This window comes from Octopus bimaculoides, chromosome 24 (assembly GCF_046866305.1).
Source record: "Octopus bimaculoides isolate indiv1 chromosome 24, ASM4686630v1, whole genome shotgun sequence".
NCBI classification, from domain to species: Eukaryota; Metazoa; Mollusca; class Cephalopoda; order Octopoda; family Octopodidae; genus Octopus; species Octopus bimaculoides.
The window spans coordinates 33,430,182-33,482,681 of NC_142951.1; the positions used below are offsets into that span (position 1 = coordinate 33,430,182).

The 52,500-nt window shown below is 37.0% G+C and overlaps 3 protein-coding genes and 1 non-coding gene across 8 annotated transcripts in view; 2 read left to right on the plus strand and 2 right to left on the minus strand.

Annotated features, from left to right (window-relative positions):
• Positions 1–6,206: 6,206 nt before the first annotated feature.
• LOC106876763 (uncharacterized) lies at positions 6,207–14,219 on the plus strand. Its single transcript, XM_014925451.3, has 7 exons — positions 6,207–6,408; positions 7,602–7,751; positions 8,598–8,831; positions 9,355–9,464; positions 9,785–9,873; positions 10,768–10,879; positions 13,519–14,219. The coding sequence occupies exons 1-7, from the start codon at positions 6,231–6,233 to the stop codon at positions 13,618–13,620; spliced, it is 975 nt and encodes a 324-aa protein (XP_014780937.2). The 5' UTR covers positions 6,207–6,230; the 3' UTR covers positions 13,621–14,219.
• Positions 14,220–14,617: 398 nt separating this feature from the next.
• On the minus strand, positions 14,618–14,689 carry Trnag-ucc (transfer RNA glycine (anticodon UCC)). Its single transcript has one exon. It is a non-coding gene; the product is annotated as a tRNA-Gly (tRNA).
• Positions 14,690–17,404: 2,715 nt separating this feature from the next.
• Positions 17,405–37,586, plus strand: LOC106876771 (serine/arginine-rich splicing factor 1). 2 transcript variants are annotated; one of them, XR_016238215.1, is made up of 6 exons: positions 17,405–17,750; positions 23,910–24,106; positions 26,561–26,721; positions 27,397–27,569; positions 28,214–29,703; positions 33,025–37,586. XR_016238215.1 is itself a non-coding variant. In XM_014925459.3 (5 exons), exons 1-5 carry the CDS (start codon positions 17,742–17,744, stop codon positions 28,388–28,390), a joined length of 717 nt encoding a protein of 238 aa, XP_014780945.1. In that variant the 5' UTR covers positions 17,405–17,741; the 3' UTR covers positions 28,391–37,586. The 2 variants fall into 2 exon arrangements, 1 of the variants encoding a protein (XP_014780945.1); XM_014925459.3 differs by having other exon boundaries at positions 28,214–37,586.
• Positions 37,587–50,322: 12,736 nt separating this feature from the next.
• LOC149131267 (acidic phospholipase A2 PA4-like) overlaps positions 50,323–52,500 on the minus strand; it is a 28,118-nt gene continuing 25,940 nt past the window's right edge. For all 4 annotated transcript variants that reach the window (XM_089341105.1, XM_089341103.1, XM_089341102.1 and 1 more), the window contains one exon: positions 50,323–52,500. This exon is cut by the window's right edge and continues 651 nt beyond it. The gene's annotated coding sequence lies outside the window, so the exon portion shown is untranslated.

Sequence of the window (52,500 nt, forward strand, 5' to 3'; positions counted from 1 at the left end):
TGACGTTGATAATTTGTATGGTCGTCATTTGTGGAAGAAAATATTTTGTAATGTGTAAAATGGTGTAATGTTGCTCCACATTTTATGAAATGGTTTTTAAAAATTCAGTCAGGTCAGTGATGACGATGATGAAGTTGTCTGTGTATGTATTTGTGGGGATGGATACCATGCTTGTGTTTGAGAGCAGCATCAGAAGCCAAAAACAATCTCTGTTACCTGCAAAGTAAGGTACCAACTTATATGATGTCCCAATGTGTGTAATAAACATCATCATATGTGTGCAATGTTGGGCCAGGGGTTGTTTTTGTAGTCTGAACAATTGTCACAGAAGCAGTAGTGTCTCCAACAATGAGACAAACCAATTCCAACTTTTTAAAGATGAGGTGTCTCTTTGGTTGCTCGGTTGCCCTCTTAACAATCAACAATAATTTCCACAACAGTGTATATTATAAATAATAATAATAATAATAACAATAATACTTTTAGCATGTTTTTTTTTTGGTGATTTTAATTATTTTAATGTATTTTTTTTAATATTATTTTATTTCTTTTCTATTTGGCCAGGAATATTAAGGGTTTTTTAATTTTATTATTTTTATTTTATTCAGCAGGTTGGGGACAAAGCATGAAAATTACTTAATACTTCCATTGGCAACTTTCTCCCCCTCCCCTTCCCTTTGTCTTTCTGCTTCCTACTTCTCTTCTCCTTCCCTCCCTCCCTCCCTCTTCATCCAATGAATTTCCCCCATTCATCCCCCACCCCACTCTCCTACCAGTCATACCACTGCTGCCACCGCCAACCTCATTAACACTAAAACAATTCTCGGCCAGTTTTGTGGGTTGTGTAGTGGTGAGTGCCGCAGTGCAGTGCAAAATGAGCCTGAAATTGAATCTGCATCAGGGTTTCAATTCCAGGTCTGCTCATTGAAGTTCATTTCACTTCATTTTTTTTTTTTTTTTTTTTCATTTCATTTCACTTCCTGACCAAGGCCATTCACACACACACACACACACACACACACACACACACAGCTTCCATTTTTCTTCTTCCCACTAAATTTTTAAAGTTTTGTGTCTAGTCAAAACAAAAAAATGAAATAACACAATAACCCAATCTAGCCATGGAAGGAAGTGAGGGACAGATGGGAGGGGCTGAAGAACACTCCAAGTTGTATAAAATTGCTTGGAAAGATGGAAGGGCCAAACAACAAGAAAAAAAAAAATGGTGATTGTTTATTTGCATCAATAATAATAATAATAATAATATATTTATATATATATATTTATGTATGTATATTTTTTTTCTAAAGGAAATGGTGTAAATTTTGGCTTTTCTTGAAATGGACAAATAAATAAGGATGATAATGGTAATAAGAATTCAAAGCAGTGGGTTAAAAAATACAATGAAAGAAGAATGTTCATGTGATGTAATTAGGCATGAACTTGTTAAAATGGCTTACACAGACACTCCAATATTCTCAACTCCAGCTCTCCACCCCCATCAGCCACCTGCCCCGCTCTGACCCCCTTCTGGTCATCGCATTCTGCAGCTTTCTTCAAGCTGAGGTCTCAAGGACCTTAACCTCTTCATCTGTCATCGTTAGTCCACAACCAACCAACACCTTTATGCCCTCTCTCTCTCTCTCTCTCTCTCTCTCTCTCTCTCTCTCTCTCTCTCCCTTGCTCCACTGACACCACTCCTCCACCCCCTTTTATTTTTTTATAATTAAAATTTTTCTTTTTACCTCCCACCCCATTGATTCATCCGTCCAAATCTTCTTTGCTGACTGCTCAACTTTGCGTTTCAGTTTGAAAGTGGATGAAATGAAATATTGGTCAGAACCTAGAAATTCAATTTAATTGACAAAAATAAATCATTATTATTATTATTCTAATAATAATAATATCATCATAATAATGAATTTAAATAAGTAGAAAAAATTCTGCCAAAAAAACGAAACAGCTCTGCAGCTGTTTCACAAACTAACAACAAGATGCGGTTCTGTGTGAAATGTTTCATTGTGAGTGAACTAAAAAGATTTGGCTGTTCTGTTGCAGCAGCAAGAGGGGGGATTTGGGGGAGTGACTATATATGGAGTAAAAAAAATTGTTTGGGGGTGGGGGTTAAAGGACAAGGGCATTTTTTTTTTTTTTTCTTAATCATCCTCATTTTCCCATCCCCCCAATAAAATACCTAGAATGTGGTTCCTAAAAAATTATATACACACATGCAAACAATGAGTATATATTTACACAAACATATGAATATATATATATATATATATATAACATACATGCAAACATGGTTTATATATACGCACACACAATTATGTGTATATATATATATTACATATATAATATACACATGCACACATATACATTCATTCACTCATACTTTATATAAAATATAAACCAGTGATTATGTGTACATCACACACACAACATTGTGTACATATTATATAATATAGAAACATATATCTATAAATCCATAGACACACATATATATATATATATATATATATATATGTACACATACACATATAGAACAAAAGCAGGTGATAGCGATGAGAAACAAAAGAAAAAAAAAACAGACCGACGCCAATGCTTGCTGCGCCGCGTTTATGCAAGGAAACATGCCTGATTGACTTGGTTTCTTAATGACAAAGATTCTACAGAAATGAGCGGGTTTTGCTGTTGTCATTTATATTTGTTTCTCTGGTATTTTTAGTACCTTTTTTTTTTTTTTTTTCCTATTTTTAAACTATGCTTTCGTTGTTATGTCTATAGTCAACAGGCCACTGTTTCGAGATGAATTCTCCCATAGACTCCTAATTTGGTGAGAATGTACATTGTGATGATGAGAAGAAAGACAGGAAGTTAATAAAAAATAATAAAAATAACCTTAAATTTGTGTGAGGCCTTTTGGTTTCATGTAGAGTTAAGTGTCTTGTCCAAAGATGCTACAATCTAATACGAAGCCTGCAGTGGGAATTGAACTGTGATATTAAAGAACTAGGAATCCAGTATGCATTATCCACTCGGGCCATTTGTATCTTGCAATAATAATAATAATAATAATAATAATAATGTGGTATTTAGTTACTGCCGTTTATTGTTCTGAGTTCTAACTCCGCCGAGGTCGACTTTGCCTTTCATCCTTACAGGGGTTGATAAAATAAAGTACCAGTCATGCACTGGGGGTCGATTTATTCGGATGAGTTTATAAAATGTCAATAATGAATATGCTTATCAATATATACATGTTTGTTTCTGTGACTATATATATATATATATATATATATATATATACACACACATATATACATGTATGTATGTATGTGCATATATACATGAATATGTATTTATATATATACGTGTGTGTGTATATAAATATACATGAATATGTATATACATGTCTACATGTATGTGTAATTATATATATACACACGTATGTATGTATATTTATAGTTTTCATGAGCCATGTATATATGTGTACCTATGTATGTGTATATATATATACACACGTACATGTATGTTCATATATATATATATATATATATAAGCTCATACACTGTTCTAAAATCTGATGCCCAGTTTTTTTAAAACACCCATGCAAAAAATCATACTAAAACTAGGTTATATTTTCAGGATACCTTGTGTGTGTATAGATATTATACATTGTGGGCATATATGTATGTATAGATATTATACATGTGTGTGGGTATATATGTATGTATATAAATTTGTGTCCTGATGCCTATGGTAGCAATCAGTAAAAAATGATAAACAACAACATTATAATGGTTTGTTTCTTAGGCACAAGACAAAATCCCCAGTATCTTACTGGTACCCAAATTTAAATAGTATTTCTATTTTCCCATTTTTTTTTTTTGTTTTTAAATTTTAATTTAAAAGAATTAAAATTAAAGAATGGAAAAAATTTTTAAAAAAAGCAAAGAATTCAAGTATGTTCCAATTTTTTCCAGAAATAGTTTTTTACTGAATTTGAAAATTCAAAAAAATAAAAAAATTGACAAAAAAATAAAAACAAGAAAATCCAACATAATCTGTACACACACCATATATGATATATACATGTATAACATCATATAATGCATACACACACACATTCATATATTCACATGAAATAACATTGTATCCTTTGAGTTTGGACACTGATCAAGGTTACATATATAAGATATATCTAATATATATATATATATATATATATATATATCTAATATATGTATATTATATATGTATAATATATATATATACATATGAAATTGGTGCAAAGAATGGAATTTTTATAAAGTATGCAAAATCCATCAATTATAAAATAAATGAGAAGGATAACGCATGAGACCTTGTCTGAAGTAAGCGATATTTATCAGTGAACATTTTAAACGAGCCACCGACCGACCGACCGTGTCACCCTCCTGGCTTGTTTATACTGCTGTTGCTCTTGATGTTTTTGTCTCTTGAATGCTGAAACAATGAAATCAACAAATAAATAAGTTAAACAAACAATCTTTTTTGTTTCTTGTTTTGATTTTCGCTTTCTGCAAAGTGTTTGAAACAGTTGTTAAGAAAAAAAAAAAAAAGAGAAACTTGACTTTTCTGCCTCTGGGTAAAAAAATTTCTTTTTTTTTCTTTCACTCTTTTTGTGTTTTTGTTTTAATTAAGATAACAAAAAATTTAAGTCATTAATATGTGGAATGAAACTTCCAAATATTTCCTCTGTGTTAAGAAAAAAAAGAAAAGCCAAATACAGGAAACAAAGTGTGTGTGCATATGCATATATATAGTGGCTGTGTGGTAAGAAGCTTCCTTCTCAACCACATGGTTCCAGGTTCACTCCCACTGTTTGGTACTTTGGGCAAGTGATTTCTAGTACTTGCAAGATACATGCCCAAGGTGCTGTGCAATGGGACTGAACCTAGAAGCATGTGGTTGAAAGGCAGATTTCTCACCACACAGCTGTGCCATTTGAATAAGATCTAGATCAGACTAAATAATTCATCCCCCAGCAGACCGATTCCACAATTTTCAATGCATGAAGACAAGAATTGGATAGGAACAAAGACAACCACAACACATTGTCCACTGTGGAGAAAACGTTGATGCCTTATGTGTCACAGAACGTGAGAGGATCGAGTTTAAGTTATATACATACATGCATATAAACATATATATGCATACATACATGCAAACATGGTGAGCTTCCTCGTTGTCAATAGCATTTCTGACTTTCTGTCCATGGCCTCTTGGACGACTGTTCAGTTCTGCTGAAAATTTGAATGGTTCGAAGCATAAGTGACTAACAAAAGTTTTTAACGTCCACTGGATCGATCGGATCACTTCATGAGATATGGTCCCTGCGAACCGACAAATTCACACGCTACACTTTTCCAATTGCCTGGTCTTGGAGGAAAGGACGTTGGATACAGTTGATTTTTCATGGGACTTCAAATGGCTGACACATCCAGTCTTAGAAACGAGTATTAAACCACACGTCTTCCACATCTCCAGTGCTTTATATTCACATCAAGGTTCTAATGGCAGCCTTTCCAGTCATGCTCAAGGTGACATTCTTCAGAAGTTTTACAACCTTTCTTTCCGTGCTTCTTCCATTTACCTCTTTCCAAAGCTATGGCTTCCCAGTTCTTTACATCGATTTGCAGTTCCTTCAAGTTGACTTTTATGCAGTCTTTGTACCAGGTTACTGTCCACCGTAGAATAGCTGCTTTCTTTGGAATCCTATTATTTTCTCTCATTATATGCACACCATGGCCTACCCAATGCATCTGAGCATGTATGTATGTATGCTACACACCACACTAATCATGTCTGTCGGGCATGTGGAAAGGAGTGTGATTCAGCAGGAGGACTTAAACGACACGCAAAGGTACATGGAGCCCAATTACAACAACAGCCAGCTATTGCCAGTAAAGGTTTTGGATGCCAACTCTGCACAAGACATTGTAGATCATTGGCTGGGCTAAAAATTCACATTCGATCACAGCACCGTTAAGTTAAGCTTCGTGCAGTGGCCATACCCGATAGCGAGGGGGCAGCCATCATGTATGTATGTATGTATGTAAGCATACAGCACACATGTATGCACCCACACAAATATATAAAAAGAATTTTAAAAAAAACACTTCTGGCAAGGGAGGCTACTCTACAGCTAATACGCTAAGTAACTCGGAATTACCTCCCTTGTCCAAATGTTTACCAAAATGTCCGCCGGTTTGGTTTCTCGTCGTGTTTGTCGACGGTTATTTTTATTAAACCGTCAGTGTTTAACTACTTTACAACACAGGAATTTATCCGAGGAACCTAAGACTGAACAGAAAACACATTTTGGTTTCCAGTCTATTCCAGAAAGCGAGAAAGAGAGTAAAGGTATTTATATTGAATCTACCATTGTTCCGTCACTCAATAATATGAAATAAACGGGGAAGATGAAATGACCTTACGTATTTGAAGTTGAAGCAACGAAGAACCGATGAAAATGATAGTTTTTTATTTAGAGTATAAGACCAGCAGGTTATGAGTGGAAGACGGTTCGTTGATATCTTCAATATCAGTACTCCTTCCGACCCCGGAAGGGTAAAAGACACACATGACCTCGGCGGGATTTGAACTCAGAAATTAGATCATATGCAGCTAAGCAACTGATGCGGCGAACAAAATACTTACCAGCATTTCTTCCCGATGTTTAGAAATTTGTTAAATTTCTTCCCACCACGTCAAATTTCAACCATATTTTTAAATAATCCAGATAAATTTTTTTAAAAATTTCAACAAAATGTGGGGGAAAAACACAAAGATACACACACATATAGATATATACATACAGCATCTTCTTTCAGTTTCGGTCTTCCAAATCCGCTCACAAGGCTTTAGTCAGCCCAAGGCTATAGTAGAAGACACTTGCCCAAGGTGCCACGCAGTGGGACTGAACCCAGAACCATGTGGTTGGGAAGCAAGCTTCTTACCACACAGCCACTCCTATGCCTCCACACAACCACCCCTATGTGGTCACTTGCACACGCATTTTGCTATGAATATGTGTATGTACACAGGTCTTGAAGGGTATCTGACATCCTGAGCATTGAGGCGATGGTTCAGAAGCACTGTTTAAGTTGGACTGGAGACTTTATTTGGATAAATGATCAGAGGATCCATCCCTAAGCAGATGCTATATGGTGAACTGGTTTGTGGAAAGCATCCCTAGCAGAAACCAAGACTATGATTTAAAGATTATGCAAAATCCTTGTTGAAGGCTTGTGAAATATGGAAGATCAGTTGGGAAAGCAATGCTTCTCCTTGCTACAACTGGATGAAACCAGTTCTGGAAGGAAGGAATTTTTTTCTAAAAAAGACACATTTTTTTCTTCATGCAGAACTTAGGTCAATAGCTCAAAAATACACCATCAGTGTAGTGAATGGGGAAAGCTTGATCTGTAATATCTATGAATGATATTGATGATGATGATGATGATGATCTCTATAGCTTATCTTCTCACCCCTAAATGAATGTCAATGCTTGAATTCCCTAATCCTAACCCATTTGTCTCATTTTTCAATCCTAGTTCACGAGGTATTCAAAAATGTTGCCAACAAATATGACTTGATGAACGATGCCATGAGTGTTGGAATCCATCGTCTTTGGAAGGATTATTTCATAAGACAGTTGGCTCCGACTTGTGAAACCAAACTTGTTGATGTGGCTGGAGGAACAGGTAAGGAACTGGCTCTGAAAAATATTGTTTTCTGTGTGTATTTCTCCAACTTTATCCTTTCTTTTATATTTATCTTATGTCTTCCATTAGTTTCTGCCTTTGGAATGTGGCCATGCTAGAGCACTGCATTGAATGGTTTTAGTCCGACAAATTGATCCCAGTACTGATAGGTTTTTTTTTTTTTTTATTAGTCTAGTATTTATTCTGTTGGTTTCTCTCTTGCTCAACTACAAAGTTATTGGGATGTAAACAAAGCATCACCAGTCAATCGGAGGGAGTGTGACAAACAGACACAAACCTGTGCTGGTGGCACATAAAAAGCACCTTTCAAGCGTTGGGCCTCGCAGAGGCAATGTAGCCGATGCTGGTTTCACCTGAGTAGCACCTGTGCTGGTGGCATGTAAAAAGCACCTTTCAAGGGTTAGGTCTCACAGAGGCAATGACAAATAATGGAAACCTTTGGCAATATGGCATACTTGAATACAAAAACCCCTAAAGCCAAGTGAAATTGTAATCATGGCCAATGCTGATGTCATGCAACTGGCATGTAAAAGCACCCATTACACACTTGGGGTGGTTGGCCTTAGGAAGGGCATTCAGCTGTAGAAACCATACTAAATCAGACTAGAGTCTGGTGTAGCCCCTCAGCTTAGCAGCCCTGGCCAAACCATCCAACCTATGCCTTCATGGAAAATGAACAATAAATGATGATGATGATGTTGATGATTTCCATTAAATAAATTTGGGGCCAAATGTCACTTTTTTTTTGTTTGTATATAATTTTCAATTTTTTATTTCTTTTCATATTTTTCTACCTGTTTTTTGTTTTGTTTCTTTTACTTGCAGGTGACATTGCATTTAGATTTCTTAATTACGTCAAACATTTACGAGCAGATCTGCCTAACGATGCTGAAGATTTTGATCAACTATTTAAGGACGAGTTTGTCACCATCAGTAGCTCACCTGAAGTTGAAAAAGATGCTGGTGTGGAGGCATCTGCTCAGGTGACTGTTTGTGACATCAACCAGTCGATGCTGGACGTTGGTCAGAAACGGTGCAAGGAGTTAGGGTATGACCCAGGTGGGTTTTCCCTTTGATAACAGTGTGTGTGTGTGTGTGTGTGTGTGTATGGATTTTATGCCAATGTCGACCTAATAAGTCACCTTGGGATCCACAAAAGTAAAACTGCTTATCTTGTATATATTTGTACCAAGGATCAAAAGTCCTTCCCAAGCCACAAGATTATAAGGCTGGTTTTCTGGATTCTGTTGGTGTTTATCTTTCTCTCTGGATATGAGATGTCGGTCCATTGCAGGATTACGGATTACTCATTTTTTGCCATCTGAGTTGACTGGGAGCAACATGAAATGAAGTGTCTTGCTGAAGGAAGCAACCCATACCAGCATGGAAAAGAGACGTTAAATGATGATGATGGCAGTGTATGTTTACTGGTCTGGCACTTCCCCTGTAGTTGGACAGGGAATCAACAGAGAAAACAAAGAACAAGACAAAATGCCACAAGGCATCTTATCTGATCCCCTAATAAATCTGCTCCCTCCATCTAATTTCTTTTTCTTTTTCTTTTTTCTTTTGTCTTCTGCAGCTTCCATTAAATGGGTACAGGGCAATGCAGAATCCCTACCGTTGGAGGACAACCAGTTTGATGCCTACACCATTGCCTTTGGGATTCGCAACGTGACTCATGTAGACAAGGTACGTGTCCGACCAAAGAACTTTCTAGATTTGACATTTGTAAACAAAAAGGGAAAAGAAGGATTGTGTGGTTAAGAAGCTCGCTTTGCAGCCACATGGTTCTAAGTTCAATCCCCATTGTGTAGCATCTTGGACAAATGCTTTCTGGCCCCTCTCCTCAGTCCTTCCTTCCAAGAACATCTGGTATTCCCTCTCAGCTCATGTCTTTATTCTTTAGTCAACATATTATTCTTTAGTCAACATATTATTCTTTAGTCAACATATTTTGATTTCCTTTTCCATGACTTATTGTTGTCGTTGTTTTAAATTCTTGATTCCAGGTTCTTGAAGAAGCTTATCGGGTCCTCCGTCCAGGTGGAAGATTCCTCTGTTTGGAGTTCAGCCAAGTACCAAATTTTGCAATACGCAAGTGAGTTGCTATCCTTTTAACTCTTTTTGACACCATTTCACCTGGGACAATCCATGTGACCATCCCTGCACCAGTCCTATGTTTTAGTATTTCCCTCATTATTATCATCATCATTTAATGTCTGCCTTCTGTGCTGGCATGGGTTGGACAGATGGCTTGTGTCAACATTTGAAACCATTATCATCATCATCATCATCATCATCATCATCATCATTAAGGTGGTGAGCTGGCAGAATCATTAGCACACCTGACGAAATGCTTAGCGGTATTTCATCTGCCGCTACTTTCTGTGTCAAAATTGACTCTGCCTTTCATCCTTTCGGGGTCAATAGATTAAGTACCAGTTACACACTGGGGAGGGGGGGGCGATGTAATTGACTAGTCCCTTTCCCCACACATCTGAGGCCTTGTGCCTGCAATAGAAAGGATTATTATTAATATTATTATTATTATTATTATTATTAGTAGTAGTAGTAGTAGTTCATCTGTCATTGTCACATGGGAAAAGAAGATGGAGAACAGTGTGTCCAACTGTGGCTGATCGGTCCAATGTGTGCTTAGAAAGGCTCTGCTATGGGTTAGGCATTGGTGGTCTGCTGAGGCTGAAGGTGAGGAGTTGACCCTGGACTTGTGCACTTCATGAAGCACTTTTCCAGTCCACCTTGTGTGTGCTTGCTGTTCATCAGCTTGCCAGGCATTTGAACAAGGTGTGGCCTGCCCACCTAACTTGCGCTCTCCTCAGTAATGAGTAGATACTCGGCAGATCAGAGGACCTCTATGTACATGTGGGTGAGTGTGTCTGTATGCGTGCGCGCGCACACACACACACACAGTTTAGCCCTATTTTACCCCAATTCTGTTTCTATTTAACACCTTTCTTCTTTCTTCTTCCAGCGTCTACGATTTTTATTCGTTCCAAGTGATCCCTGTACTGGGGCAGGTCCTTGCTGGGGACTGGAAATCTTATCAGTACCTTGTGGAAAGCATACGTCAGTTTCCTGACCAGGTTTGTCCATCTTATCAACTCCTTTCTCTCTCCGTCTTTTCATGGTTGACCATGGCTATACAGAACAGATCTATGGATACAACACACTGCCAGGAATTGAACTCAAAACCTTACAATTGTGAGCCAAATACCCTAGCCTCTAAACCACTAAAAACCCTTTTTTATCCTTGAATAAATGCTGCTGAAATTGGGGGACATCTAATATAGCCAGTTCACTTTTAGTGGAAGTGGGTGGCTTAGTGGTTACAGTGTAGGATTCCTGTTTGTAAGAACCAGGCGACGCATTGTGTTCTTGAGCAAAACACTTCATTTCACGTTGCTCCAGTCCACTCAGCTGGCAAAAATGTGTAATCCTGTGACAGTCCAGTGTCTTGTCCAGGTGGGGGATATATATGCTATGAAACCGAGAAACCAGCCCCTATAAGTCAGTATGACTTGAGAAGATAACTTTTGATTTTTTATGGCACCAGCATTAGTTAGGTTACCATGGGACAGCAAGAGAGAATGGCGGTTCATGATCACCGACTCCTAATGGCACATGAAGAAGCAGAAGAAAGTGATGTGCATATATACACATATACAAAATACAATGATGGGAATACACACAAGTTATGCTTGTTGTGAATTTCTTCTATCCTAATCTTGTTATTCTGGGTTGTCCTCCATCATCATCATCATCATCGTTTAACGTCTGCTTTCCATGCTAGCATGGGTTGGACGATTTGACTGAGGACTGGTGAAACCGGATGGCAACACCAGGCTCCAATCTGATTTGGCAGAGTTTCTACAGCTGGATGCCCTTCCTGACGCCAACCACTCAGAGAGTGTAGTGGGTGCTTTTACGTGTCACCCGCACGAAGGCCAGTCAGGCGGTGAAAAATTGAATACTGATTATACAAAGAAGTACAAAGATTTCTCCAAGAAGTCTTTGTGTTTCTTCAGAATTGTTCTCCATCACATGAGCTACTGACATTTTTCAAAATTCAAGACATTTTTGCAAATTGTTTGTGGGTTCATGGTTGGTGGGGATAGTTTAGTTTGATGATGTTTGGTTTTCTTCATAGGTAACCTAATTAGCCATTGAACAATGCTTAGATATTGGTGTCTAGTTTTGTGAAGTTCTATGGCATATATGCAGTGTGTCTCATTTTCTTTGGCAGTAAAGCTGAAATTTACTGTTCTGTTGCAAGTGTTCATGTTCTTATTCATTTTCATTATAAACTTCACGAGCTGTAACAAACATTTAGCATTACATCAAACAACCAGTGAAGGCTACTGTTATATCCAGTGTTGTTGTTGTTGTTGTTGCCTGTCTGTAATGTTGACCTATCCATAAGTTAGTCAATTAGTCAGGCTTTCTTCTCTTTCCTGGTCGACTAAAAAAAAAACTGCTTCCTCTTGTCTGACCACATCAAAGACAAACTGAAGAACTCAATGGGTTCTTGTTTGTTTGTTTGTTCTTCCGAGCCATGACATTTGATGCAGCTGACCTTTTTATTTGGTATAGGCATACACACACACACACTCACACACACACACACACACACACACACACTCACACATACATATGTATACATTTATGCACAAGTTAATCATACACTCTCACACACACACACACATACATACAAGTATGTATATATATATATATATATGTACGTATATATATATATATATATATATATATATATATATATATATATATATATATATATATTTACACACACACACATATAGATGTACATACATATACATGCATGTTAACATCACACAATTATGCACATTTACATGTGTGTTCTCATGCACACACACACACACACATACATACATATGTATACATTTATGCACAAGTTAATCATACACTCTCACACACACACACACATACATACAAGTATGTATATATATATATATATATATATATATTTACACACACACACACATATAGATGTACATACATATACATGCATGTTAACATCACACAATTATGCACATTTACATGTGTGTTCTCATGCACACACACACACACATACATACATACATATGTGTTTGAATACATATGTAAATCCTTTATTCTATAAAGACAAGGGGCCTGAAATGTTATTGGAAGGGGCCGGTTGATTATATCGAGCCCAGTGCTCAACTGGTACTTAATTTATCAACCCAGAAAGAAATGAAAGGCAAAGTCGACCTCAGCAAGATTTGAACTCAGAACATAAAGAGCTGGAAGAAATTCCACTAAGCTCTTTGTCCGGCTTGCTAATGACTCTGCCAGCTCACTGTCCTTCCACTGCAAGTAATATAACTGCAGAGATAAACTTCATTTGACTGTTCTGTCTAGTTTCCATGTTAAAATCGTGCACCATACCCCCCGGTCCAATATGTAAAAGAATACATACATATGTACACATAAACATATATATAAGCAAACATACAATTTAGAAATCAGACTGACAAGAAATTGCAGATTTCCAGGGTATGGTGACCTCAATAAAAGGTCAACTTTTGGGAGATGTCTGCATGTCTATCTGCGTAGTTACATAGAGTTTTGATGGTTTTACTGAGATTTGGTTCACATCTCTCTCTTCAACTTTCTCTCTCTCTCTTTCTTCCTCTCACTCATTCTCTCTCTCTTTCTTTTCCAGGAACAATTTGCATCTATGATTCGCGCGGCTGGATTCCAAATGGTGACCTATGAAAACTTGACCTTTGGTGTGACTGCTTTACATTCAGGCTTCAAACTCTGAAAATTACTTTGAAATTACCAATTACCATTCTCTACACACAGACCATTGTTTAATTCTTATCCTCATTATGTGATATTTAGTTGCAGTGTCTCAAGTTCAAATCCTGCCTGTTCCACTCTACTTTTAACGCTTTCAATGGTTCATAAACCACATTAAAAAACACAAAGGGTCAATTTAATCAACTAGCCCCTCCCCACAAATTTGTGGTTATGGGCTTATGATAGAAATTAATATTATTGGCAAAATCGTTATTTGTTTCAATTCTTTGGGGGTCTGTGTTCAAATGCTGATCTCACTGAAGTCTTGTTTTTCCTTTCATCCCTTTAGGGATTGATTACAATTAAGAATCAGTGAAATACTGGGGTTAATGTAATCAATTAATTCTGTTTTGAGGTTTCTAAACAAGAAAACAAAAATATATAAAAATTATTAAAAAATTACATTAAAATTTACTATTTAAATATTTTCAAAATTAATTGAAACAAAAAAATAGAGTATTTCAAGAGAAATATTGTCACAAAAGGGTTAAATGTGAACATTAAAAAAAGAAAACAAAACCAAAAACAACATTAATAAAAAATAAAAATAAGTACATGTCACTTCTGTTGTTTTTGTGTTCTTTTTATTTTTATTTATTTATTTTTAAAATTTTAATACAAAGAAGTACAAAATTACTTTCTTATTTCTTTATTGCCCACAAGGGGCTAAACATAGAGGGGACAAATGAGGACAGACAAAGGATTAAGTCGATTACATCGACACTAGTGCATAACTGGTACTTAATTTATCGGCCCTTCTAAAGATAGTCAATAAACATAACATCTTTTGTATCGCAGATGGAATCAACTTTGAAATGATGCCCCAGCATGGTCGCAGTTCAACGAGAGAAGCAAGTAAAAGTAGATACGACGATGAATCAATATACATAATCACACGCCAATATAAACCAATCTAAAGAAATTAATTAATTAAAAAAAAAAAAAAAAATCACAAGGGATGCGTCGGCCGGGAGTCGAACCCGGATCGACTGCTTGGAAGGCAACCATGCTAACCGTTACACCACCGACGCCTCACTGATAAGGTTAGTGAAATTCTCAAATACATTCTAAAGTATTTTAGGTCGCCACAATTTTCCTTTATTTTTGTTGAGTATTTTATGTTTTCTAGTTTCCTTCCATTTTGTTGTTATTTTTAATTATAAACAAGAATTACATCATTAGAAATGTTTTTTTAATATTATAATGGCGTCTTTAGTGTTTGTGGAATATTTCGTTTGGTTAATTTTAGAGGGAAACAAGGCGAGATTGTGTTAGGGAAGAGAGATAAGTGTGTGTACGTGTGTCTGAATGAATGAGACCGTGTGTGAGTGTTTATACCTATTTACGTGAATGTGTTTGTGTATCAGAATCTGACTGTGCGTGTATGTGGATATGTGTGCGCGCGCGCGTATCCGTATACGTATCTGTGCGTATTTGTAACGGAAAGTGTGTATGTGTCTAACGTATAAGAAAGTGTACGTGTGTGTGTGTGTATGAATAGGATTGCGTGTATGTGACTGTATAATATGCATATGTCTGTATGTGTTGTTTATGAATATGGATATATATCTTGAAATTTTTACTTGTTTCAATCATTAGACTGCGGCCATGCTGGGGCACCGTCTCGAAGAATTTTGTAGTGGAATGGATCGACGCCAGTGCTTTTACTTCCTCTTTTTTTTTTTTTTTTTAAGACAGGTACTTATTCTATCGGTATCTTATACCGAAACGCTAAGTTACGGGGACATAAACACATCAACACCGATTTCAATGGTTGCTGTGCGTAACTGTAGCTTTGAACTGGTTGATCAGTCCCTCTAGTCTCTTGATTGGGCCCCCCATCTGACTACCATCTGTTCCCCAACACGAAAAAAAAAAAAAAAAAAGGATCTTTCTGATTTGGCGGGCGCCCGCCAAATCAGAAAGACCCTAGTAATTTGACATATTACAGCAGAATATAAGATCTGTGTAGAACAAAAAAACGAAACATATGCTACATAAACGCGTGTCTATTGCTTGTATCAATAAACGCGCACATGTGACTGAAGGCCAGCTATTTAAACATATAGCAGGTATAACGAGATCCGTACAATGATAAAATATTTTTATATGATAAATCATAAACATAAAAATTTACACCACGACATCAAAATTATTAATGTCTGCAGCGGTAACCATCAACGCTCAACGGTCGTGTCTGATTCGCTCAAACTTGTCTTCTGATTGGCTGTCGCTAAGGCATTCTACAGTAGCTTATATCAACCCACAATGCAGTTCGCTGCCGGAACATGGTCTGTTGTTGATGCCGTTACCAAGAGAACGTGCCTGAGGATTATAAGCCAACCTAATGATGTGTTGGCGTCGTTTTCCACTTTCGCTTGAATTTTGTTGTCGGTGCTTGTGAGATTAGCATCACTGTCACACGAACTAAAATCTCCTATCCACGTACACAAGTACATACGAAAAGTTCTTGGCTTTAAGAGTCTTGCGAAAGGCCTGGCTGGATACCCAACCGACCGAGTTCTTGTAAAGGGCTTAGGAAAACTGAAGGACTGCTGCAATAAGTGTGTGAATCTAAGAGGGGAATATGCTGGATAAAATCATAATTAATTGATCCTCCTGTATATTCTTTTACCCAAAGCCAAGAACTTTTCAGTACGCCCTCGTGTGTGTGTGTGTGTGTGTATGTATTGCTTGAACTCAGCGCGAAGCTAAATCTCTGGTGTTGTCTTGCGATTTAAGCGTCGGAAATAGAAAACAATATCTAACATGGAAAATAAAGTATCTTGTTTCATTAATGCATCTGTTCGTATGGTTGTGCGGAAATATATGAACGAATGTTCTAAATACCTATCTTGTTTTTAAAATCGTTTCAACCGTGACCATCTCGTAAGCTTATATACTTTTCTACTCTAGGCATATATATGTATAAATGTACGTACGTATATATATAAATTATGTATATATGTATATATACGTATATATCACCATCATCATCGTTTAACGTCCGATCATGGGTTAGACTGTTTGACTGGAGCTGATCAGCTGGAGAGCTGCGTCAGGTTCCAGTTTGATTTGGTATGGTTTCTACGGCTGATACCCTTCCTACACCAAGCACTCCAGGAGTGTAATAGGTGCTTTCACGCGCCACCGGCACGGATGCCATTCACATGCACACACACATATATATATATATATATATATGTATACATATATGTATGTATATATACTCACATATATGTATCCACACACACACGTAAGAGCACCTACTACACTCTCGGAGTAGTTGGCGTTAGGAAGGGCATCCAGCTGTGGAAACTCTGCCAAATCAGATTGGAGCCTGGTGCATCCTTCTGGCTTGCCAATCCCCAATCAAATCGTCCAACCCATGCTAGCATGGAAAGCGGACGTTAAATGATAATGATGATATATATATATATATATATACATACACATATGTATCCACACACACACACACACACATATATATATATATATATATACACACACAAATATATGTATCGACACACACACACATATATAAATAAATATATATATACACGCATCTGTATCCACACCCACACAAACGTAAAAATCCTCAAACGTTATCTCCCGTCCCTCTAAGTCCTCCACCATCATCACACTGTATCGTTTTCCCCCTTTTTACCTCCAGTGCGCATGACCAGCCAGCTCTCTTCCCCCTCTCTCTCTCTCTCTTTCATTCTCTGCATCTCTCTCTCTCTCTCACTTCTCCTTTGTTTCGTCGCCATTTTACTTTCTGCTATTTAATTTCTCTCTCACACTTTAACATCTCCAAGCTTTTCTCTCTTAACATCTCTTCTCCTAATAAACCCCTTCAAGCAATATTATACAAATACATACATCCACACACACACACAACCAAACAGATTGCTAAACATCCATGCATATCCACGTATAATCCCCCATTTACATCCATCTGTGCTCAGCTGAAAAGCACTTTAAACTTTTCCAGACATTATTTACTTCGTCGTTTTATTAATTGAGAAACATTAATTGAATTATTTCAGAAATAATTTTTAAAGTTTTCCAAAAATAACCATTATGAATTACGTAAGTATATCACTGATCTTTTTCTTAATCTATCAACGATCCCTGTGCGTTTTGGTAATTGTTAATTATTATGATATTAACAGTCATAATGTCTGTTCGGTTGTGTGCTTCGATATAATTGCTTTCATTTTAAATACGTGAATAGTTTGCTGCAGAAGGAGACAGCATTTTCATGTATATAAATGTATATATATATGCTTATTCATTGTGTGTGTGTGTGTGCATATATACACGTGTGTATGTGTATGTATATGTATGTATATATACGTATGGTTGTGTGCGTGTATGTATATGTACGTTTGTGTGCGTGTATGTGTATATATACGTATGGTTGTGTACGTGTATGTATATATACGTATGGTTGTGTACGTGTATGTATATATACGTATGGTTGTGTGCGTGTATGTATATATACGTTTGTGTGCGCGTAAATATATATGTATGCGTGTATGGATATATATACATCTGTGTGTGTGTATATGTATATAGACGTATGTGTGCATATATATATATATATATGTGTGTGTGTGTGTATATTTATACATATATGTGTGTGTATATATATGTATCTATATGACTACATTTATAGGCGGAATTCTGGTTTCATCACCCAAATCTGATTTGCCTTAAAATATTTCGATAATAGTCACGCATGACTGACTATGGTGTATCTTTTATTTAAAGTGAATGTGACGATTGATCGGATGCTCTTGTTGAATATAGCATCTAATTAAAAAATATATATATATTCCCTGAGGTCAGAGAAACATCGGTTAATGTAATCATTAATGCACCACGATAAAAAAAAAAGGGGGGGGGGGAAATACTAACAAAAACTTCTCCAAAGCAAATTCTAAATGGGACGGTCACGAGTAGAATGCCTTTGATCAGAAGGTCGATGACCGAAGAGTTGTCGGGAAGAGGCTGACCTGGGGTTAAAGAACAAGCGATTGTTGTAATGTCACTCCCAAATGAAGAATTAAGTTTAGTCTTATTAAATACTAATTAGCATATCTAATTAAAAGCAAACAAAAAAAAAACACTTAAACTTTATGTATAAATAATCAAAAGACTTCATAAAACCTTTGTTCCGCTCTGAGCGATCGATCAATCAATGAAGTTCTTAAAGGCGTTCCAATTGTGACCATCCTGTTACATATATTTTTTTAACACAATACGTCAACATTATCCAATATTTCTTGAACTCTTCTCCTCTTCCAAGACAACTAGGTGTCACTTGATTTTAGAGTTTAAGGGGTCAATATAAGTATAGGTGAGCTGCTGTTTCTAGCAGGCTCATGGTTCCCTCCTTTTGGCCTACGATATATATATAAAGGCTGCTTTGTGTGTGTGATATTCAGTCACAGCGTTTTTCAGTTTCTAACTATTTAATTAATAAGAAAAATTAATAATAATGATAATAATAATAAATAATTCTTTTCAATTTTGGCACAGAATGTTAATTATAATGGTAATAATAATAATTATAAAATAATGGTATTAATACCAATTGCTTACGTTGATATTCCTAAATACTACATACATATATATTCTTAATATAAAATAATTTCTGAATTTAGGTTATATACAAACACACCCCGGAATAGGTAGATAAAACATCTTGAATTCCTCCCCGATCGCCTAGTTTAATTGAATTAAGTAATTTATTTTCTCCTAGCGTTTAATAAAGTAAATCTTTCTTTATATTTCACAAATATGTATATATATATATATATACACTCACACACATCTATATGTTATAATTATATATATAAGCGCAGCATTAATAATTAGAACGAAGTTTATATTTGAATGGCTATTGTTTTCTGGCTTATATATATATATATATATATATATATATACATACACGAATTTAACTCGTCGATCTACAATTAAGCTACATATATCTTCATTAAAGATCTTGTGTGTGTATGTATATATATATGTGTGTGTGTATATATATGTGTTTGTATATATATATATATATATATATATATATGCACTATTTTGTGTGTGTATATATACAATAGCACACTCAAAATAACCTATATTGTATACGTATATACACACACACACACACGGTAACCTACATAATTTCGGGTTATAAAACACCATGAAAAGAAGGGAAAAAATTATTTTTTCTTCATGTCTTTATGAAAATGGTTTTTTTATTTGTTTATTTTAAAAACAAAACGTATTTTAGACTTTGTATATAGTAGCGGTTATAGAAGAAGAGTAAAGAATTATAGCCCCACACCGCCTCAACAAATAATAATAATATCCGTTATGTTGGATTTGAAACCCTATCTCCCAGTAATTATCTTCGGAAATTAAAAAAAATATATTTATATAAACAAATTTAGACCGAAATGATCGGTTCTGGATATTTTAATTTTCGCTTTCTTTGTAATGACTAAATAATTTTCGAAATTATCTCGAGAATAGAGGAAATAGACAAAGAAAGGAATATGGAAATTCCTTGGAAATGTCTTTTACTAAAATATTTTTATGGTTTTTAAATTTTCTGGCTTAGTTGGTGGTTGTGGTGATGTTCTGAGGGAGAAGCCGTGAGCGTGTGGTGATGTGGTGATGTTCATGCCATTCTGAAGAATAATTAGAGAATCGATGCTAGCGTTTTGTTTCTAAGGGGTTTTATAAACCAACAGTTGAGATCAGGTTCTTGGATTTTGTATCTAAACGAAATCCGAAGTATGTATGTGTGTGTGTGTTTAAACTGGAACTCGAAGTAGATAAAGCTATAAATGATTGCATTTAAATATTGTTAAAAAAAAACCCTTTAGATAGAAAAAGTCGAAGGCTGACCGTTGGATTCAACGTAAATGTATGTGTATATGTGGGTATACATACATTAATGTCGTGTGTGTGTGTGTATACATACATACACACACACACACACACACACGTATGAAACGATTGTCGCGATGTAAATTAATGGTTAGTTTTGACCAAAGAAAAGTGGGAAAAGACTCCCACTTTTGGTTATTGGAATAATAAGGGATGAATAATTCGTGGGATTCATTGCTTTCCTCAAAAGCATTAACCATTTTGAACGACGTGTAGTTTCCTTAGTTGCGAAGAAGCAGCGAAATGGTGTCACGGGATCTCTCAGATTTAGTAAGACTCAGAACTCAGGAAGTTACTTGGGAGAAAAATCAAAACCTGGGTTTCTGATAACCCGATATTATTTATAATTTTCTTTGCTTATAAATCAGGCGGTTTGTTTGTGATGGTGGTGGAATCGAAGATCTAATTGTTGCATCGGTAAATAACTTCAAGAACCAAAGACAACATACTTTTGTTTTGGAAATGGAGGGTGGCGGGGTGAGAATTACGATTTATATATTCGCTAAATGCCAAGATTAGCATATTATTATTATTATTATTATTATTATTATTATTATTATTATTATTATTATGGCGGCCTGCTGGCAGAATCGTTAGCACGCCGGGGGATTAAATTCTTAGCAGTATTTCGCCCATCGCTACGTTCTGAATTTAAATCCCGCCGAGGGTTGACTTTGCCTTTCATCCTTTCGGCGGGGGGGGGGGGGGGCATCGATAAATTAAATACCAGTTGATGTAATCGATACATCCCCTCCCCCACCAAAATTGCTGCCCTTGTGGTGGCAAAATTTGAAACCATTATTATTATTATTATTATTGGTTTCAAATTTTGGCTCCTCAAGGCCAGCAGTGGATGTGGCTTAGTCGAAGCCATCAACTCTGGCATTCAGATTGTACATACTTTATCTCGATCGGGAAAGGATGATAGACAAAGTGGGCCTCGGTGGGCGGGGAACTCGGAACGTAAAGTTAGATTGAAATAAGTACCAGTGGAGCACTGGGGATCGAGGTGATCGACTGCCCCTCCCCTTAAAATTACTGGTTTTCTGCCAAAATTAGAGTTATTCTCAGCGCGCACACACACACACACGATATATATATTAATAATATGGGTATAGCTGTGTAAGGAATAAATTTTATCATCTTTTACAAGAAATTCAATAGGTGAGAATGTATGTATATATGTATGTTTCACCTCCGCCGTGTATATATATATATATGTGTGTGTGTATGTATGTGTACGTGTATATGTTAGTAGACCCTTTCCATATATATGTGAATGTACATGTGTGTATGTATACGTGTGCGTGTGTACTTATGTATACAAGTGAATATTTTGTGTTCGTGTGTAGTACCCATCTATATGTGAATATGTGCGTACGCATGCATGCATGTATATATATGTATGTCTGTGCAGCGCGCGCCCAATCTATATGTGAACGTGTGTGCGCGCACACGTATGTATATATGTGAATGTATGTGTGCATCCGTGTATATGTGTGTGTGTGTGTGTAAGTAAACGAAGGGAGATAATTTATTACTAACGGTTTAGGACTTTTAAGACACGGTTAAACGGAATGTGACATTTGATCGTCAAATCTTCGGTGGGGGCGGACATGGGGCGACGGCGGCCCGGAGAGTCATTCCATATTTATCTGACTGAGGATGATGATGATGTATATTTCACTACCACAAACCACATAGTTCCGGGTTCCGTTTCACTATATGGCACTTTAGGTTAGTTTCTTCTACTATAGCTTCGGGCCGACCAAATTCTTCTGAGTGGATTTGGTAGACGGAAACTGGAAGAAGTCCGCGGCCGCATATATATATAAGTAAATAAATAAATAAATGGAGTTAAACGCAGATGTTATAACATCTGTGTTGCCTTGATTTTTAGTCAAATGAATCGACTTATTTTATCGATCTCTTTTGCCCAACCTCCAAGTTACGGGGACGCAAACGCTAACATCAATTGTCAAGCAGAAATGGGTGGGACACACAGATACGCACATACATACACGATGGTCTTTCAGTTTCCGTCTACCAAATCTACTCACAAGGCTTTGGTCGGCCTGAGGCTATAGTATAAGACACTTGCTCGAAATGGCGTCTTTTATGTGCCACCCGCACAAGAGCCAGTCCAGGGGCACTGGCAACGATCTCGCTCGAAAACCCTACAAGGCCAGTCAGGCGTGCGCATGAATTTTAAACACAAAACCCTATGTGGACCCTTCAAGGCTCTTGTGGACCCTGGTTGAGAACCTCTGATTTAGAGTGACTAGGAGGACTGTTACTGAGTGCTGTTTGTATTTAATGGGAGGCGGGGTGGGGTGTATTGTGGTGGTGTTTTCTTGATGTGCGCAGTGCTTTTTTTTTTTCTGTTAAAAGAAACAAAGTTATTCCCACCCCCCCACTGAAGGATTGTCTCGTGGTTGATGCAGGCTTAGTGTGTGATGTGTAGGTTGTGTGTGGTTGGTGCATGGTTGGGGAATGTTAGAGAAGAATGAAGAATCGTGTTATCTGCATAAGTGTGGGCATTGTTGGATGTCGGTAGCAAGTAGGTCATTGATGTTTCGAAGATTGTGTTTGTGTTGTGCGTGTGTGTGTGTACGAGGTGGGGAAACCAAATCCTGGGGAACATTAGAGATAATCAAAAGTGGGTCAGCAAGAAAGACCTCCATCAACTTATGCCATGGCGGTGGCAGTCAGCCAGATAGTAAACTTGTCAATGAAGAAGATAAGAGATAGGTGGAGTTTATTAGGCAGGAAGTTTTGATAAGAGATTTGCATTCCAGACATGATTGTAATTTTTGCTGAGATCTCGGGCACAACAACATTGTTTTCACTCAATGGTGAGCAAAACAAGAGTGTAGCTCTCCACTGAATCTGGCCCTGTTGAAGCTATACCAGGGATCATTGAAGAGAAAAAAGGAATTTAAGATATTGAAGAATACCTCCATTATCTTTGAGATCATCATCATCGTTTAATGTCTGCTTTCCATGCTAGCATGGGTTGGACGATTTGACTGAGGACTGGTGAGACCAGATGGCAACACCAGGCTCCAATCTGATTTGGCAGAGTTTCTACAGCTGGATGCCCTTCCTAAAGCCAACCACTCAGAGAGTGTAGTGGGTGCTTTTACGTGCCACCGGCACAAAGGCCAGTCAGGTGGTACTGGCAACAGCCTAAACTTGCTAGCCACACTATTATTATTATTATTATTATTATTATTATTATTAATGTTAATGATACATATTTAAATTTGTATATATATTTGTTTCTTTGTTTAGCAACAAGAATCTGGATTTGGCGGCAATTCTGTGTCTTACCGAGGAGGTGAGAACCGGATCTACGTTGGCAACCTTCCCCCTGATATTCGTGCCAGAGATATTGAAGATCTCTTCTACAAATTTGGCAGGATAACCTTTGTGGACCTGAAAACCAGGAGAGGACCACCATTTGCTTTTGTGGAATTTGAAGACCCCAGGTATGTTGTTACTGTGTTTCTTTGTGGGGTTTCTTCTTTTTTTTTTCTTCTGCTTGACCATCAGACCATTGCATGGTTCAACACTACCACCGTCACTATCACCTTTGCCACCACCATGACCACCACTGTCCAAGTACTCGGAGTAGGCCCTCTGGTTTAAAGGTGACTCCTTATATTGATGTGCTACTTCCTACTGCTACTGCCTGTAGATAGCTGAATCAGTAAGGGATGGTCACATCTGGAAAGCTTTTGATGATGAGTATTCTTATTCAGTGTTGACTGGGGCTAAACTAAAACTCCTCAGATAAGGAGATGCTGTCTTTCTCATCATTGCCATTATAAGTCCTGTTTCTAAACAATAGCACACACCATCAACATGCTGCTGGGGTTACAAATATATGAAGCCCAATATATCCATCACGATTACCTTTTCTGATTATTGAATCATATCATCTCTCTTTACTCTTTTACTTGTTTCAGTCATTTGACTGCGGCCATACTGGAGCACCGCCTTTTTGTCGAACAAATCGACCCCCAGGACTTATTCTTTGTAAGCCTAGTACTTATTCTATCGGCCTCTTTTGCCGAACCACTAAGTTACGGGGACGTAAACACACCAGCATCAGTTGTCAAGCGATGTTGGGGGGACAAACACAAACACACACACACACACATATATATATATATGTATACATATATACGATGGGCTTCTTTCAGTTTCCGTCTACCAAATCCACTCACAAGGCTTTGGTTGGCCCGAGGCTATAGTAGAAGACACTTGCCCAAGGTGCCACGTAGTGGGACTGAACCCAGAGCCATGTGGTTGGTAAGCAAGCTACTTACCTCACAGCCACTCATACGCCTGTTTATTTTGTTAGAAATATCAGTAACAAAAGGGTTAACTGGCCACCTTCAAAGTTACTGCCCCAACCCTACCATTTGTAATATTCCATTCCCAACCTGTGTACCTGATAATTGAGTTTCGTTGCTCCCTCCGTCTCTCTCTCTCTCTCTCCCCCTCTTGTTGTGTCTTAGAATCTCTCCCTCTCTCGATATCGTCTCATTCTCCATTTGAGGTGCTCTGTCTGCGTTTGGATCCTTATCATGATATCTTCATTTCCATCATTGAGAGATTTCTGATCTTATAATGTTGTTTGCTGCTGATTTCTCTGCAAACACATTATTTTATCACTGCAATTGTCTTTTGCTGGAAACACTTACTGAACCGACTTTTGTTACGTACGTCTGTGCCTGGAGGCAACCTTGTTAATAAATCTCCGCCCATCCTTAATTTAGTGAAACTTGAGCCTCCACTGTTATCTGAAAAACAGATCAGATGTCATTTGGAAAACCTTTTTCTCTTTATCACTTAACATTCTTGGCTGTATATATGTACACACAATGTAGGTAGGTTGTCTTACTGCATAGAGAGTTTAGTTTCAAATTATATATGTGTGTGTGTGTGTGTATATAATATATATATATATATATATATATATATATATATATGTAGGAGTGGCTGTGGGGTAAGAAGGCACAGGAGTGGCTGTGTGGTAAGTAGCTTGATTCCCAACCACATGGTTCCTTGGGTAAGTATCTTCTACTATAGCCTTGGGCCGACCAAAGCTTTGTGAGTGGATTTGGTTGATGGAAACTGAAAGAAGCCCATTGTATGTGTATATATATGTGTGTGTGTGTATTTGTGTGTCTGTGTTTGTCACCCTACCATCGCTTAACAACTGATGTTGGTATGTTTACGTCCCAGTGACCTAGTGGTTTGGCAAGAGAGACCGATAGAATAAGTACTAGATCACAATGTAAAGTAATTAAGAGAGGCTAAATCTGGCTTGTTTGAACCAAAAAAAAAACCCCAGAATACTTTAGATGGATATGACTGGTTTAAGTGCTGAAAAGTTAACCTCTCATCACCTGGCATAAAGCCAACTTTCTCAATACCATGCCCAGCTTAGTTGGGGGTGGGTCTTGCGAGTTGATGACCTCACTAGTCCCAGTGAAGTGGTTGGTGTTAGGAAGGGCATCAGACCATAGAGATTGTAGCAAAACAGACATAGGAGCACAATGGTGTTCTCTGAATTGTTGGGTCATACAAACTTCCTGTTTAAAGTTATTTTACCGAATTTGTCAAGGTTTATTTTGAAACAAGAAGCAGTGTATTTCAATAGAAATATAGTAACTAAAGGGTCAACCCTTTTGATACCATCCTGCTTGAGTCTACTCTGATTCTATGATCTATAAACATTCTGTTTATCATCATCACCATCATTACCATTTAATGTCTGTTGTCCATGCTGGCATGGATTGGATCATCGTCATTTAAACATCAACTTTTCCATGCTGGCATGGGTCGGACATGGCTTGTTTTAGATACATTTTTGTATTTTATGATTCTTCCTTGTTAATAGTCTGTTGTCTTTATATGTATTCATCATCTAGGGATGCTGAAGATGCGGTACGGGAAAGAAATGGCTACAACTATGACAACTACAAGTTGAGAGTTGAATTTCCACGTGGAACTGGACCTGGTGGAAGGGGCCGAGGTCGCGGAAAAGGTGGACCCCCTTCGCGTCGCTCCCAGTACAGAGTGTTTGTGTCAGGTAAGTGACCCTTTTGTTAATTAACCGATTTTCTTAAAGCCGAGGCCCTAAATTTGGATTACTTACAACTCCCTGCATTGTCACTTTATTTGGTGACGGGCTTATTTTTTAACCCCCCCCCCCCCTCTCCGCCCCGTCAAATCATCATCATCATCATCGCTTAACGTCCGCTTTCCATGCTAGCATGGGTTGGACGATTTGACTGAGGACTGGTGAACCAGGTGGCTACACCAGGCTCCAATCTGATCTGGCAGAGTTTCTACAGCTGGATGCCCTTCCTAACGCCAACCACTCAGAGAGTGTAGTGGGTGCTTTTACGTGTCACCGGCACGAGGGCCAGTCAGGTGGTACTGGCAATGGCCACGCTCAAAATGATGTATTTTACGTGCCACCTGCACAGGAGCCAGTGCAGCGGCACTGGCAACGATCTCACTCAAATGTCTTTACATGTGCCGCCGGCACAAGTGCCAGGAAGGCGACGCTGGACACAGGTATGTTTAAAAATGAAAAAAAAAAATCTTCCTAGGTTCTATATGTGAAGTTTGACCTCCTATAAACTTTGATAATGATGAAATGAATTGTAATTAAAATATTAAAATAAGGAAAGATATTGTATAGCCTGTTATTAAAAATAAAACAAAAAAAAAAACCCCTAAAAATAATTGTTTATTTAAGGTTTACCAAAATCTGGCAGCTGGCAGGACTTGAAGGATCATATGCGTGAAGCTGGTGATGTCTGCTATGCAGATGTTTTCAACGATGGCTCTGGAATGGTGGAATTTCTGAGATATGAAGACATGCGGTATGCTGTGAAGTACCTGAATGAATCTAAATTCCGATCTCATGAGGTAAACTATTTATTATTATTATTATTATTATTATTATTATTATTATTATTATTACACCCGTGTAACTTAGCAGTTTGACAATAAAGTACTGGAGTAGATTCATTTGACTAAAAGTCCTTCAAGGTGGTGCCCCAGCATGGCCAGAGTCAAATGACTGAAACAGAAAAATGAAAATATATATATCTATACATATATATCTATGGTGATGCTCCAGCATGGCTGCAGTCAAATGCCTAGGCGAAGGTTCCGGGTTCAGTCCTACTGCATGGCACCTTGGGCAAGTGCATTCTACCATAGCCTCGGGCCGACCAAAGCTTTGTGAGTGGATTTGGTAGATGGAAACTGAAAGAAACCCGTCGTGTATATATATATATATATATATATATGAAATATATGCACATTAAGAGTAAAGTCACATTTTGTGAATTACACATAAAAAATGTAATTAAAACAAATTTATTAAACTTTTAAACTCCCCTGTGACTTCTGGCCCACCCATCTATGTATGTATGTATGTATATATGTGTATGAATGTGTGTGTATATATATTTCCCTACCTTCCAATTGGTCTCTCTATCTCTCTCTTCTGTATTTTATCTCTGTGTCACTCTCACTTGATAAAAATATTTATTCATTTACCCCAGGGTGAACAAGCCTACGTCCGTGTGAAACAAGACTACCGAGGACCTTCCCGTTCCAGAAGCAGAAGCTATTCTCCACGACGCACTCGAGATTCGCCACGCTACACACCAATGAGGCTGCGCTCTCGCTCACCCTCATCTCTCTCCACATCCTACTCTCGTTCCAGATCACCATTCTGAACTGAAACAAACCATTTTTTTCCCTTTTATTAATCTGTCTGTGTGTATGGGTCAAGTATGGCTCCAATGGATACGACACTACATTTTCTTTTCTCTTCTCTTCCATTTCTCATTGTTTAGTTGTCACATTTTTCATCAAATCTGGTGTGTGGATGGATTAAGGACTGGGCATTGAAAGTAGGGATGGGGTGGGTGGTGGGGGCCAATCTTTAGATTAAGATAATTGGAACTTAGCTTTGTAATCTTTGAACTCCTTTGTCCTTTCTTTTCAGCTTTTTCCCTACCCTTTGTTATGACTTTTTCACAACAAATTTCTTTGTACTTTTTAATGATTTCACATTACAATTTAGCATTGAATGAAATAATTTGTGATTATAACCACAACAACAACAATAATTATAATAATAATAATCTTTCCCCTCCCCTTCATTTTTTTGTTTTCAAATTTTTTTCTTTAAGAAGTTCTTTTTGTAGAAAAATAACAGAAAAAAAATTATTTGGGTCTCACCCCTAATAAAAGTTTGGTGAAATGCTTCATTAGAATTTGATAATATATACGTATACCCATGTGTGTGTGTATATTTCTATACATACATACACACGCATTTCTGCTTTACTTCGTGGTATAAAAAAACATAACTATATACATGTTGTGTGTCAGAAGTGTGTATAGCTTGTCATATACATAGGATGTGTGTATGTATCTATGTGTGTATGTATGTATGTGTGTGTGTGTGTGTGTGTGTGTGTGTGTGTGTGTGTATATATATAGTCGAAGCTATTGCAATGTATTTTTTGACTTGACCTTGCTTTCAATATCACATCTTTTCCTTTTCTCTGCCATTTCTTCTACTACTCTTCTCGTCTCGTCTCTCTCTCTCTCTCTCACCCTCACCCTCCATCCTCCCTATTTTACCATTTTCCTCTTCCAGCTGGGGGGGGGGGGGTTGTTTCTCTATGCTTTAATGATTGTCTATTGTGCTCCTCTTTCCTAGATCCTGTGTGTTGGTACTCACAGTTACTGTGGAGCTGCAAGGGAATCTACCTACCTACCTACCTACCTACCTACCTACCTCCCACACACACTCACAGAGCCGTCCAGATCATTGATTTACGGACACACACCACATTAACTGCTGTTTCCTCTCTCTCTCTCACTCTCTCTCTCTCTCTCATTCAGCGGAATATTGCTCCAAGAAGATTTCCAATGCCACAAAAAAAAAAAAAAAAATGAAATTATATGTATATCTATAAAAAAATGTGTAAACAAAACAACAAACTACAAAAAGTACAAAAACCCAAACAATGAACTGGTATGCATCTGTGTAGTCCTTTCAAAATTTCTTTAAAAAAAATTTTAACTTTTTCTGTTATTAATTTTTCTTCCATTATTCCTTAGAATTTTTATTAATTAGGATTTTAAAAAAATATACATAACAAAAAACATACGAACAATATAAAACATTAATCTATCTATATGTACATACACACACATACACTGCCTATACATATGACCAATACACACACACACACACACACACACACACACACACACACACACTCACAAAAATATACATATACACGTGTTTAAAAAAAAATAAAATTGCTACTTGCAGTATTTTGCATTAAAAAAAAAGTTTCCTTAATTTTAAGTAACTTGAATTATTTTTAATTACATTAATTAAAAGTTAATATTTTATTTAAAAGGTTATATTCGAAAGGACAGTTTTTTTTTGTTCTTTGTGAGATTTTGTGGTGTTGACAAAAAAAAAAGAAAAGAAACAAAGAGCTTTGTCAAATCTATGAGGGGGAGAGAGCAACACATTTTCTTTCCATTTACTGTTTGGTTCTGCTTCTGTCATCTTTTCTTGTTCTGTTCCACTGAAGAACAAACAAAACAAAATGACCTTCAGTTAGAATAATCCTATACAGTTACATAACATTATACACACACACACACACACACACACACACACACTCCTCTTTCTCTATGTATAAACACTTCTAGTCATTTGGTAGTTTCTTTTTACTGTCTAACCTCATTTGTTAATGAATGCCCTGAACTCTTCACACCACTGTATACATAGACTCTAAGAACACGAGACACACATCCAAAATGCGAATTTAGCCATATTTGGAAGAAAAGAACATGTAGGTTTGTTTTTTTTTTACCATATATGGTGTTGACTCACCATCCCTCTTTTTTTCTTTTGAAAATAGTGTTCTTCTTCTGCATCTATTGGTCCTGAATGTAGTAATTATTTTCATTCTTTCTTCCTATACAGTAATATACAATGATGTTAATAATAATAATAATAATAATTATGATAATAATAATAATAATAATAATAATACTCTCTATAGGGGTCATTTCTGTTGGTTAGCAAAAAAGGAAATCCTACTGCATAACCTTGAGATTCCCTTCTCTTTTCTTTCAACACTGGCAAGTTTGAAGTTGTTGTTGTCGTTGTTAGTGGTTGCAGACACTTCATACTTAATGGACTGGCAAAGTAATGTCTTCTGAGTACAATCTTCGCCATTCTTCTGAATGTCTCTTTCTATTTCTTTGTAATTCAAATTTATAAAAACAAAATAATTATATTCTAGATTTCTTTGTTCCTAGTTCACCTGTCTCTCTAATTACACACACACACACACACACACACACACACATATACATCACATATCTTTTAAGTGTGCGCCCATTTCTATGCAAATACTGGGAGCCACCAAATGTTATTTCTTTTCTCTCTCTGTTCTTTTTCATTTCCCCAAATTTTATTTTCAATTCTACTTCAAAGTTGTAGTGGACCAGAAATAAGGTTTGTTATTTCAATATCTCTGCTCTTCTGTTCCAAATATTTCACAGAAATATATTATAATTTTTACACATGATGATGATAATAATCACACAGATGCTACTATTTAGTTTTGTCTATTTTCTATGATTGTAAACTCACACACTCACACACATACGTAGGAAAGAGGAAACCTTTTAAAGTTTAATTGCATTCATATTTTCCATATAACAATCCTGTTTTAATGTTAAAACAGTATTAGTTTTGAGAGCTTTATATATATATATTTATATAGGTATACATATGTGTGTGTGTGTGTGTGTGTGTGTGTGTATATATATATATATATATATATATATATATATATATATATAGGTAGATAGATGGATATAAATGACGTGACTGGTATGTAATAATAGTTTATAAATTTACTTCTTTGAATGGCCACAGCTGAAATGCAATTCACAACAACACACCAGGAGTCTCTCTCCTGCCACCTTTGGTAGATCTCCAGTTTCTCTGCGTGTGTCTGTGTGTCCTTGTATTTTATATTCTTGTTAACAGCCTAGCTATATACATAAAGTATAGTTATATTACACTCACTCAGTGTCATTAAGGATTAAAGGTTTTAGTTTTTATTTTTAGCTTCAATTCAGTCCCAACAAAGATGTCACTCCATCCATGACTCTCTCTCCTTTTTGTACAGCTTGGACAATGTTGTCCTCTGTCGTCTTTTGCTTTGTATAATGTGGTAGGTAGGAGTGCAGTTTGACTCCCATTTCTAGAGGGCTGCAAAACTACATAGAGGCTCCCATTTATGCCTGTTGTTTCATATAGTTTTGGCTATGTGTATTTAACTGCTCTCTTATAGATAATATATACATAATACCGCATCTGGAAAATTCACCGCAAACATTTTTTGCCATGGGAAATTTCGCTGTAGGAAATTTCCCCATAATTAAGAGAAAATTACCTTTCTCTAATTGGTAGGTTAGTTGATGAAGTTGCCATTTTAAGAAAACAGCTAATCTTTATTTTTGCTATTAATTTGTTTTTTTTACGGCAAAAATGCTTATAGTGAAATTTCCTATGACCACCTAATACATACATTTACACCTATGTAAAAACATCCACATTATTTTACTGACCTTCATGTCTACCTGGAAAATAGAATCAATGTAACCCTGGACTAAATTGTTGCTTTATATTTAGATTATGCATTTCTGTCTTTCTTCTTTTGGCCTCTGTTTGTGTGAGTGAAACAGCTGTAGGGGATGTTGGTGGCGTGTTTCTTTTGATCAGCTCCAGTCCCAAATCTCCCCCTCCTCATGGCATTATGTATATTTATGTATATCAGAAAAAAAAATAATTACTAGCTTCGTCTATTTTCAACTCTGAAAGAGTTAATGCTTTTTTTTTTTTTGTTCTTTAAAAAATATTTTCTTCCTCCTCCTTCTATTATGCTCTCTCTCTCTCTGTGTCTCATAAATTAAGCCCCTCCATTCTATTATTATTATTGCATACACTACCTCTTACCATGTTGTTGAGTCTTGATGTTGCTTTTTTTATTTTCTTACTTTTAACTGCATAATTTGAACACAAAAATTGTCTTCTCTTGTAGTTTTATTCCATGAATGATATAAAGATATATAATCTTTGTTGATTTCATAACATTTGTATTTAAAAAGTAATATTAATAATGATATAATAATAATAATAATAATAATAATAATAATGATATTATTATTATTATTTAGTCAGTTCCATAATTCTGATGGTGTCGGCGAGGTGTATCTAATGGTATTCTTCCTTTTTTTTTTTCATGTACTTCTAAAGGTTAAATACTTAAAGGATGGATTGGAAGCTAGGAGCATTCATTGTCTGGAGACAGGATCCTAGGAACCTGGGTGGAGGGTGAGGAAAAAAAAAATATCTATAACGAAAGAGAGCACAGGAGATTTAGTCATGTTTGTTGTTTTCTCTCCGGAAAAGAACAAAAAAAAAAACAAAAAACAAAAATACACAAATGCAGGAAAGGATTTATTAAGGATGACTTAATTAATATATTTCAGCCGTTTAAATAATGCAAAAAAAAAAAAAAAAAAATTTTTTTTTTTTTTTTGCATTGAGAAATTGGCAAATTTCAAAATCAGAACAACAACAAAAAAAAGTCAAATCAAGCTAAGGAAAAAAAAAATATCAGGAGAAAGGAAGGAGAAAGAATGTAAAGCCAAATGGCTATATATATATATATATATGTATATATATATATATATATGTATATATATATATATATGTATATTATATTTTTTAAACTATGTCTTAATCACTTGTACCACCAGATTCAGGATAACGAAGGATATACCATTTTTTTTTATTGGAAAGCAAAATGAGGCAAATATATCGAATTAATTTTAAAAAGGAGGAAAAAAAATCTATGTAAAAAAAAAAACAAATATAAACGAGGCAAAAATCGGATTAAATTCACTTCTGGTAAAATACTTCCTACAGGAATTTTTCATCTGCTTTTCTTGGATTTCTTTTAACAGAATAATGGATTTAACCTGTAATTGGAATTTTTCATAATTTAACGGATTGCTTTCAATGAAAAAAAAGGTGGAATCGATGGAAGGAAAGGAAAAACAAAACCTATAAATATAAATATTAAATGATATAAATAATTATAATCTTTAACGGAACTCCTGCAAGTAATTTCTATGGAAAATAAAATTTCAAAGGAGAATGTTTTAAGGGGAGAGTTTGAGAAAAACAAATTGTTCTGTAATAGGGTTTATTATTGAAAAGACTAGTTTTTAGAATTAGGGGGCAAGTTTAAAAATAGTGAAATCTTTGGTCTAGCTGCTGCCTTTTCCAGCTTATAGAATGAATCTCTCTTGTAGAATTATTTGGTGCTTAGATAGTATTTTTGCATGCAAGTGATAGCTAATCTTTGGTGTGTGTGTTTGTATTGTCTGGTTAGATATAATGAAAGGCATTTGATAGCTTTTGTTGTAAAATGCAAAGATAATTTGACTGTTGCTAGTAGCTTGTTACTCCTTCTTTTTGGGAGTTTCTTCGTTTAGTAATTAGTGTTACTGTTAATGTATTTTGCCACTGAGTCCGTTACGTAAGTTCAAAAGCTGCTCTTGTTGGGGGCAGGGGGCAGAGAATCGGTTTTTTTTCTTCTTTGATCTGTTAAGAGCTGCTAAATTAGTCTTAGAGAATTTGAATCATTGATTTCTTATAGAGTTGGCAATGTGAAAGTGTTAAGATTTTTAATTGGGAAAATAGCGAGTGGAGCTGTTCAAGTGTTTAATATTTTAAATTACAAAAATCTGAAATGAAATCTTGATTAAACAGTGATGCATGTCTTACGGGTTAGATTTTTTTCCCCTTCCTGAAAGTTTCCTAGTTGGCTGAGAGGATAGTCTATCAGCCGAGAAGTCTTTTTGTATCTTTGTTGTCATACTTGTTCCTCAGTTTTATCAGAGTCACCATAACAATTAATTAGGCACACACTTGCATGTTGGGAGAAAGACCGGTCATTTATTATTGTTCAAATCCTCTTGTGTGTTGGTATTATTTTTATAGCTCACCTCGTTCCATCTGTATCTCTATGCAGTTTCTACTGATTGATCCAGTCTACCTGATTTTCAGGTGTGTGTGTGTGTGTGATCTGCATAGAGGGGAGGTGCATCATTATAGCTATCAATATAAGGTGCGATATCAAAGTGTATTATCCTTTTGGAAAGGGATACAAAATCAAAACCAAAAAGAAAGTCTTCCCATGATGGGATTTAATCCATACATTTTGCTTAGATGTAATTGGAAAGTTCTTCACTGGTTTTAGAATGAAGACAGATAATTTGTTACGAAAGTAACTCTAAATTTGACTGCTGCCACCTTTAGAAATTTCTCTGTTGGGTTACTGTAGATCGTGGCTTTTAATTTTGTTCAGATTTAACAGAAAATAACAATGAATTGAGGTACACAGACCAGATTTGTAAAGTTTAAGGCTTCGCTTTGTTTTCATGGTTTATCTCTTGTTTTTAGGTTGTTTTTATGTTAAACCCTTTATTGTTGAACCTGCATTGGTCCGATATAAAGGACAGAATAGCTAAACAAACAATGGTCAGTGGAAATGATTTGGTGTATGAAAGGGGTGGACGTTGAACTTGATTTAAAAGAGTGATAGTGAACTAAGACTCAATGAAATTTCAATTTACTGATTCAGTGCAGAACACCATTTTGAAAAATTAACTTTTCTCCCCGTCCCTATGGTCATCTTATTTCTTCATTCTACTTGGATTCTATAACAGGAAAGGAATTCTTAAACTATATTTCTTGGTTCTATTTGGATTCTATAACAGGAAAGGAATTCTTAAACTATATTTCTTGGTTCTATTTGGATTCTATAACAGGAAAGGAATTCTTAAACTATCATGAAAGTGGATCCTAGGCATTGAATAAAATCCCTTTGGACGATTCTGACGAGGATTTTTATTTCTTTTTACAAGGATAAAAATATCTGCTAACCTTGATGGTGTCTTGGTTGGCTGGCACCATCGAGGCTCACCTGTCCTGTCTGTCTCTGTCTCCAATAACACCAGGAAAACTAGAGACACCATTTGGAAGGATTCTCTTTCAACTGCTAAGGAATGTAACATCTTGTCTGTCTCCCCATCTTTTCTGTTTTTTTAAAAATATATATATATATTTATATATATATATATATAATTGTAAAATTAATTTTCCCCTCTTGGTCAGGAAAAGGAAGGAAGGAAAAATTGGAATTTCATTCGGACCGCAAGCTAAGCAAACATACAAAAATAACAGTAACAGCAACAACAACAATAAAAAAAATATTAAAAAAACAGACAAGCAAAGCGAGACAGGAGACAACAACAACAAAAAAACAAACAAAACAACAAAAAAAAAGACAAAATTAAACATTACAGCAATTATTTAAAGGCCCCCCTCAGTATAAGGAACATTTTTTTCAAGGGAGATTCTAAGCTTGTTCGCAGACAACAGGGAGGATAGGCTATCACAAGGCACTGGCTTCTTCGTCGATAACACTAGGATACCTGCTGGATTTAAAACCGGTAAATTATAACTAGTATACTTTTTTTTCCTCTCCATTACTATTATTACTACTACAACTATTACTACTACTACTACTACTACTACTACATATTTTTAAAATTTAATATTACGGTTGAATGTTTTAAATTTTGACATCTACTCATCTCTCTCTCTATATATAAATGCTATTTTAATTTTAATAATTTCATATTTTTTCTTATTATCCTTGTTTTTTTTTTTGTTTTAATCAAAATTAAGTTGTTAGAGCAGAAAAGTAATGTCTCTTTAATTATTTTTTTATCTTTAGTTTTTGCAGATTTTTTCTATTTTGTCCACTTACTGATTTTTTTTTTTTTTTTTGAAAATTCATCCAGTGTAATAAATTAAAAATATTCATTGCTTTTTTTTTTTAAACCCCCTTCCCACCACCATCCTATCAATGTGATTCTTTTTCTATATGATTCCTTTTTCTAGCAGATTTAATGTGAAAATATAAATATATATAAATGTAATAACAGAGTGTTTTGCTTTTCAGGTTTTCGCTGTCGTCTCTTTTTTTCTTTTTTTTTTTATCCTTCTCTTGTTTTAATTATGCTTTGCATTCATCTAATTAATGTTTGATTAATATTACATGTTATTAAAAGGTGGTGGAGCTGGCAGGATCGTTAGCATGTTGGGCAAAATGCTTATCAGCATTTCATCTCTCTTTACGTTCTGAGTTCAAATTCCACCGAGGTCGACTTTGCCTTTCGCCCTTTCGGGGTCAGTAAAATAAGTACCAGTTGCATACTGGGGGTTGATGTAATCGACTTAGCCCCCCCCCCCTTGAAATTTCTGGCCTCGTATCAAAATTCGAAACCAATATCATATGTTGTTAAGTTTTCCTTCAAGAACGGCAGGGGGTAACTGCCAGAATTGTTAGAGCTTTAGACAAACCAAAAATGCCTTGTGGTATTTCTTCTGGCTTGCTCGCTTAACGTTCTGAGTTCAAACCCTGCCTGAAGTCAACTTTGCCTTTCGCCCTTCCGGTTGGTGGTGGGGGAATCGGTAAAATAAAGTACCAGTCAAAGTACGGGAGGTTGATAGTATTAACCGACCCTTTCCTTTCCTCAAACCTGCTGGCCTTGTGTCTAAATTGGAAATAAACAAATTTTTATTTGTTGTAGTATGTTTTGTTGATTGTCGCTGCTGTCTTAAGGGTTAACCACGTTCCCAGTATTCCAGCATTTGTCCCTGTTTCAGTCCCCCACCCCCCTCCACCCCATTCCCATCCAAACTAACTGACATAATAAAACTCCATTTTATAACAAAAACTCTTTGATCTTTCTTTAGTTTTATTTTTTCTGTTTTTTTCTTTTTACATTTTTTTTTCTGCATGAGATTTTTTTTTTCATCCCCCCCCCTTTTTGATCTCTTGTCTTTTCTCGGTAATTTTCTTTGTTGAAACTAGCCAAATTAATTATCAAATTAACGAAGGTGTACTTGGATGCAGGCTTGGTTGTGTGGTTAGAAGGGAGGCTTCCCAGCTATGTGATCTGTGAGGCACCTGAGGCCAGTGTCTTCTCCCATAATCCCAGACTGGCCAATGTCTTGTGAACGAATTTGGTAGATGGAAACTGTGTGGAAGCCTGTCATGTGTGTGTGTCTTTGGGTTTGTTCCCCTCTCCCCATATGATGCTGGTTTGTTTACATCCTTGTAACTGAGTGGTTTGGCAGAAGAAACTGAGAGAATGAGTACTGGAGTCTGTCTATTTGACTAAACCTTTCTGGGCAGTGCCCCAGCATGGCCACAGTCCATTGACTAGAACAAGTTCCCATCTACTAAAAAAATTCTCCATTGGCTGGCTGTGGGCTGCAGTGCAGGTCCTTTGTCCAAGGTGCTGCACAGTGGGACTGAACCTGAAACTACGTGGTTGCAAAGCTAACCTCTCAATTCCACAACCATTGTCTGTCTGTCTGTCTGCTTGACTATATGTCTCTCTGCCTGTCCATCCGTCCGTCTGTCTGTCTGTCTATGTCTTTGACAATCTTTTAGTTGTTTCAGATTTTTGACTGCAGCCATGCTGTGGCATGCCAGAGAGTTATAGTGTACCAGAAATTATTTTAATAAAAATGTTTAGTGCGTGTGTGTGGATAAAATTAATATGTAATACAAAAATAACTTCTCTCTCTCTGTTTCTCTATCTATCCATTGCTCTGTCTATATATCACTATCTATCTAACTCTTTATCACTCTCTCTCTCTCTCTATCTAACTCTCTATAACTCTGTCTGTCAATCAATCAATCAATCAATTAAAAAAGTGCTAGAAATGTATTCTAAACAGATATATATATATACTATACATAGCTTTGTTAATGGTATCATATGCAGGTGGGTATGAGTTAATCATGAGATGCGCTAAAAATAACAGCTAGATAGACCTTAAATTATGCACCTAAATTTTTTTTTGGGGGGGGCGAGTTTGCATAGTCATATGATTTCCCCCGTGTGTAGAACACAGATTTGCAAAAATCTTGTGACAATTCCCCAAGACAAAAGTTATGAAGGATTGTATGTCGTGCAAACAGAATTCCACCATCCAGGGAAACAAAGCGCTGCTTATAGACAACAGAGGTCAGCGAGAATGTTGTAACTCGGTGTGCATGTGCAACAGAGTTCAAGGTCAATCTGTGCCAAATGGCTTCACTCTGCGTACTTTAGCTCCGTTACCATAGCAATAGTCTTGATACTTTTGTGATCAGACTATGTATTTCAACAATACATATCCCTTTTTTTTTTGTTTTTGTATGTGTGCAAGTGTTGTCTGTATAATAAATAAGGATGTGTGTGTGTGTGTGTGTCAGCTGGAGGAGATGTCCTCCTGGGGCTAAAAGCAACAGTAACATCCACCCCTAGGGGTCAGCCACACTTAAGTGGCAATATACTACACTTTATCGTGCAGTTACTGTTAATACTTCATTTAGAGAATTAACATTGCTTATATATATATCATTATTAATTAATGTCTGTTTTATGCTGGTATAGGTTGGATAGTTTGACAGGATCCAGTTGGCTCAAATGTTGGCTTTGGCATGGGTTTCTATGGCAGTATGCCTTTCTGAATGCCCACCACTTTACAGAGTGGACTGGGTGCTTTTTTTTTTATGTCATTCACTGTTGGGGTCACCATGCAGTTTGCAGGACTATGATCCCTGGGGTGTGTGGTGGTGGTGGTGGCGGGTTGGCTTCATGCTAGGGAGATGAGGGAATTATTATGAGAGATGTGTGTGTGTGTGTGGAGGGGTTCCTGCAGAGGGATTTGCATGGCTATTCATGTCTAGTAAGGATAAAGGGGGGGGCGGGGTGGGGGAGAGAAAGAAAATTCATCAGTAGGAGCTGCAAAACGGATAATGGTGCAAAGGTCACCCAACGGCCCCACAAGGTACAGGCTGTATATATATATATATATATATATATATATATATATACACACACACACACACACACACATACAAGGGGTTGTCTAAAGTTCCTGGCTTTGGCTAAAAGAAAATACAGGAGGATCAGTTAATTATAATTTTATTCACCATATTCCCATTTAACATTCACACACTTATTGCAGCTGTCCTTCAGTTTTTCTAAACCTTGTGAAACAACTGGGAAGGTTGGGCCTCCAACCAGGCCTTATGCGATACCCTTAAAGCCAGGAACTTTTCAGCCCCCCCCTCGTCTATGTATGTATGTATGTATATATATATACACATATAATATAAATTAATGCTTATGTTTATGATCAGTTCATCATCATCATCATCATCGTTTAACGTCCGCTTTCCATGCTAGCATGGGTTGGACGATTTGACTGAGGACTGGTGAAACCGGATGGCAACACCAGGCTCCAGTCTGATTTGGCAGAGTTTCTACAGCTGGATGCCCTTCCTAACGCCAACCACTCAGAGAGTGTAGTGGGTGCTTTTACGTGTCACCCGCACGAAAACGGCCACGCTCGAAATGGTGTCTTTTATGTGCCACCCGCACAAGCCAGTCCAGGGGCACTGGCAACGATCTCGCTCGAAAATCCTACAGGAGCCAGTCAGGCGGTACTGGCAACGGCCACGCTCAAAATGGTGCATCTCATGTGCCACCCGCACAAGAACCAGTCCAGGGGCACTGGCAACGATCTTACTTGGCTTGCCGGGTCTTCTCACGCACAGCCCATTTCCAAAGGTCTCGGTCCGTAGTCATCGCCTCGGTGAGGCCCAATGTACGAAGGTCTTGCCTCACCACCTCAGCCCAGGTCTTCCTGGGCCTACCTCTTCCACGGGTTCCCTCAACTGTTAGGGTGTGGCACTTTTCACGCAGCTATCCTCCTCCATTCTCACCACATGTCCATACCAGCGCAATCGTCTCTCTTGCACGCCACAACTGATGCTTCTAATGTTCAGCTTTTCTCTCAAGATACTTACACTCTGACGGGTATTCACATTGACATTACACATCCAAAGGAGCATACTGGCTTCATTCCTTGCGAGCTTACGTATGTCCTCAGCAGTTACAGCCCATGTTTCACTGCCATGTAGCATGGTTGTTCGTACGCATGCGTCATACAGTCTGCCTTTTACTCTGAGTGAGAGTCCCTTTGTCGCCAGCAGGGGTAAGAGCTCTCTAAACTTTGCCCAGGCTATTCTTATTCTAGCAGCTACACTTTCAGCGCACCCACCCCCACTACTAACTTGGTCGCCCAGATAGCGGAAGCTATCGACTACCTCATAATTAAAATTTCACATTAAGCTACAGGTTGATTTATGTTTAGACAAGAATAATGTTATTGACAGTGACTTTGAAGCTTTGACCAGTTAAGCCATCATCCAATAATGGCTTAACTGGCCAAAACTTTGAAGTCACTGTCAATAACATTATTCTTGTTTAAGAATAATATATATATATATATATACTTGGTCAGCATTGATTGCAGATTCAGTTGTTTGGTCAACCGAATTTCTCGTTTTCCATTGCATTGGTGTGAAATTGGTTAAATCTAAAGGAATATGAAAATTAAAATGGCTGCTGTAAAAGTGTGTATACTTTATTTTGGTGTGTGTGTGTGGTGGTGTTGGGGGGCAACCTGTGTATGTAACATGCTTCATGCTTCATCATAACAATAACTGTTTTCAAAATAGTATCATTCTTACAAGCATTTTCCAATGAAACCTTTATGCAGACTCTAAGGAACAATAGAACCAAACAAGAAGTTGTTCTCTCCTGGGTAAGTAAAATAATCCAAGCAGGACAGTGACTGTGAGCAGAGATATTAATGGGAAGAGAAAAAAACAAAGCATTTTTAACCCATTAGCATTAAAACCAGCCATAGCCAGCCGAAATATCCTACCTGTTTTATGTTCAAACTGGTCAGATCCAGTCTTTCACATCTACCCTACAATGTCATTCTGAAAATAAGCAATCACATCATTGAAATATCAAAGCTATGAGATAATGCATGATTAATCCAAAACAATGTGAATGAATAACACATTTGACAGAGTTATCTGAATGCTAAAGAGTTGATTTTACTGGTGATCTCCCCCTCATCAGCTGCCTGTCAAATAGCCATGTGATTTTGACACTTGCTGTTGACATTATGATTGATTGCTCTACACCAGGCATGAGCAACCATTTTTGAGAACTGGGTCACATGCGACATAGCTTACCATCCATCAGGCAGACCACATTACTGAAAAAAATTCAAGGGGTGCCATTGATAAAGCCCTCTGGGCTGCAATTTCTCCACACATATATATGATGGGCATTTTTTTTTTTTAGAAGGGTTTCAGTCGGCACGAGGCTATAGTAGAAGACACTTGTCCAAGGTGCTACGTTGTGAAACTGAACTCAGAACCATGTGGTATCCCTGCTTAAATGTGGATGTTTTTTTGGAACAAACTTTACTGCTGTACAAACCATGAGAGAGATCTTGGTCTCAGCACTGGAGTTGGGGTTTTATCTCCCTGCTGGCGATATAAGCAAACAAGCATATATTCTACACCAAGAGCCTGTGTGGGAGTTTCTTTCATGGCTTCTATCACAGTATAGTTTGTTCTAACAGTACATCCACATTTAAATAGGAATGAATATTTATTTCTATATTGCTCACAGGGAGCTAAACATATAGGGAACAAAGAGGTTAAGTCGATTACATTGATCCCAGTGTGTAACTGGTATTTATTTAATTGGGTCTGAAAAAATGAAAGGCAAAGTCGACCATGGCAGAATTTGAACTCAGAACATAAAGGCAGATGAAATACTGCTAGACATTTTTACCTGGCGTGCTAATGATTCTGACAGCTTGCGACCCAATGTGGAATAAATATCTCTCAACTCCTATTGGTGTTACAAGGGCCCCATCACGAGATACAGTGGTGTGCACGTGTCTGGATCCGGCCCTCTTTGGTGTTCACAGTGGACTGATGCTTTAATTATCGAGCCCCCCCTCTCCCACCCCACCCAAAAAGAATAAAATACAAAGTTAACCTTGGTGTGGTTTGAACCTCAGATTTCAGGGAAACAAAATGACTACCACAAATGCATTCAGTCCAGTGCTTTAACAACTGTGCCAACCCACTTCTATAACTGGTACTCATTTATTGATCCCAGACAGATGAAAGGCAAAGGGTGATCTGAGATCTGAGCAGTGTTTGAACTCTGAATGCAGTGGCCATCAATAACCACAAGGCATTCTATGTCTGCTCTGATGATTCTGGCATTGCCTCCCCACCCACCCTCCTCTCTATCCTCACATTAAATAAATCAAATTTTCTCCAATTTATCTGATATTTTAACAGCGAGAAGCCACATAAAGAGAACATGAACTCTTTAACCCTAATCCACTGTCATAATCTCAGTATACTCTTGCTAGAAATAGCAGCTAAATTCCCTTGAATCAGATTCTATTATCTTGAAGAAAAAACTCAATGGAACACTTTTGAACATAGATTTGTTTAAAGGAATCTGACTTGGGGCTAAACATCAAGTTGTTTTTATTTTCTTTGCTGTGTAGTCATTGAATGACTGTGGCCATGCTGGGGCAACACCGAAGGGTTTTAGCCATTTGTATTGGCCCTAGTACTCAATCTGGTTCTTTCTTTTACTTGTTTCAGTCATTTGACTGCGGCCATGCTGGAACACCGCCTTTAGTCGAGCAAATCGATCCCAGGACTTATTCTTTGTAAGCCTAGTACTTATTCTATCGGTCTCTTTTGCCGAACTGCTAAGTGACGGGCACATAAACACACCAGCATGGGGCAGAGCTATGTCACTTTTCACTACGCTTGTTCTTGGACAAGCTAGGATGCCTCTAGCAAGAATTCACACCGACGTACCATTTCTTTCTCCAAATCAATCCTATCCATGTCCTGAAATTTTCTCAGACAAGCAACATTAGTAAAATGCTTCCAGAACCATTAACATTTATGTTTGGTCAAATTTTTCATGCATCTTTGATTCTTATTGTTTTCCTGTTCTGCTGCTAATGTTTAAACCGATATTAGTAACAAAATTTTGAGGGAGGGGGTAAGATGATCATATTGACCCTCTCCCAATCAAAAGATTGTCACCATTTTTCTGTTATTAACTAATCATTTCCCCACCCCCTGTGTGTCAGAATGACGGAATTAGCTTATTCATGTTCAGCTTTTCCCCTTTTTTAAAAGTCTGCATTAATCCTTTTTTCACCACATTTATTTATTTATTTATTTATTTATTTATTTTTTGGGGGGAGTGGTTTGGGTGGGTTGTTATTTATGTTGGTGTTGCCACTTTTGTGGCATGTATGTCTTCTCACTACTTCCCTGCAAGAAACCATGTTAAACTGTGAGTAAGTAAAACAAGCTAAAAAAAAAGTATGCAAAAATATTTAAGAACAGTCTTTCACTTTTGTTTGTAATAAGTCACATGTACCAGTTGCATACTAGGGTTGATCTAATCGACTAGCCCCTTCCCCAGAAATTTCGGGCCTTGTGCCTAGAGTAGAAAAGAATAAATCACATGACAGACTGACGGAGATTATCTTCCCACAATAAGTAAAAGGGAGCAATTTGTAACATATCTTTCCAGACAGTCAATAATAATAATAATAATAATAACAACAATAATGATGATAATCCTTTCTACTATAGGCACAAGGCCTGAAATTTTTGGGGAGGGGACTTGTCGATTACATTGACCCTAGTGTTTTCACTGGTACTTAATTTATTGACCCTGAAAGGCAAAGTCAATCCCAACAGCATTTGTACCCAGAACATAGTGATGGGTGAAATACTACAATGCATTTTGCCCAGCATGTTAATGATTCTGCCAGCCCGCCACCTTAATAATAATAATAATAATGATAATAATAATGATAATAATAATAATAATAATAATAATAACAACAATAATAATAATAATAATAATAATAATAATAATAATAATAATAATAATAATAATAATAATAATAATAATAATAATAATAATAATAATAATAATAATAATAATAATAATAATAATAATAATAATAATAATAATAATAATAATAATAATAATAATAATAATAATAATAATAATAATAATAATAATAATAATAATAATAATAATAATAATAATAATAATAATGGTTTTCAAATTTTGGCACAGGGCCAGCAGGTTTTGAGGGGGCAAGTAAGTAGGTTACGTAAATACCCCCAGTATTTGACTGGTATTTATATTATCGACTCTGAAAAGATGAAGGGCAAAGTCAACCTCGGTGGTATTTTAATTCAGAATGTAAAGACAGAGGAAATGTCGTTAAGCATTTTGCCAGGGCATGCTAACGATTAATTAATTAGACTGGTACTCCATCAGTTATGGTAACAAGAATTCCAGTCGATCCGATCAATGGAACAGCCTGCTCATGTAATTAACATGCAAGTGGCTGAGCACTCCACAGACACGTGTATCCTTAATGTAGTTCTCAGGGAGATTCAACCAGACTGGTCCCCTTTCAAATACAGGTACAACTCCTTTTTTCCAGCTGGAGCGACAAAAAATAAAGTGCGTGTTCAAGAGACACAATGTGCCACCAGGAACTGAACTCACCACCTTATGATCATGAGCCAAATACCTTAACCTCTGAGCCACGTGTCTTCAACGAATAATATTTTTAACCTTTTAAGGTTAGGTGTGGCTTATTAACACAACATGCTTTCTTCTGCAGAGGACAGGTGTAGCTTATTGACACTCTGCTAAGATGGGTGTATATAAGCCACATTTGTCTTATAAGCTGTTTGATTGATTATCTTGTATTTTTTTGCCTTTTTTTTGCATCCTGCATGAAAACTCTTGCTATTTATATCCAAACTCAAAGGGTTAAGGTGCTGGGTGTCTTGCTACTAATAGCATTTATAATACTTTCAAATTTTGGTACAACACCTGTAATTTTTTTTAGAGGCAGGTGTTTTGTGAAATACATCGAGATCAATATGTGTACTTTATTTTATCAGCTCCTAAAGTACAAAAGGTAAAGATGTGCGCCACTGAATTTGAACTAAGGAACAAAGAAGAATTTTGAATGATACAAGAAATGGTATCAAGTATTTTGTCTGATGCACTCGCAGTTCTACCAGCTTATTGTTTTAGTAATCTTCTGTTATAATAAACATGAAATTCTGTCTGTTCATCTGTCCAAGACCCCTGTATCTAAGTCTACATAGACATATTACAACCTTTTTGGAATCAGGATGATCCTGGAATTGAAAATCTGTCCTTCATTTGGTTCTTGAACACCAGCATTAAGATCAGGTCTGGATGAAGATTTGTTATATGCTAACAGTTGAAAAATCAAATTTTAAAAGAACTCCCAAAATTTGCAAACTTATGAGCTTTTTGTATAAACTGAATTTAAAGTAATACCATATTTGGTAGGGGACCAATAACCACTTTATCATTACTTTTCTTTAGTTTGGGGCCAGAGCTTCAATTAGCCCTCCACAGGAGCTAGCTTAAAAGTCTGCATGGCCAGTTGATTAGATTGACCTCAGTATGCAACTGGTACTTAATTTATTGACCCTGAAAGGATGAAAGGCAAAGTCAACCTCAGCGGAATTTGAACTCAGAACGTAAAGACACAAAATCTGATATGGATTCCAGTTGAGAACCACTGGTTTAGGTGAGGTGTATGGATGAGGACAGCTGCATAAAGAACTGCCAATTGCTAAATGTGGATGGAGCTTGTGGAAGAGGAAGACCCAGGAAGATGTGGGATGAAATAGTGAAGAATGACATCCTGATGTTGAGCCTCGCAGAGATGATAAAAGACGAAGATGATTTGTGATTTGCTGTGTGCTCAAGAAGACCCGTCCATCTCAGCTAAAACGAGGCTCTTGAGGTATGTTGCTAATGTCTCTGCCCCTGCACCCAATCCGTCCCTGATGAATTCCCTCCACCTCCCACAGCTCATCTTCCCAGTATTCACCCCTCCATCACTCTTCTGACTACCATACTACTTACTCAGCTGCTGTAATTACGAGAAGGCAACTGCACATATTTCATCTCCACACTTTTCACCCTTCCTGGGACCACCTCTCTTGTCTCACACATTCTCATTATCCTCTCTCATTACCTTAGTTTCCACTGAACTCCCCTTTCGTTGCCCCTTTCCCTTGTGCCTCACCCTTTTCTTCATTTTGAAAACAGCAACCCTTTTCCATTACCTCCATTTGTCCCCTACTATTTCCATCCTTATGTATCTCTAACTTCATCCCTGGCACTGTGCATCTTCCCTCTCACACCACCCTCACCCTGGACGATTTGACTGAGGACTGGCGAACCAGATGGCTGCACCAGGCTCCAATCTGATCTGGCAGACATTCTACAGCTGGATGCCCTTCCTAACGCCAACCACTCCGAGAGTGTAGTGGGTGCTTTTATGTGCCACTGGCACGAGGGCCAGTCAGGCAGTACTGACAATGGCCACTCACAAATGGTGTTTATTACGTGCCGCCTGCACAAGAGCCAGTCCAGTGGCACTGGCAATGACCACTCAAATGTGTTTTCATGTGCCACCGACACAAGTGCCAGCACGGAAGCCAGACAGCTGCTCTGGCAATGATCAATGATTATTATTATTATTATTGTTATTATTATTATTATTATTATTATTATTATTATTATTATTATTATTATTATTATAGGGAGGTTAGCTGGCAGAATTGTTAGGATGCTGGGCAAAATGTTTGGTGGCATTCTGTCTGTCTTCATGTTCTGAGTTCAAATTCCGCTGGGGTTGACTTTCCCTTTGATCCTTTCAGGGCCGATAAATTAAGTACCAGTGAAATACTGGTGTGTGTGTGTGTGTACAGGGGAGGGGTGTCACTGTAATCGTCTAGGCCCCTGCCCTCAAGCCTTCTGGCCTGGCACTGCTCCCCCTTCTGCCACCACCACCCTTTTGTCTCTGTCACTCTACCATTCTCCTCCCACTCTCCTTCTCAGCTCTATCATTTCTACTCCTCCCACTACTCCTCCCACTGTTCGACGACCATTTCTCTCCTTCCCTCCCTGCCACTGTTTTTTTTTCTCCTCACCCCCCCCTTCTCGGGCCTCTATCGTTTCTATCCCTCCCTCCCCTTCCCTGTTAACCCTCCAATATTTCTCCTCCTCCTACTACGGTCTCTTCTCTTCCTCCTCCCCCTTCACAATAATGTCGCAAACATAAAATCGGCGCTGGACGGAAAATGTGCACGACACAGGTAGGTAAGGGTTATCTGCTCTTGTTTTGTTTCACTTCTCTTACCACCTCCCCTTCTTTACCTCCACCCATTACTCCCTTGTTTGTATTATGGATGGGATTACAAAAAAGCACAAAATACCCCCTCCCCAAAAAAAGAAAAATTTCAAACAAGGAATGAAATAGTGGTGGAGGTGTATGGGGTGGTGGTGGTAGATGGGTGGAGATGTCATGTAATTCCTGCTTATTAAATAAAAATAAAATTTAAAAGAAATGTAAAAAAAAAATGCAATAAAAATTAAATTCACATTTAATTTGTTGTTTTTTTTTATTGTGTGTGTTTTTCTTTTTTTTTACCATTTGTATTCCAGGGACAATAAGCTAATGTAGTCCTTGATATATTATGCCTGGAAACGCAAAAAAAAAAAAAATGAATGCAAGGCAGTGCCCCAGCATGGCCGCAGCCTAATGACTGAAGCAAGTAAAAGATGAAGGAAAAGACGAGATGGTCATGGCTGGAACGCCTTTGGTTTTTGGTCTATTGGATCAAGGTTGAAGTGGAGCTCTGGCGGTGATGTTGACTTTCAGTACAAGCTCCATGAAACATTCGTTAATTAACGCAGTGCTCCCACTGTTTGCAGCAACGAAGATGGACCAAGTCATGATGTTCAGAAAAAAAAAAAAAAAAAAATGGGATGGTCATGGTTGGAATGCCTTTGATCTTTGGTCTGCTGGATCAAGGTCGATGTCCTGATGATGAAGATGCATTGAATAACCAATTGAAGGAAGCGTCCTCCTGGGGTTAAAATAGCAGTAATGTCGGTTCCTATGGAAAAGCCATGTTTACGTGGCGATGGCGATAAACATTACTGCTTTGCAGTTAGTTATTTGATTGCGGCTCTTTACATTCCAAGTTCAAATCTTGTCAAGGTCAATTTTGACTTTCGTCGATACAATCACCCCTCCTCCCTCCACACACATACATAATCAATATCGAACTCTCGATTGACGACCTGGGCTTCGGCGACGAATTCTCGATGCACAGTCCCACATTTCCGTGGCAGGTCTTCCAGATCGCTCGTCGTCTTCCAGATCGCTCGTCGTCTTCCAGGGACGTTCTTCAGCTTTCGAAGCATCCGTGTTACTAGAAACATCGCATACGACCCATTGCCTCGCTGCCGTAAGCTCGCCGAAGCATGCTCAATGTCTCTGTAGCAGACTTTCCTAGTTTAACGCAAAATTTCACGTTGGCTCTTTGTCCGTGACAAAATCGCAGACTACAGAATATATAATATTATAAAAACACAAATTTCACAACTTGCGAAGTAAAGACAGCGATGTCATTCGGGACACTGTCTCATGGAGGTCACTGCTTGCTCTCACTGCGCACGCAACCGTGTGGTGTCATTTGTTGGCGCGCTACGGAACTAGTCCGAGAACTTTTTAATACCACTTATAGACCTGAAGTAATCCTCTGATTGTTAAGTCCATCTGAACGGTGTTTTAAAACGGTTTCCGTCGACACAGTTTGTGCAAGAAGCCATCCTTTCTTAATCCTGCAGTAAAACCCATTTGAAGACTTACGGATAACTTTTGTTCAAATTTGAAAAAAAAAAAAAAATCCACTTTTAAGGGAAGTAACTCTCATACTTGTTTTTAGAAGTTATTGTTCCTGAATGAAACAAAAGCGTCACTAACTAGAAATGCATACACACACACACACACGTCATGCATCCCACACGCTTTCTTTCTTTCTTTCTCTCTCTCTTTCTCTCTCTCTCTCTCTCTCTGATTCGGTATTTCTCACTGCCTTTCCTACAGTATCTCAGTCACTATTTGTCTGTTTGTTTCTCTTTTACACACACTCTCTCTCTCCCTCAGAAACACACACACACACACACACACACACACACACACACACACACACACACACGCACACTTTCTCTTTTTCTCTGTCTGTCTGTTTCCTTCTCTCTCTCTTTCTCTGTCTGTCTGTCTCTCTCCCTCTCTCTCTATATATATGTATATATATATTCTTTTAATCTTTTACTTGTTTTAGTTAATTAACTGTGGCCATGCTGGAGCATCACCTATATATATATATATATATATATATATATATATAGATAATTAAAGGATCAGCAAATATTTGCTTCACCATATACCGAAGTTCAGAAATAGCAGCTAAAAAAGCTGAGAATCCCACAGATAGCATCACTTGTAACTCACAAAGGCAAAATAATACAAAATAAACAGATGAAATGGAATAATAATGAAAATAATCATATTATGATATATTAACTAATATATTAAATAATTAACGAGAACATAATCAATAGTTCAGATCAATCAACGAAGGAGTTCAGCTTTTGAACACAAAAATATATTTGATTTTATTCCATTTGAAAGAGCTTTTATGAGATTATATTTTTTGTTTTCCTTTACCTCTTTTATTAATTTTAATTAATTAATTAATCAAAGATAGATCCCATGATCAAATGAATTTTCATCTAAATGAAAGATGATGATGATAATAATAATAATAATAATGATGATGATGATAATAATAATCCTTTCTAATATAGGTACAAGGCTGAAATTTTGGAGGAGAGGGATAGTCTATTACATCGACCCCAGTGGTCAACTGGTACTTATTTTACCGACCTCGAAAGGATGAAAGGCAAATTCGACCTTGACGGAATTATAATTACTGAGACATGGTTATGGCTGCAGAAAGCAAGGTAGTGAGACATGGTTATGGTTGCAGAAAGGAAGGCGACAGAAAGTTTCTTAGTAGCTGCATAAGATCAAACATTAAGGACTAATTGGATAAAAGCCAAGATTGACAAAAACAAAGTATATTCCCAAAGTAGGCTATGAAAATCAAAAGAGGAAAGCGTTACTCATATAATAAGAGAATGTAACATGCTGGCACAGAAAGCATACAAAAAAAGACATGACAACCTAAGGAGAGTAATCCACAGGAAGTTATGTAGAAAGCTAGGATTTGAACATACTGATAAATTGTATGAATATGTGCCTAGTAAAGTATTAGAAAGTAAGAAATATAAGATGTGAGCTTTTAACATTCAAACTAACAGAATAATAAAAGCTAGAAGGCCTGATTTAGTAATAGTAGACAAAGAAAAGAGAAAGTGCCAGATAATCGACTTTACGGTCTCAAATAATGAGAAAATCAAAATGAAAGGTATAGAAAAAATAGCAAAATACAAGGACCTGGGCATTGAATTACAGAGCCTATGGAAAGTACGGATAAAATGTATTCCAGTAGTTATAGGTGCATTTGAACAGACGGATAGAGGAAACAGGCATAAAACCCAATTTAGTACAGCTTCAGAAAACAGTGTTATTAGGGACAGCTAGGGTACTTAGAAGGGTTCTTCGCATCTAAGGTTACTTGTTGTAGCCTAATGTTAGGATTTTTTTCTTTTCCAGTTGTCTAATCTGTTAAGTGTAACACGAATGATAAAACTGATAATAATAATAATAATAATAATAATAATAATAATAATAATAATAATCCTTTCTACTAAGGGCACAAGGCCTGAAATTTTGGGGCAGGGGACTTGTCAATTACATCACAGATGCTTAATTTATCAACCCCAAAAGGATGAAAGGCAAACCCGAATTTGAACACAGAACGTAAGGACAGAAAAAATGCAGACACCTGGCGTGCTAACGATTCTGCCAGCTCACCACCTTAAATATAATAATAATAATAATAATAATAATAATAATAATAATAATAATAATTCTTTCTAGTAAAGGCACGAAGCCTGAAATTTGTGGGGAGGGGACTAGTCGATTACATCGACCCCAGTACGTAACTGGTACTTATTTCATCAACCCCATGATGATGAGAGGCAAAGTTGACCTAGCTGCCATAGCTGGCAATAATAATAATAATAACAATAATAATAATAATAATAATAATTATAATCCTTTCTGCTGTAGACACAAGGCCTGAAAGTTTTGCGGGGAGGGGACTAGCCGATTACATCGACCCCAGTGTTTCACTGGTACTTAATTTATTGACCTCGAAAGGACGAAAGACAAAGTTGACCTTGGCGGAATTTGAACTCAGAACGTACCGCTAAGGATTTCATCCTGCGTGCTAACGATTCTGCCAGCTCGCCGCCTTAATAAAAAAAAAAATAAATAAAATAAATAATAATAATAATAATAATAATAATAATAATAATAATAATAATAATGATAATAATAATAATAATAATAATAATAATAGACGCAAATAGGCCAGACATCATACTGAAAGACTTCAGACAAAAATCATGCCTCCTCATTGATATGACTGTCCCAATTGATATAAACGTATCTGTCAAGACCTACCAAAAACTGAGCAAATATAAAGATCTTGAAATAGAAATTAGCAAAATGTGGAATCTGAAGACGAAAACAATACTTATTGTCATAGGTACCCTGGGAATGATAGCGAAACGGACTGATTACTACCTAGCTCAGATACCAGGA

What these genes read in the sequence shown, in the direction of transcription:
- LOC106876763 (XM_014925451.3), top strand. Translation starts at nt 6,231, where the DNA reads ATGTTTACCAAAATGTCCGCCGGTTTGGTTTCTCGTCGTGTTTGTCGA. An exon ending in AAGCGAGAAAGAGAGTAAAG is followed by an intron (nt 6,409 to 7,601) that starts GTATTTATATTG and finishes TTTCAATCCTAG; the next exon opens with TTCACGAGGTATTCAAAAAT. An exon ending in ACGTGACTCATGTAGACAAG is followed by an intron (nt 9,465 to 9,784) that starts GTACGTGTCCGA and finishes TCTTGATTCCAG; the next exon opens with GTTCTTGAAGAAGCTTATCG.
- LOC106876771 (XM_014925459.3), top strand. An exon ending in GTGGAATTTGAAGACCCCAG is followed by an intron (nt 24,107 to 26,560) that starts GTATGTTGTTAC and finishes TTCATCATCTAG; the next exon opens with GGATGCTGAAGATGCGGTAC. An exon ending in CTAAATTCCGATCTCATGAG is followed by an intron (nt 27,570 to 28,213) that starts GTAAACTATTTA and finishes CATTTACCCCAG; the next exon opens with GGTGAACAAGCCTACGTCCG.